This window comes from Eleutherodactylus coqui, chromosome 5 (genome assembly GCF_035609145.1).
Source record: "Eleutherodactylus coqui strain aEleCoq1 chromosome 5, aEleCoq1.hap1, whole genome shotgun sequence".
In the NCBI taxonomy this organism is placed as follows: Eukaryota; Metazoa; Chordata; class Amphibia; order Anura; family Eleutherodactylidae; genus Eleutherodactylus; species Eleutherodactylus coqui.
Genome location: NC_089841.1, coordinates 42,398,256 through 42,453,557, shown reverse-complemented (window position 1 = coordinate 42,453,557; position 55,302 = coordinate 42,398,256). Strand labels below are relative to the sequence as shown.

Below are 55,302 nucleotides of genomic sequence, written 5' to 3'. Positions count from 1 at the left end.
AAGTGGAACCATGAGTCGTGGCTATTTGATTCTCTTATACCATACTCTACCCCGGGGTCCGTTTTTAAGGGCTCATGCACAAAGGTCTGTGAATTTCTCATTCAATTTCAGTCTGTGAAAAATGGACCGATATGACTGCAAGTGTTTGTGCGCGGTATATGTGATTTTGTTGTATATGTGTGGCTATTTACGTCCGTGTGCCGTCCACTAAAGAGAAAAAGCAAGAAGGCCCCAATGATGTCACTTTTTTGTTTTCATTGTCTACAGGTAACGTGTATAAAACACAGCACACACGCATGTAACGCCCATTTTTGCTGCAGGTTTTTTTTACGCTCCCATAGACTTTCATGGGCGATTTTGGTCCATGAATACAGACAAAAGTAAGACATGCTGCGATTTTTTTTTTTGCAAGCAGCATCGGTCCAGACAAAAATCGCAGTCTAAATACATCAATTTACTTTTAATAGGTGCTGTCCGTGCCCATCCAGTAAAAAATACAGACTACACACTGAAAACAAATACGCCCGTGTGACTGGGCCTAAAAGGTTATCTTAAGGCCCATTTACACGGAGCGATGATCGCTCAAAATTTGCTCAAATGACAGTTTGAGTGACAATCTTTGCAAAACTCTAAGTAGTTAATTAGCTACTAAAGAGTTAATGCAGGCAGAGAAGGATACAGCTGTGATAGAGAACAAAGCAGCTGTTTTGTATATGTAAACAGCTGTATTGTTCTCCATGCTTTCAGCTGGTGTTCTGCTGAGAGCTGCCAGTGGGATACCAGCTGAAAGAATGCTATCAGCACCGCCCGCTGAGATATTAGTGGGCAACAATGATAAGGCTATTTTCTAGCTGGTTAGAAATGAGCAATGAACCAACAATGCACAATGGCTGCGTGTTTAGACGCAACGGTTATCGCTCAAAAGATGGCTTTTGAGGGAATTTTGAGCGATAATCATTGTGTCTGAATGGGCCTTTATATAGTATGAGTTTTGCAGAGTTGAGTTTGTCACTTAGCACAATTTGTTGCAGCATTTTCCTTAACACTGCAGTACATCTATTGCAGTAAACAGTGAATTGATACATTCAACCTAAATGCGATATTCAGGGGACAGCATTTCTTTGATGTTGGGGAGAAGAATAAAAAGTTTTACTTCCTAGTGCGGTGTCTGCGTAGGGGAGAGGTGGGATGGGAAGCTGCAAGTGAGAGCAGGAAAAAGGATTGCAGCTTGTTATGTCATCCTCTACCTCCGTACAGCCTCTGGTGACACAACAGGAGGCACAGGTATACCTGCCTGACACACTAAACACTATTATCTGCTGCAGCATATGTGTGAGTCTATCGCTTTCTCTCCCACTCTACAGTGGCCCCCCCCCCCCCCCTCTCCTCTCCATAGACTTTTATGGGCAGTATCAGACAACACCTTCCTTCCTATCCATTTTGGTGTCTCTATTACTAGACATGGACTTCACAAAACAACAGGCAGTGGACAGCACATCAGAAGGAAGTGAGACCCGTAGTGGCCAGCACTTTTTTTTTTTTTTTTAAACATAAAAAAAATCTCAAAGGACCATTTTAGGTAAATAAAGTGAATTGGATGTTTGTTAGTTATCATATTTGCTATCATATCAACCCTTTCCAATCCAGTAGGACCTCGTTCGGCATTGAGATTTCCCTGTATAGTTCCCCTGTCAAGTGAGGTCCGGCACGTTTTTAATACTATGCAGAGGAGAGGTCTGGCATCCAACCTGTCTTCTGCATATGTATATTACAGCATGCAGGAGAGATGTCCGATGTCAGATCTCTCTCCTGAACAGTGCAATATACATATATAATACAAAAATATTAGAGATGAGCGAACACCAAAATGCTCGGGTGCTCGTTACTCGGCACGAAATTTTCGCAATGCTCGAGGGTTCGTTTCGAGTAACGAACCCCATTGAAGTCAATGGGCGACCGGAGCATTTTTGTATTTAGCCGATGCTCGCTAAGGTTTCCTTGTGTGAAAATCTGGGCAATTCAAGAAAGTTATGGGAACGGCACAGCAACGGATAGGGCAGGCGAGGGGCTACATGTTGGGCTGCATCTCAAGTTCACAGGTCCCACTATTAAGCCACAATACCGGCAAGAGTGCCCCCCCCCCCCCCCCGCACTGTCAGCGTAAAGATCGTTCTCCTCTGGCACAGCTGTAACAGCTGTAGCAGAGAAGAACGATGTTAGCCCATTGAATTCAATGGAACCAGCAATACAGCAGGTTCCACTGAATGCAATGGGCTGCCGGCGATCGCAGGATGAATGGTCGGGAAGGGGTTAAATATATAACCCCTTCCCTGCAATTCATCCAGAAATGTGATACACTAAAAATATATACCGGCGTATAAGGCGACGGGGCGTATAAGACGACCCCCCAACTGTCACCTTATACGCCGGCAATACAGTGGAGCAAAGAATAAAAAGCATTACTTACTTCTTCAGACGATCTGCGCCGCTCCTGCAGACTGTCACTCCTTCCTGGTCCACGGACTAAAGCTTTCTCTATGAAAGGCTTAAAATCCCCGCCTCCAGAAACACAGCCAATCACAGCAATTCAATGACATCACTGTCATTGGCTGTGATTGGCTGAAGGCACGTGTGTTTCTGGAGGTGTGGATTTAAAGCCTTTCGTAGAGAAAGCAATGCTCTGCCGGGAACCAGGAGGGAGCGACAGCCTGCAGGAGCACCGCAGAACACCAGGAAGGAGTGACAGTCTACAGGAGCGGCGCAGATCGTCTGAAGAAGTGAGTAATGCTTTTTATTCTTTGCTCCACTGTATTGCCGGCGTATAAGGTGACAGTTGGGGGGTCGTCTTATACGCCCCGTCGCCTTATACGCCGGTATATATTTTTAGTGTATCACATTTCTGGATGAATTGCAGGGAAGGGGTTATATATTTAACCCCTTCCCGACCATTCATCCTGCGATCGCCGGCAGCCCATTGCATTCAGTGGAACCTGCTGTATTGCCGGCTCCATTGAATTCAATGGGCAAACATCGTTCTTCTCTGCTACAGCTATTACAGCTGTAGCAGAAAAGAAGGATTTGTCTTCTATATGTTCTCAATGGGGTCGGCGCTGCTGCCGCCGGCCCCACTGAGCGCATATAGAGACGATTTATGGCCTTTAGAAGGACCGTTGGGGTTCTTGAAGCCTACAATACACCTAACACTCTCCCTATAGCAGCTCCAACACGATACCACTTTCCCTGAACTAATGTCAGAATACATCCGTAGCGAGCCGCGGGAAGGGCAGATTTCAATACTCGGGTGACACCTTATCTCCCCAGCCACTCACAGCAGGGGGGTGGTATAGGGCTTAAACGTTGCAGGGGGAAGTTGTAATGCCTTCCCTGTCTTTCAATTGGCCAGAAAAGCGCGCTAACGTCTCACAGAGGAAAGTGAAAGTAACCCGAACACCGCGTGGTGCTCGTTAAGAGTAACGAGCATCCCGAACACCCTAATATTCGCACGAATATCAAGCTCGGACGAGTACGTTCGCTCATCTCTAAAAAATATGTAATTTACTTGTTAACTCACTTTTGATTGTCATCAAATTCCTAATTTCTGCTGAGTAATTCCAAGGAATCCACTACACGCTTAGAGCTGAGGAGTTTGCAGGCGGCAGGGAAATTGGATTGGAAAGGGTTAACACAAGTTGTTTCAAACTGTGGTGACCATTTAAGGAATATAATATGGCGATTGGATACGTCTTCTGAGATGATCTGGAGTTAAGATGAGGAAACAAGTGACTGTATAAAACAAGTTTTACTTTCATGTGTTATAAAACATGGTGAGAGCCGCAGAATGACGACTCCCTGACATTTTCCAGCATGGAGCAGCTGACTGCGGCTGACACATTCTTTAGGCATCGCAGGGACTCGTGCTGACAATCGCCACCTCCTCCCCTTGGCATTTGAGGATTCCAGTGTCACATTCGCTCAGGGTTTGTTTCTTGCCATTCACTAGGACACAAATGCTGATGCCCTCAGCTTCACAGGTCGAGGCTTCTCTGCAGGCACAAGTGTCGGATTTATCTAGACAAAGAGGTAGAAGGAGGGAGACAATTACCACCGACAATACGCTGATCGTATCCTATGGAGAGACCCTACAACGACACTGACACATTGCCACGACTAAACAGGTCATCCACCACAATGCACAAGATGCAAATAAATGGTAAAGAAAGACGATTCCTAGTTTTATGAAATTAAACTTAATCTTTCTATACATGAAAAATTCCTTTCCATTTCCAAGACATGTACATAGCTAGTCCTGCTCTCAGCTGAGAAGTGGATACAGTTGTATCCAGTGTAGACAATGCTCTGTGAGCTAAACTGTACAGACTCCAGACTGATACATTGTATATAGCTAGTCCTGCTCTCAGCTGAGAAGGGGATACAATTGTATCCAGTGTAGACAATGCTCTGTGAGCTAAACTGTACAGACTCCAGACTGATACATTGTATATAGCTAGTCCTGCTCTCAGCTGAGAAGGGGATACAATTGTATCCAGTGTAGACAATGCTCTGTGAGCTAAACAGCCTGTACTCCAGACTGATACATTGTACATAGCTAGTCCTGCTCTCAGCTGAGAAGTGGATACAATTGTATCCAGTGTAGACAATGCTCTGTGAGCTAAACAGCCTGTACTCCAGACTGATACATTGTACATAGCTAGTCCTGCTCTCAGCTGAGAAGTGGATACAATTGTATCCAGTGTAGACAATGCTCTGTGAGCTAAACTGTACAGACTCCAGACTGATACATTGTATATAGCTAGTCCTGCTCTCAGCTGAGAAGGGGATACAATTGTATCCAGTGTAGACAATGCTCTGTGAGCTAAACAGCCTGTACTCCAGACTGATACATTGTACATAGCTAGTCCTGCTCTCAGCTGAGAAGCAGATACAATTGTATCCAGTGTAGACAATGCTCTGAGAGCTAAACAGCCTAGACTCTAGACTGGTACATTGTAAATACCTAATCCTCAGCTTAGAAGTGGATACAATTGTATCCAATGGCAGAAAGTTGCAAATGATCTCACAGAGGAGTTGTGTCAGAAACATTTTTTTTCATACCAGAAAACTGTCATAGAGCCTTTAACAAACACCCCCTGCCCTGAAAAAAAGTTTTTTAGAAAGTTGTAGAACTTTTTATTTACACAATTGATTAAGTTTGCTTTACATAAAACTGGTTAATCCCTTTAACCCCATAGTGACCAACATGTTAGGGCCCCTTATGGCTGATGCACTCGGCCATATTACAGCTATGCTTCTACAGAGATCTAATATGGTTTCCCCGGAGGTGCGTCTCCAGTTCTCTGGCACTCATTTCCTTTTTCCTGTTTTGGAGCTCCATCCCTCTGCCTCCTTATGTCTGCATTGTGTGTGTTCTTTTCTAAAGCGCCCTTCAGGTTCATCTTCTATGCCCTATTTGCCAGCAGCAGGCCATACAGGGCCTGCACCCTCTGACCCCATAACTGGCACTCTCCAGCCCATCGCTTACACCAGTTGTCCTTGCATTGGAGTCTTTACATATGTGCTCAGTCCCCGCCTATGATACCCTACCTGCGCAGGTCTCCCACAGGCGGCACGAGTCACATGACCGCTCTGCTTTTGCAGGGAAGGTGCAGTCTTCATCTTTGGTCAGCGTATACTTCCTCCCCAGACACTGCAGGGCGTGCATTTTACACACGGTAAGTGCTACTTTTCTGCTTGTTCTACCATCAATGGCGCATATGTCCAGCGAGGAACTGCGAAGCAAGTACAATACATAACATTATCATCTGACTGTAAACTGAAACATGGCTCATACTCTACTATATACATGTACTAAGAAAATCAAATCAATGCTGCTAAAAAAAACTACAATATGACTTCCACATGTAGAATGCAGAGGGGCTCATCGATGAAGGATCCACCCATAGCTGCATACAGGATCCACCCATAGTTTGCATTCAGTGAATTAGAACACTCTTGCTTCCAGTCAGAGGCAGTAAACCTGTACAATTTCTGCTTTCACATCCGCAGCAGTCTAAACAATGCTCTGTGAGCTAAACAGCCTCCAGCTGCAGGCTGATACATTGTACATAGCTAGTTCTGCACTCAGCTGGAAAGTTCATACAGTTGTATCCAGTGTAGACAATGCTCTGTGAGCTAAACAGCCCGGACTCCAGACTGGTACATTGTACATAGCTAGTCCTGCTCTCAGCTGAGAAGTGGATACAATTGTATCTAGTGTAGACAATGCTCTATTGGCTAAACACATCAGCAGCAGCTGGAGAAATCTCTCTGCTAGTAGCTAGAATGTATGAGTCTGGAGTCGGGGCTGTTTAGTTTACTAAGAATTGTCTACACTCAATACAATTGTATCCACTTCTCAGCTGACAGCAGGACTAGCTATGTACAATGTATGAGTCTGGAGTCCTGGCTGTTTAGCTCACAGAGCATTGTCTACACTGGATACAATTGTATCCACTTCTCAGCTGAGAGCATGACTAGCTATGTACAATGTATCAGTCTGGAGTCTGGGCTGTTTAGCTCACAGAGCATTGTCTATACTGGGTACAACTGTGTCCACTTCTCAGCTGAGAGCAGGATTAGGTATTTACAACGTACCAGTCTGGAGTCCGGGCTGTTTAGCTCACAGAGCATTGTCTACACTGGACACAATTGTTTCCACTTCTCAGCTGCAAACTGGTCCAGGATATTTTTATGGACTCCTGTCAGTTGTCTGAGACCTTCAGCTTGTGACCCAGCATAACCCCCTGCTATCAGACCCATGGGGGATGGGCACAAGATGGTCATGTACCCCAAGCCACAAAACAAGCCACACAAAAAAGATGACCACTGCTGAAGCTTTCCCACTTGTTAGTGCTGCAACTTCTCTATGGAGAGCAGTTCCAACATCAGGCCAATTTCTCTCCATTGCTGGACTACCACTGCAGTTCTAGATTTATAGAGGGTGTAGTATATGAACACACATTACACTTCTACACCGCTCTTCATCTCACCCGCACTCATACGGCATTTTGCAGGTGCACGTCGCAACCTGGATTTTTTCCCAAGGTTTGCATTTGGAATCATCAACTTTTGGAGTGACTGCGGGTTCTGCAATACAAGAGATATCTTGTTAGACGAGATCCAGAGGCGGCGTACATTATCCTGAGCGTGCCGCGCTAGAGAACATTTACATTCAGCTCTAATTTATGTATGCGTGTATTGGTGAGAACTACACTCAGTAAAGGTCACAGCAAATGCTACAATGTGACAAGGAATATCAGGGGGACATAAAAGAGAAGTACAGTGTGGAAGTAACATTCACATTATGTACATAAGGCAGCGATGTGACTGATGAGTCTCTGTACTGCGCTCTGCGATGCTTTAGCGCTAAACAGGGTGCAGTCAAAAAGCGGGATCCAGCACTTCTATCTCACTACTGGTCTGTATAGTGAAATAACAATAGTGTACTTGAATAGGAAGCCATGGATGCACTACATGATGGTATGGGGCCCCAGACTCTGGGGGCCCCGGAACATGGATTACAGTTTGGTGTTGTGGCTTTTGTAAGAGATAGAGGGTAAAACCCAACTGCAACGTTGAGTGTAGCATGTGAGAAGCAGAAATCCACTTGCCGCGTCCCTCTAAGTGCCGTAGGACCGCTGCTTTGACTAAAGTAAGGAAAGCGGACTGGAAGTGGCCTCCTTCTGCTATGATACATGCATGGAGCTAGTCGATAGGGCTGTCCAGGGCTGGCGCTATCATTGCCGGACCGTGTTAGTGAGTGTAGAAGCGCCGATTCAGTGCAGATGCAATGCAAATTACTAGTAAGAGCACGACCCAGTAAGAACACATTGCATATTTCAGCGTGAACATGTGGGTTGGAATTTGGCGCGATCGCCTTGTTGGACCTGTGTTCATTCCAGGGACTCTCAGCGTAGATCGGCACCTGAATGCAGATGATGATGGAGGACTTCCTGGATGAAGGAAGGCCACTTCCAGTAAACTTTCCTTACTTCAGTCATGGCAGCGGTCCTGCGGGACTTAGAGGGACATGGCATGCAGATTTCTGCTTCTTACATGCTACACTCAACTTTGCAATTGAGGTTTACCCTCTATCTCTTACAGGGACCACAACACAAAATTGAAATCCATGTTCTGGGCCCCCAGGGGCCCATGTGCCATATCATCAGGTAGTGCATCCATGCCTTCCTATTCAGGTGCACTATTGTTATTTTAGTATAACCAGTACTGAGATATAGCGCTGGATCCGGCTTATTGACAATAAGCAAAGAGAAATAAAAAATGAAGGTGCTCAGGTCCTGAGATAAGAGGACTGCGTACAGCAGCAGCCATATGCTGCCACTAAAGAGTTAAACCAGTGCAGACAGTGGATGGCAGCTACTCGTATTCACCTGAACTGATATTTCCCCTTTATGTACCACAATGCTCCTGTTCCGAGCCATTAATGTATTACGGTAGTGGCAGCTGAATGGGGATCGTCTGGCGGGCTGTGGCCTCTGGGACCTCCGCCGATCCTGAGAATGAAGAAGCCATGGCACTAATTCAGCACTATGTCCCCTTCACTGTTCTTCCCCGCACAGCGACACCCCGGCCATGTGGCAGTGCTAGTGTAGGGGGGTATTACTCCTGTAGTGTGTTTGCTCCTTTTAAACTGTTATATGTTTCTTTAACCAGGACAGTAGCAGGTGGTCGGGGAACCGGAATGCTGTAGTAAGTGACAGCGAGGTGCAGGAGTGTTAGCCCCCACTACCTGGCCTAGAAGGTGGCAGAACAAGCAGCTCTGCTACCAAGCGCTACAAATAAACCAAAGAGACACTGAGTGAAGAGTGACCCCCATAACAGCCCCAGTAATAATAGTAATCCCCATAGTTGCTCCTGTAATAGTGACCCAGTAGTAACAATGTCCCTTGTAGTGGCCTCGGTATTAATAGTGACCCCCGTAGTGGCCTCAGTATTCCTAGTGACCTCCATAGTGGACCTCCAGCCGGTTAGCAACCCAGCAAGCATTTCACTCACTCGGTTCATAGCTCCGGTTGGGCGGGCACCACTGCTGTCATCAATCTGTGATCCCTGACCTCTCCCTCTCCCGGGCATCGGTGCTACGTACAGGCCGGCATCTGTGTGCAGGAACGCAGACATCGGGAAAGAAGGGTGAAGGTCAAGCGTCACAGACTGATGACAACGGCCACCAGACAAAGCGAGTGCAATGTTTGTGGGATTGCTACCTGGCTAGCCCTCAGCCGGCAGTTATTTTTTACCGGCCATTAATAACCCACCACCCCTCTGAGGTCTTGAAGACTGCCCCATGAAGCCGCGTCATGGTAGGGGCGCACCTGTCTGTTAGCGCAACAGTGACCCTGTGACAGAGAGTTCTTCAAAAATCATGCCAGTCTAAATCATGTCCTGATATGGCCATATGGATTCCCGATACGCATTACCTACAGAACAGACCCTGAGCCACCATCAGTGGTTACCATTGAGGTAAGCAGTTCAGGACTGACCCCCACCCCAGTCTATACTTGAAACGAGTAGGGTTTCCACTGCCTTCAACGCTGCTTCACCAGTAACCATAGCATGGCTCCATTCATTCAGAGCTTTATGTGTGAAGCATTGCTCTCAAGCGGCACATCATCACATTATCAGCTCACCGTTCTTCATGCACTGGATACTTTTCACACCAGGATTCCACATTAGGCTGGAGCTGCACTGAATAACATCCGGACCGTCCAGATCGAGGCCAGGAGGACAGGACAGCCGTAACTTGTCCCCAACTTCATAAGAGTTTTTCTCCGGAGCAGCTATAACGTTACTTGGAAGGTCGGGAGTGGAACACATTATCCCTGAAGAGAGACCATGTAATCATATGGAGACTTATAATCTATAGGAACGAGGTTCATGCAGACACGCTATATTAGTGTGATGTTATGTATTGCAAATGTAAGGATCCCACACTAAAATCTGTAAGAACATACAAGACATTCAAGCAAATAGGGGATTAAAATCCACATCTAGCAGATCTGAGAATGTACTGACCCACATACTTACCGTAGCATCATGCAGATTTGAACCATAGATTTCATTTGTTACAATGGGAGTCTCAGTGGGTACGGTTTCTCCTTGTGGAGAGTAGCATAAGATTGTAGAGAATCTTTTAAACCATGCAATACTTCCCAGGAAAAAGTCCAGACTCACATTGATGGCTAGCCTTGCCTATCCAATCAGAACTCTACTATGGCAGAAACCCTGAAATGCCTGTATGTACATGACTGGCCTCGGGTTAGATGGTGCCTCCCCAATGTCCTAAGTAGAAAATTATATATACATATAATATTGCACTGACGCAATCTGCCTGTATTCTGCTTACGGAGAAAGCAGCAAGATAGCAGGATACCCACACCAGAACAGCTTAGTGAATAGTTACTGTCCCAGCACCAATCTCATAATATAAATACAGCACCAAAACCAAGCTCATAACATAAATGCAGCACGAGAACCTAGCTCAGTACAGTGATACCGTGGGTTAAGAGTGCCTCAGCTTACAAGCTTTTGACTTGAGAGCAGGCTCTCTCCCGAATTGTTGCTTTGACTTAAGAGCAAAAACTTGGATTGTCGGTGGCCCCACTGAAAGCAGTGGGCTGTCAGCAACCCCTGCAGTGATTTTCAGGGAAGGGCTTTAAATATAAGCCTTACCTGAAAATTTTCCCTAGTTGCAGTAAAAAATATATACTCACCTGCCCGCCGCTGCCGGGGCTCAGGCGTGTTTGGTCACAGGGGTCACACATAGCGAAGGCTGTGCATGGATCTGTACATTTGTATTCTGGATTAGCTTATACCCCAAGTCAGGGTGACTCACATGGTGGCTATTGTCGCAGCTTGTCGGTCGCGACAGAGTTGTGGCATGGTGGCCTCAATGCAGGCCAAGACCTGTCACCTTGTTATGCAGGGCAGGGGTTAATGCACCATGTGCAGAGACTGTCTGGTGTTGTCTCTCTTTGCTGCATGGATGCATGCTGGATTAGTCATGCCTGGGAGAAGGTTGGAGGTGGGGTTCTCTAATTGTTCTGCCAGTCCTCAGGTGTGGAGTAGCTTTATATTCTCACCCCTCCCATTGCTCGATGCTGCTTATTCAGCTCCATAAAGAAGTAGTGGAGGTTGGAGTTCCTCTGTGCTGGGTGCACTGCTATGTCCAGATCAGTTGCTACAGTTTACTTTTCAGTCGCATTTCTGTTTTCATTTATGTTTTGCTTTGCTGTTTGGTTCGTCTCTCCAGGGGCCTCTATAGGGACAATAAGGACCCAGGAAGAAGACCGTGGGGCCACCTCTATCGAGGCGATTATTCCGCTTCTAGGTAGGGACTCTTCACCCCCCTGCTAGGTTAGGGCCAGGCTTTCTTCTGCCTGGAGTGGTGCTACTCTTCAGCATAGCATGGTGTGCATTGTTCTACAGTGTATGGTATGTTCAACTGCAGTGGTTGTGAACGTCACCCTGTGTCCATGCTGAGCGTGGTGCTTGTGTGCCGCACGGACGTGACAGCTACGTTCCAGTAGGCAGCACTGTGGAGGATTAGTCCATGGCCTCACTCCATACCTGCCACCAGGGCCATCATTAGCACAGTACATGTGGTGCCGTTGACAGGGTTCAGGCAGATAAGAAATCAGAATTCCCTGTGAGCTGCCACCCAACCACCCATCAGTCATTGCACATGAGGGCTTCAATGCTATAGTAGTAAGATAAAAGAAGCCCATGTTATAGACAACAATGGGCAAACCTAGTTCCCGAAGTGATGCCTTCACTGCACATCAATGTAAATGCATGGACCCCAATTAGTATTTCGTCCCCCCCATCATGAAGATAAAAGTTTTCACTCCCATCCTAGTGATCATTATTGTGTGCGCTGATCGTTATTGACATTTGTACTCACGTTGACATTGCATGACATTGACTTGCCACTGAAGGTCATCGTTACACTCAGCGATGGCATCGCCCACCAGGGTATAGCCGCTGCTGCATGTGTATATTATACGTTTACCAGCATGGTGAGAGCCGTCATCATCCTAAAGAAGAAAACATGATGCACAGAAAGACATTCAAAATGGATTGCCCTAGACTAGAAAAACATGGCTGCTTACTTCCAGACATAGCGCCACGCCTGTCCATAGGTAATATATGTTATTACAGCTCTAGTTGCTTTAATGCAGCCGAGCGGCAATCATTACTGGGCTTGTCAATATGCGACTGCACGGGTTCCAGTAACCAGCTCATAGGGTGGATGCAGGGGCGTAGCTCAAGGCTCATGGGCCCGGGTGCAAAAGTTTATCTTGGGGCCCCCCAACGTCTCTTAACCCCTTAATGCAGAGGCGTAAAGTGAAGCTTCTGGGCCCCAATGCAAAACCTCTAATGGGGCTCCCGACTCCCAACTATAATGGAGAAAAGAGGCTATTGGCCCCCTAACGCTCGTGGGCCCAGGTGCAACTGCATCCCCTATAGTTACGCCAGTGGGCGGATGTAAGTTGAGGCCCTTTTAGGTTGGCCTGGTCAGATGATTTTATTCCTCCATATAACAGTGTCCTGTTGAGCTGCATTAATCATCCTCCTCCTGGCTCTGGCTCCTGCCCTCTGATGTTCCAAGGCTCTGCAGTCAGCCCATCAGTGGCCCCTCAGCACAGTCTCTTAATTTTGCTACTGCATTATTACATTGAACTTGGTTCTGGGGCTATATTTATGCACTAAGCTTGTTTCTTGTGCTGTATGTATGTTTTAAGTTTGGTTCTGGTGCTGTATTTATACTATAAACTTGATTATGTGGCTGTATTTATGTTATTAGCTTGGTTCTAGTGTATTTATGTTGTGAACTTTGTTCTGGTGCTGTATTTATGTAATTAGATTAGTTCTGGTGCTGTATTTATGTAATTAGATTAGTTCTGGTGCTGTATTTATGTTATGAGCTTGGTTTTTATGTATTTATATTGTGAACTTGTTTCTGGTGCTGCATTTATGTTATGATCTTGGTTCTAGTGGATTTATGTTGTGAGCTTGGTTCTAGTGCTGTAATTATGTCTTGAGCTTGGTTCTGGTATTTTAATGTTATGATCTTGGTTCTGGTATTTTAATGTTATGATCTTGGTTCTGGTGTAGTTATGAACTTGGTTCTGGTGCTGCAGTTATGTTATGAACTTGGTTCTGGTGCTGTATTTATGTTATGATCTTGGTTCTGGGGCTGTATTTATGTTATGATCTTGGTTCTGGGGCTGTAATTCTGTTCTGAGCTTGGTTCTAGTGCTGTAATTATGTCTTGAGCTTGGTTCTGGTATTTTAATGTTATGATCTTGGTTCTGGTATTTTAATGTTATGATCTTGGTTCTGGTATTTTAATGTTATGATCTTGGTTCTGGTGTAGTTATGAACTTGGTTCTGGTGCTGCAGTTATGTTATGATCTTGGTTCTGGTGCTGTATTTATGTTATGATCTTGGTTCTGGGGCTGTATTTATGTTATGATCTTGGTTCTAGGGCTGTAATTATGTTCTGAGCTTTGTTCTAGGGCTGTAATTATGTATGCCATGAAACCTAAGGACAGCATTGATCGCAATACCAGTCACAACCTATTGACAGATGTGGCAGAATTTCTGTAAAAAAGCAGCCATCTTTTTCTAATCTTGGAAAATCCCCTTTAATTTCTGGTAAATTCCTGTAAGAAGCTGAATTAGTGATTCAATGCAGAATATATGTTGACGCTACATCAATAATTCGGGCCCCTTTCCAACCACTGGAAGTCGTTCTTCCCCTGAAGTTGCTCTCTTAGATGTACTGAAGGCCACCTCTGCCATAAAACGATAAACTAGTATGATCATGAGTAGCCCGGTAGTCTTCTAGAAAGTGTAGGAAATGGTATAGCATGTAGGCACCCTCAGGCCACTTTAGCTTGTGGCCTCCTGTAACATTTATTAAAAGTTTTGTTTTTGTCATGAACTTCTAATAGATACATTAGAACATAGAAGCAACGAAGAGGAAGAAGTAGACATTCAGACAGAGTGAGGCGGCATACCTGGATATATCCATTTTCCAGCGGAGGGGGAGCGGCGCAAAACTTGGTCGGTAGTATTTGGATATCGAAGCAGTGCGGCTCCACAGTACTGAAAAGACGGAAGAAATACGTATTATTCCATGTTGCTTAGCAACCATTTAAAGGGATTGAGCTAGAATTGACTTATTAGTTATCCACAGGATAAGTGATAAACGTGTGTTCGGTGGTAGTCTCACTGCTGGGATCCCCACCGATCACAAGAATGGGGGTCCGTATCTCCCTTTCCTCTTCACTGCACCCCCACTGCGGAGCGGCTAGCTGTGCACAATGCCACTCTATGCACTTCAGTGGGACAGCTGGAGATAGCGGAGCGCTGCATTCGTATTGTCCCATAGACTGATTCCATGCATTGACACTTAGGGTGTGTTACATGGGGACACTTTGCAGTGGATTTGATGCTGGCGGAGCAGCTGAGCAACGTGCCAGCCAGAACAAGCTGCAGTATGTTGCACAGTATAGGACGGCCTGGTATGTCTGATAACCGAGTAATTGCATTGATAAACATTTCCTTATGTGCTACCAAAACCCGTAGCATACATTGAGTGGCCCCTTTATTAGAGCCCCGGCCCTCTCATGATTGGAGCTTCCCTGTATGGAAGTTATCCCCGTGACCCCGGAGCATAAAGTCACGTGACAAGTTCTCTGTGGATCAGTTTCAGTGTGACTCCACATTAGAGGGGAAAATCCAGCGATCTTCCAACGAGGCCGGACATCAGTGCTAGACTACTTGGGGCCGGGATGTCACTGCCAACCGTGTGGCGTTTTCTTGTGTAACAGTATGAAGACAATACCGAGAATGGTGTGATGGAGGAAAACATCCAGCGAAAGAGGATCCTGTAGATGGAAACAACTCATCGCCGAAAGGGGTCAGAGGGGGATGTCAGGAATCATTCTGACTAACAGGCGCTGCACAGTTAGGAGCTGCTTAATACAATACCGGCGCTTCAACTAGCATGTGTGAATGCACAACTCGCTGTTCCTGATCACAAATGGGCTATAACAGCAGACAACCAGTTCCAGCACCATTGTGTGTAAGAGGAACAGAAAGACGAGACTCCAGGGGGCAAAAGAGCGCAAAAATTGTATCACTGAGCAGCGAAGAAACATCACCTGTCAGATGAATCCAGATTTCTGTTGCCCCGTGCTGATGGGAGGTCAGAATTTGCCACAAGCAGCATGAATTGCTGACCCCTTCCTGTCAGCTGGTCAGAATATGTCAGTACTTACATCTAATCTGCGGCACTATAAGAAGCTTCCTGTCCACAGGGGCCGATATCCCTGCAGAGCAATTTTACCACTTAGTAAAATTTACACCATGATGAACTGCTCCCGTTCTGAAGGCCAACATGATACCAGATGGGGGTTTCTAATATATTGGGCATTCATTGCAGACTGGGGGTCTTCCTGCACTGATGTAATAAGTGTGAGATCAATGTGGCGTTTTAGATTAAAATGCTCTTCTGTATTTAGCAGACTCCTTGCCGGGGCACATATACACATTGTGGTCCTGCAGTGACGATGAGGACTGTAGTACATCCACTAATGGATGAGTAGTCAGGGGCCCCGGGGACACGGCATGTGACCTTTCTATAAGTGCATGTAATGTGCATCTGCAATAAGCTGGGAGGCTTGTTTTGCAAATGAAGTTCATTGTCCAGTCAGTGACTAAGTGGCAATGACAGTTGTCAGAACAGGTGAGCGTTTCATGAAGGGACATGTCATGTGGAAGACACACTATTAGCACGCAGCAGATGCGGCCTGTATCTCCCACCAATGATTGCAAATTAAATATGATGAGCTCGTTCTCGTGGCCGCATGTCGCTTCTTGTCCAAACTGTGTCTAAGAAAGAAAAGTACAATGTGCTCATGCCATGTGCTCAGAGATCAGCAGCAGAACCCTACAGGCACCTGCTGCACTACAGGGGACCTTGTACCCAGCGCACCTTGTACCCCAGGAGATGCTGCACCCCGGGATATGCTGCACCCAGCACACCCTGTACCCCAGGAGATGCTGCACCCCAGGAGACCCTGCACCCAGCACACCCTGTACCCCAGGAGATGCTGCACCCCGGGATATGCTGCACCCAGCACACCCTGTACCCTAGGAGATGCTGCACCCCAGGAGACCCTGCACCCAGCACACCCTGTACACCAGGAGACCCTGCACGCAGCACACCCTGTACTCCAGGAGACCCTGCACCCCAGGATATGCTGCACCCAGCACACCCTGTACCCCAGGAGATGCTGCACCCCAGGACACCCTGCACCCAGCACACCCTGTACACCAGGAGACCCTGCACGCAGCACACCCTGTACCCATGAGATGCTGCACCCCAGGATATGCCGCACCTCAGGAGACCCTGCACTAAAGCGGACCCTGTAGAGCAGGCTATGCTGCACCCCAGGAAACCCTGAACATAGGATACTCTGCACCCCAGGGGACCCTGCACACAGGAGATACTGCACCCCAGGAGACCCTGCACAAAGGAGATGCTGCACCCCAGGAGACCCTGCACTCTAGGAGACTCTGCACCCAGGACACCCTGCATCCCAGGACACCCTGCACCCTAGGAGATGCTGCACACAGGACACCCTGCACAACACAGGATATGCTGGATCCTAGGACTTGCTGTACACCAAGAGACCCTGCACGCTAGCAGACCCTGAACCCCAGGAGACCCTGCAACACAAGAGACCCTGCACCCCAGGATATGCTGTACCCAAGGAGACCACGCACCCCAGGATATGCTACAGTCCAGGAGACCCTGCACCCTAGCATATGCTTCGCCCCAAGAGACCCTGCACCGTGGGATATGCTGCACCCTAGGAGACCCTGCATTCCAGTTCATGCTGCACCCTAGGAGACCCTGCATTTCAGGATATGCTGCACCATAGGAGACCCTGCATTCCAGGATATGCTGCACCATAGGAGACCCTGCATTCCAGGATATGCCGCACCATAGGAGACCCTGCATTCCAGGATATGCCGCACCATAGGAGACTGCACCCCAATACATGCTGCACCCTAGGAGACCCTGCACCTCAGGATATGCAACACCCTGGGAGACCATATCTAGACATCCTGTGTAGACAATGCTCAGTGAGTGAAACACAGCAGCTGCTGCAAAAAACGCTCTGCTAGTTTGCTACAGTCTATCAATATGGAGTCTCGGTTGTTTAGCTCACAGAGCGTTGTCTACTCTGGATACAACTGTGTCCGCTTCTCAGCTGAGAGCAGGATTAGCTATGTACAATGTAACAGTCTGGAGCCCGGGCTGTTTAGCTCACAGAGCATTGTCTACACTGGATACAATTGTATCCACTTCTCAGCTGAGAGCAGGACTGGCTATGTACAATGTATCAGTCTGGAGCCCGGGCTGTTTAGCTCACAGAGCATTGTCTACACTGGATACAATTGTATCCACTTCTCAGCTGAGAGCAGGACTAGCTATGTACAATGTATCCGTCTGGATTCCGGTCTGTTTAGCTCACAGAGCATTGTCTACTCTGGATACAACTGTGTCCGCTTCTCTGCTGAGAGCAGGACTAGCTATGTACAATGTATCAGTCTGGAGCCCGGGCTGTTTAGCTCACAGAGCATTGTCTACACTGGATACAATTGTATCCACTTCTCAGCTGAGAACAGGACCAGCTATGTACAGTGTATCAGTCTGAGGTCCAGGCTGTTTAGCTCACAGAGCATTGTCTACACTGGATATAATTGCATCCGCTTCTCAGCTGAGAACAGGAATAGCTATGTAGCCTTTGGCCGGCGGCACACAGGCATATTTGCGTGCGCAATACGAAGCGAACAGAACCCATTGATTTCAATGGATTAGTTGACATGCACATATTTTCATGCGCATTTCAATAATGCAAAATAAAATGAATTAGGTTTTATTTTCCTATACATTTGCACACCAAAAGTCCCCATAGGAGTCAATGGGGGGGGGGGGGGGGGGTACGCAAATGCATCGAGATAAACACTTGGACATGCGCGAAACACTGTGTATTTGCGCAGGAAAAAGAACACATCTGGAACTCATTAGACTAATGAGCCATTTCAATCGGTGCCTATAAAATATATATATAAACATGCCTTGTGGGTAGATAAAGTGCAGTAAGACACGCCGATGCACGCAAAAAAACATCGATCGTTCCTACACTTGCACCTGTTGTTGGTATTGCAACCCCCTCCCCATTCCGGCTGGGAAAGGTTGTAAATCCTGCACTCATACAGCGGGATCTCTTCTATGATGCACATATCCTAACAGTGACTGCGGACGGGGCTCTTATCTTCATACAGTTTATGTTCTTGCCTCTATGAATTTACGATAGAAGGGAGAGAAGTACAATAACTGCAGAGGCTGCAACGGCCCGGGGCGGCTGCTTTCCGGCCAGCCTCCGCTTCATCCTATTTAACACCATTTCAGAGACATATCTCACTCTAATCAGAACATCGGATGTTTCCGTATGACAATCTGGGAAATGTACAGTGTCCTCAGCCTCACAGCTGAACTCTGCACACAATGTACAGAACATGCTCAGCCAGGAACAGGCGACAGCACTACTCACTGCATGGGGGATGGGTAGACAGATATGAGATAAATAGATATATATGAGATACGTAGATAGATGGATATATATTAGATAGATAGATATGAGATAGAGGGATAGATATCTACAGAATGACTAAGGCCGGCTGCACACAGGCGGGTTGAGTTCTGCATGCGGGAGCCCGCAGTGTAGTCTGACTCTGTGCCCGGCAGGCATCCACGTGTACCTGTATTTTCTTCTTTTCTGTACTGCGGATGGTCCGCACAGATCGCCCTCGGACATGTGCACTATAGTTTTTTTTTTAAACTGCTGCTTTTCCTGCATCCACAGACCGTCCACAATGTCAATTTTCGGACAGGTCGCGGGTTGGACAGCTTCCATTGACTTCAATGGAAGCGGTCTGTGCGGAATCCGCAGAAAAATGGAGCAGGCTGCGATTTTTATTTATTTGTTCCACAAGCGGAAATTGTAATTACTTTTCAGTCGTGCGTTGGAAGCAGCGGATCTCCATAGGAAGTAAGGGACGCCGATCGCAGATTCCGCACCACAAATATCTGTATTCACCCTAAATAATGGCAGCGGAGTACTGACTACCATTTAATAGGAGTTTAAATGTAATTGCTAACTCTGAGCACAAATATAAGAGGGTGTTCACACTTGGGCCACTTTCACACATGCGCTTTTTACTGCGATTACCGCACCGTTTTGAATGCCGCGGTAGTCACAGTACAACGCTCATCTTGATTTTAATGAGGCCTCGCAGACCTGTGCTCACATTTTCTAAGGCCGCCATTTTTTAGAGCCGTCTGCCTTATTTGGACGCTGTAGGTATTATGTACCGTAGATGTAGAATCTCATCCTCTTCACATTTCTGACTTTCTATTGAGTCCCCTGTACAGCGTTTCCCACCACCAGCAGGCGGAGGGTTATTACAGACGCGGCTCCGCACTCGTCTCCCGCCACTCCCGGTACAGGTATTCCAGGACGTCCAGCAGCCCCAGTTACCATCGATAACTCCTGGAAGGAAGAGAGAGATAGTACTGGTCAGATTGTACAGACATAAGACACTTCACACCTTCAGGGTTTATATCCCTCATCTTCTCCATGAGGCTTACAATCAGAAACCTTGCAGACTGTGCCGAAACTTTCGTAAATAGGAAGATGGAACAATGCCTCTACAGCGCCCCTACTGGAAGGTAGCATTCCTGTAATTAATTTCTGACCTTTTAACAAGCCTTGCAACAATGACTGGGAATATAAGCCAAAGCCAGAGTCTTCTCCAGAAAGAAGAGATAACCATGTACAGACAGACTGTTTGGGGGGTTCTGCCCCTCATCAGTGTGTAGTAGGCTGCTGGCTTGGTGGGAGGCCAAGACGAGGGTTAGGGAGGGTATGGTTTCACCTTAGGGAGAGCACCTAGAACATGAGTGAGGAGCCTTATAAGGCCATGCATGCTCCTCTGGAAAATATGCAGATGGGAAGATGGAATAATACCTCCACAGCGCCACCTATATGGATGTAATTTCTCAGTGCAATGTTTAACTTTGGTTGCAAATTTGTGATCTGAAGCTTGGTGTGACATGTTCCTTATATCCCCTCGAACTCAAAAAAACGGGTAGCCAGCACCAGGTCACTTCTCATGGCACACAGGTGCCATGCAGTGTCATAACACTGACCTTACAGAAAGTGCCTAAATGTGAAATAAAGTTTTACGTGGCAGCCATTAAAAAATGTCATAGACAGAGGGGTCCACCAGTGAGGGAGCTGACTCAGATTATAGAGGGGATCTCAAGAAGAGGAGCCCTATATTTGTAGTCCTCTGTAATACAATCTCTGCTCTACTTGCCCCACTTATGCTGGCAGCCCTCCCAGCAATCAGGATCCAGGGAGACAGTCCCAGATTTCAGGTACTGTCCCACGAATGCTGGCGTATGTCCAATTCTCATCTTCAGTCCAACCTTCCCCTCTGGTCTCTGCAGCCGCCACAGAGTCCTGACACCAAGAGCACATGGATCTAGTGAGCGTTGGCACATATGATGTAAGCAACAGGACCCAATGCAGCGGGGTAGGTGATGCCAACAGGACATGCGCCGGCCTTCTGGCATCATCCATACTTAGGATTAACCCTTGTCAAGATGTTCTTACTCCTCATCATATATATGTGTCGTACAAACTTGAAATTTGGCATGACCATACCTTCGGTCCTAGATAGGAAAATTAAAGAGGTCACAACTCGATTATTCAATGCTAATTGCAAAAGTAAGTGCACCCTTAGGTCATCTACCTAATCTAATTCTCTATCCTCCCGATGTCATACAAACTTGAAATTTGGGACGACCATTCTTTAGGTCCAAAATAGGAAAAGTAAAGGGGGGGTCACAGATCGATTATTCAATGCTTAGTGCAAAAGTAAGTGCACCCCTATGTAATGTAACTTCCTGGTGTCGTAGAAACCTGAAATTTGCCATTACTGTTCTTTTCATCCTGATAGGAAATTAAAGTGGTTGCAACTTCAATATTCAATTCAAAGCCTGAAAATTTGTAAAAATCTGCGATACATGACATAGTTCTTTTTTCAGAAACAATAAAGCCTAGGAAAATTATTTATATACTGAGAAGAATCTACCTCACCTATACGTGTATATACTGAGAAGAATCTAGCTGACCTCTGTGTGTATATACAGAGGAGAATCTAGCTGACCTCTGTGTGTATATACTGAGAAGAATCTAGCTGACCTCTGTGTGTATATACTGAGAAGAATCTAGCTGACCTCTGTGTGTATATACTGAGAAGAATCTAGCTGACCTCTGTGTGTATATACTGAGAAGAATCTAGCTGACCTCTGTGTGTATATACTGAGAAGAATCTAGCTGACCTCTGTGTGTATATACTGAGAAGAATCTAGCTGACCTCTGTGTGTATATACTGAGAAGAATCTAGCTGACCTCTGTGTGTATATACTGAGAAGAATCTAGCTGACCTCTGTGTGTATATACTGAGAAGAATCTAGCTGACCTCTGTGTGTATATACTGAGAAGAATCTAGCTGACCTCTGTGTGTATATACTGAGAAGAATCTAGCTGACCTCTGTGTGTATATACTGAGAAGAATCTAGCTGACCTCTGTGTGTATATACTGAGAAGAATCTAGCTGACCTCTGTGTGTATATACTGAGAAGACTTTAGCTGACCTCTGTGTGTATATACTGAGAAGACTTTAGCTGACCTCTGTGTGTATATACTGAGAAGAATCTAGCTGACCTCTGTGTGTATATACTGAGAAGAATCTAGCTGACCTCTGTGTGTATATACTGAGAAGAATCTAGCTGACCTCTGTGTGTATATACTGAGAAGAATCTAGCTGACCTCTGTGTTTATATACTGAGGAGAATCTACTTCACCTCTATGTGTATATACTGAGGAGAATCTACTTCACCTCTATGTGTATATACTGAGGAGAATCTACCTCACCTCTATGTGTATGTACTGAGGAGAATCTACTTCACCACTATGTGTATATAATGAGGAGAATCTACTTCACCTCTATGTGTATATAATGAGGAGAATCTAACTGACCTCTACGTGTATATACTGAAAAGAATCTACCTGACCTCTGTGTGTATGTACTGAGGAGAATCTACTTCACCTCTGTGTGTATATACTGAGGAGAATCTAGTTCACCTCTATGTGTATATACTGAGGAGAATCTAACTGATCTCTTTGTGTATATACGGAGGAGAATCTACCTCACCTGTACGTGTATATACGGAGGAGAATCTACCTCACCTGTACGTGTATATACGGAGGAGAATCTACCTCACCTCTACGTGTATATACGGAGGAGAATCTACCTCACCTCTACGTGTATATACCGAGGAGAATCTACCTCACCTCTACGTGTATATACTGAGAAGAATCTAGCTGACCTCTGTGTGCATATACCGAGGAGAATATAACGGACCTGTGTGTGTATATGTTAAAGAGAATCTAACTCATCTTTATGTGTTTATACTGAGGAGAATCTACTTCAGCTCTATGTGTATATACTGAGGAGAATCTAACTGACCTCTGTGTGCATATACTGAAAGGCTAAAAAGTACATAAGGAAATGGCCATGGACTGCAGGGATGGAGCATGTCTTTAAGGCCAAGAAGGGGCTGAAACCTCCAGTGTGGGGTTGAATTTGAATAAAAGGGGGTGTTACCTTTGAAAGGTAAAAAGTGAGGAGAGTGGGAGGGGCGGCACGTTCTGCAGAGGGACATCAGTACATGCAGTCTGAGGAGAATCTATCGCTCCTCTGTGTATACAGATTTTATTCCTTGGTTACTTTGAAGTAGCCACCACTTCATAAAATTTCCTGCACCTAATTTACTTGGGCGAAGCAGGGTATATTAGTTGGTAATGTATAATGGGCATGACAGGAGGCATCTTTACTATATGGGGACATTAGTACCATGAAGGGGCATTATACTATGTGTGGGTATTACTAGGAGCACTTTTTCTGTGTGGGGGGACTAGGGGAATCTTGCATGTGGGATGTACTAAAAGGGCATCATACTATGTCAGGCACATCACTGATGGCAACTTTACTATGTAGGGACGTCACTACCATGCAGGGGCATCATACTATGTGGGAGTATCATGACTATAAGGGGACATCGCTACTATGATGGGGAATGATTGGTGGCATCACATTGTATAAGGGGCATCTTTACTATGTAGGGGCATCACTTACAAAAGGGGGCATCTAACTGTGTAGGGGCACTAAGGGGGAATCCAATGTGTGAGATGTACTAAAGGGGCATTATGATGTGTAATGGGGATTACTGGGGGCATCACTATCATGAGGGGGCATCATACTACTTGGCTAGCATCACATCAGTGAACGTTTTATGTGTGGGGGCATTAAGGTGGAATCTTTACTGTGTGGGGACACTAAAGGGCATCATTAGTGTTTGGGGGCAGTCAGAGGGCATCATGGCCATGTGGGGGCATTCAGACGGCATCATTACTGTGAGGGAGACACTCCTAGGGCATCAATATTGAGTAGGGAGCATCATTACCATGAGGAGACAATATTACTATGTGCCACACAAAGAGGGTATTATGAATCTTCGAGAGACACAAAGGGGCACTGTCCCTACATCATTACGTCACCACCTGGAGGCACAAAGTGCCTTAATGCACAAAACTTTGCTGCGGTGCCGATTTTGTCCTTTTCAGGCTTTGAACGTTGAGAGGTACGAGGACACAAGACTGCTCACACGCTGCAAGGAATGATCTTGTTTTTGTGACTACTTTGAAGCAGAGTCTACAATGAAGCAGCGGGGCTGTACGAATTTTATGTGCTGCCGTATCAAAGGATTCTCTTAGAAATCTGCTCAATATCAGCAGCCGCCTACAAAGGCGACATATATGGTGTGTGGAAATATGTAGCGGCTGGGATAAAGCCCGGGATCAATGAGCTTCCACTACAGACACGGAGAGAGCTAAACCTGGACGCCTCCACGCCTCTGTCCTGGCAGGAGCTCCTGTTCACATCATTATAAAGGACTCCTATGCTCTTCATTTTTGGATTTCATTTTGCTCCTGACATGCACTGAATGGCCACTTTATTAGAGTCCCCCAAAGCCCCCATCTAGTAGCACATGGGACATCATTTAGGTAGCCATCAGAACTGTAGCAATTCATCGTAATGTAGGTTCCACTAAGTGATGAAATCGCTCTGCAGGAATATCGGCCCCTGCGGACAGGAAGCTTCTTTTAGTTGCTGCAGATTAGATAGAGGTTCAAAATAGCTGACAGGAAGGGGTCATCGATTCATGCTGCTTGTGCCAAATTCTGGCCTCCCATCAACACGGGGCAACAGAGATCTGGATCAATCTGACCAGGAGATGTTTTTCCACTGCTCAGTGATACAATTTCTGCGCTCTTTTGTCCCCTGGAGTCTCAGCATTCTGTTTCTCTTATACACAATGGGGATAGAACTGGTTGTCTGCGGTTATATCCCATCCGTGATAAGGAACATCAGGTTGTACGTTCAGACATGTTAGTTGGAGCACCAGCATTGTATTCTGCTGCTCCTGACTGTGCAGCACCTGTTGGTCAGAATGATTCCTGACATCCTCTTTGACCCCTTTCGGTGATGGGATGTTTCCGTCCACAGGATCCCCATTCGCTGCATGTTTTCCTCAATAATACCATTTTTGGTTTACTCTTCACACCGTTACATGAGAAAACCACACGCGGTCAGCAGTGACATCCTGGCACCGGTTAGTCTATGATGACCCGGCCTCGTTGGAAGTCACTCAGATCGCTGGATTTTCCCATCTTATGTGGATTCCCACTGAAACTGATCCACAGAGAACTTGTCACGTGATTTTATGTTGCATTCCGGGGTCGCAGGGAGAATTCCCAGACAGGGAAGCGCCAAGCGTGAAAGCGCTGAGTCTTTAATAAAGGGGCCGTTCAGTGTGCATTTTCCCTTTACATCCGCCATCACACTCCTCAGTTGCTGCGGTACGTCTGTGTGATGGCGGTACTAGCATCATCCCTCTCAAGAGAAAAAAAAAAAGACAGAAATGAAGAAGAATCTAGAAGAGCATCTCGTACCGGGATCGTCCTGCACCAGCGAGCCCTGTTCACAAGCAGAACCGTGTGTGTAGGGCTTACAGTGGCACACACACTTGGTGCCCTCCACGACTGGCAGCCCTTTGTTCTGGCACGGCTTGCAGCGGCACGAGCTGTCCTCGTCCATATACTGCTCTACGGCTCTCTTCAGGTACAGCCTCTTCACCGAGTAGCACGGCACGTCCTTCACCAACTCATATAGCGGAGCAAGCTGGAGGGAGACAAGTGAGGGAAAAGTTTTATCAACTAGGAGAACTTTCAGGAACTGTCCAGGATCAGGCTGGGTTTGAAAAGTTACGCCTGAAATTTTCGGACACAAGTCGCATCGAACATTCCGTCCATGTATAGCCCCATTTGCTAAACACCGCACATTGACGCACACAAAAAAAACACGCACGGATGCTCCCAGCCATTGAAATTAGTTTAATGAGTTCAAGATGCGTTCATTCCCTGAGCCAATGCGCAGGAAAATAGAGTGCTGCGTATTCTTTTGCGTGACCGGATTGCGCATGCAAATAATCTCACATGAATAAACCCCTTGAAACCAATGGGTTCTATTTTCTGCGTATTGTGCGCACATTTTTCGTGCGCAAATACGTTTGTGTGAATCCGGCCTAATGGATGACCCATATTTTGGACCTAAGAATGCGACGATTTTTGAGGGATTTTCATCTCCACTTTTCAAAAGCCATAACTTTATTTTCCGTTGCGGTCTGAGGGTTCGTTTTTTTTGCGTGGCGAACTGTAGTCTTTATCGGTTCCATTTTTAGTTACATATAATGTATTGTATAACTTTTATTACTATTTTTTGGAGGGCAGGGAGAAAACACACCGCGATTCTGTCATTGCTTTTTGTCCCCAGCGTTAGCCATGCAGCATAAATAACATGATACGTTTTTTCCGCAGGTTGATACGATTACTAATATTTTTTTTTTTCCACTTTTGCACAATAAAACCCCTTTTTCTTGGAACATATTTTATTTGCATCGCTACGATACATTGTATAGAATGGTAACAATAAAAACTACAGCTCGCTGCACTCATACCGCCGCGTCAACCGGAAAATAAAAAGAAAATTCCCCAAAGCGGTTTTGTCCTTTGGTCCAAAATAGGCCGCGACACTAAGGGGTTAAAGGGGTTTATCCAATATAGAAAATGATGCATTTAGTAAGGATACGCCATCAAATCCTAATCGTTGGGGGTCCAGCTCCCACCTATCCATATATAGGTGATGAAAGCCTGATCGTTGGGGGTTTCACCATTTTCACCCGTCCTATAGAGAGGTGCTAAAAGTTAATCTTGGTAAATCCCTTTAATCTTGGGTCTGATGACGGAGCCGTGTGCAATGCAGTACCAATGCTCCAAGAGCATTAGGGTGGTGTCTGGGGGCGTGGTCTACTTGAAGGGGGTGGGGCATAAGTTTCAAACGATATTGGGCTGTGATGTTTGCTTCAGTTGTCCAGAAATAAAGCTGAAGGTCAGGTTGGCGCCCCGTCCACATATACTACACGATTATTCATGGACATCCTCATCCAGCCGGGCGCTCGCCACGCCGCTAACATCCCGCTGCGCACAGCAAGCGAGCGGCGCGTCAGGGATGTGAGCAGAATGACAATAACATTGTTAAACATATTTCGAGCAAAGCCATTGATCATGCAGAAAGGTCGTCGCGGTAACTGTCACATCCCTAATTACTTTTTGTCTCCCATATTCCCTAATGCAAAAGGTGTTGAAGTGTCTGACAATGAAGGACGTGATAAATGGCGCCTGCTAGAATAAAGTCTCCATGACTTTGTATAGATCTTCTATTGTTTCTGATGAAAGGCAAAGAAAAAATGTAATAACATCTAAGGGGAGATCAAGTTCCCCTCATATCAATATAAGTTTGTAGCACCTCAAGGGATGAATATATGCATATTCACTTTTTCTGTTTCAAGTTTTCACTGGTTTCAAGATTGCTTGCTGTCAGTGAATAAGAACTCAGAAGCAGTAACCCTGTAATCCCGATCTCAGCTAAGTGGTTACAATTGTATCCAGTGTAGACAATGCTCTGTGAGCTAAACAGCCCGGACTCCAGACTGATACATTGTACATAGCTAGTCCTGCTATCAGCTGTGAAGTGATTAATATTGTATTCAGTGTAGACAATGCTCTGAGAGCTAAACAGCATGGACTCCAGACTGATATGCTTCCGCAAACCAGAACAGAGATTTCTGCTGCTGATGCGGTTAAGCTCACAGAGCATTGTCTACACTGGATACAATTGTATCCGATTCTCAGCTAAGAGCAGCAATAGCTATGTATAATGCCTGGAATCAGGGCTGTTTAGCTCACAGAGCATTGTCTACACTGGATACAATTGGATCCACTTCTCAGCTGAGAGCAGGACTAGCTATGTACAATGTATCAGTCTGGAGTCCGGTTTGTTTAGCTCACAGAGCATTGTCTACACTGGATACAATTGTATCCACTTCTCAGCTGAGAGCAGGACTAGCTATGTACAATGTATCCGTCTGGATTCCGGTCTGTTTAGCTCACAGAGCATTGTCTACACTGGATACAATTGGATCCACTTCTCAGCTGAGAGCAGGACTAGCATTGTATATATATCAGTCTGGAGTCCGGGCTGTTTTAGCTCACAGAGCATTATCTATACTGAATACAAACCAGAGCTAGGGAGGATGATTGAAATAATTGCATAAGACTCTGCTGCACGGAGGATGAAGGTCATCTGGCTGAGTGGACATCCATGTGGTCACCCTTATAAGCTGGTGGCCAGTGCCCTATGCGATAGCTATGTATGTGCAACCCATGCTAAGACCAGCCATGATTATGTGCCCCTCCATAGACTACTATCTAATGGACAGGAGCACCTTCTAGAGATAACTGGAGGTGGACGAGTGTGGGAGCATGGCTTCTGGAACAAAGCAAAAAGACACAAGGGAGGACCTAAAGAAGAATTAGTGAAGGTGCTTTTAGATTCAACGATTGTTAAAAAAAAAACGTTTAAATGAGCAAAAGTGAATGATAATCAATTGGTCTCAATGTGCGCCAATAACTGAACCATGAATGATAATTATTCACTTTTTGCTTGTTTGTTCATGTTATACAAGCATAAAAATAGTTCTTGGCTCGTTTGCTTATCGTTTGGTTTAAACAGCAGTCATTGAGTCCCTCTCAGTCACTTATACAGCGATGGTTGAACCAGCTAACGATGTATCTGCCTGTATAAACAGGTTGCAGGAGAGCGAACGAACTAGAGCTGACGTCATTTGCCCGTTTAAACGATAATCGTCTTGCCTAAAATGCCCCAAGACATAAAACACAACATCTGCTGCTAATAGAGTGACCAACTCCTTTAAAGAGGCAGTTTGCCTCCTATGCTTTCTTTTCATTAAAGGGGTCCGCTAGTGGTGGTCGGTATCAATTTGTCCCACTCTGAGATGCCCACCAACGAGCTGTAATCTTCCAAGAAACACTGCAGCAAGTTGTTTCTTTCCCTGCAGCACCCCCGGAGGAGAAATAAGGTATTACATAGATCTCATCCAAATGAATAAACTATCTAGGTAAATGCATGTATGCACGAAGGGATCCAGAGATAGAGCTGCTTTTTATAGCCATTCACCAGTAAGAGATTGGGATCCTGAACGGGCAGACCCCAACGCAGAATCCCTTAGTAGGGTGTCAAAATGGGTTTTCCATATCAGACAGAACTATTAAACTGGCCGCAGAGGTCTTTAGACTCTTTTGTTAAGATTTTCAGTAATGCACAAACTTTGTACTGACCTTAAACTTTATAATGCTTGGCAGATTGGTTACAGAACCCGCCCAGGCAGCGTAACGCTGATCATTGGCGACTGGGTTATCCAGGGAGAAGTAGCTGAGCGCAGAGGTAAATTTGGGTTCTCCTCCTTTCACAATCGCTTGGCCTTCAACTTCTTTCCTGCTGCCACCTGCAGATGTACAGGGAGAGTTGTGTTTCTAGCACTGGTGAGGATGAAGTGGTTTCTCGGAGAACAGGACATGCTGATCTTACTGTGAGCGTTGTATGAAGTTATCCAAAAACCCCAGCAGACACAAATACAAGGCTGCACATTTAATAATAATGGTGTATCTGGCACAAATAAAAGTTGTCTGTGGAATGCATTTGATTTATGTGTATTGGATGGCTGCAGGACTTAAAGGGTTACTGTCTGGTATGTTCTGTCCTGTCTGGAAAATGTATCGTTTTGTGTGTGTCAATTGTGAGCACGTTGCATGATATATGTGGTTGCAGAATGCAATGCGGAGAAGTAAGTCAGTTTGGAGAGTTGAGTGAGAGTTTGTCAGTCAGTCACACACTACAGAGAGCGATCTGTGTGTGGAGCATGGAGAAGGCCAAGTGATTGCTTGATGTTATGCCTGGGCCCGTTCAACCCAGGAATCCACTGTACTACTGCTGAGTGCTGAGAGAAAGAAATCGCTTCATAGCGAAAGGAGGTAGAAAGTGTAGGTGTTTTGCCAGTGAAGAAAATGAGTACCGGGAGTGAAGGAACCTGCAGATAACTTGGACTGTGGATTGTACAAATACCCTGTGAGTTTCACTGAGATGTAATTCCTGTAAGCTGTGATTTCTGCAACTGTTATTGACTTTACTAAAACGTTTAAGAAAATGGATAAGATCGACCGTTCCCGGTTTTGTTCCAAAATATACTCTTCTGGTGGTGGAGTATTTTATTCTTCTACAAGATGCATCCCTGAAGAAGAAACGGTTGTGTCACGAGTGACAATTGGACTACAGGTAACCCCCGATTACTATCCCTGTGATCTTCCCCAGTAGTAGAGCCCCTGACAAGGTCTCTACCCCGCTGTCTGCTCAGCTGTGAGCCTGCTCCTCGGAGGCTGCAGGACCACCATGTCATACAGCACACAGTGCTGAGGTTTCGTTTAATGAGAACATCTGCAAACTTCATTGACAAGCCATTTAGCATCTTTGGGATTAACTAGAACGCTGTATCCATGCGCGCCCAACATGCCAATCACCCCTGCATCACTGTCTGAAATTCTCCTCGAGAAATGGTGGCAAATCCCTCCACACATCTATGGGAATTTGGTGGAAAGCGGCCTAGGAGGGTTACTGCAGTCACTGAGGCCAAAGGAGGCCCAACACCGGATGGAGAAATGTGAATAAAATCGAATTTCATCACCTTCTATGTACATCCAATACCTTTGTCAACATAGTGTATATTCATCCACTCCCTTCTGAGAGGATACCTACCTGAGGACGATCTTATGGCATCATACAACTTTTTGCATTCTGTTTTTGTTTGCCTAACGAAGGGAAATCCTGTGCTGGAGGAAGTGCATTGCTCAAAATTTGTCTTTGATCCGTCTAGAAAAATACAAGTGCGTCATAATTTAGGTTAAAAACAATGTTCAGTATAAAGAAAAAAGATCTCATACCCCCTATTAGTGAATTGTGAGTTAATACAGCGGGGTCCTCTAATCAAGAATATCATCTTTTGACGGAGGGCCTGTCCTGTATTATATAGACAACCCATTGATATGAATGAACACTGTGTAATACTTCATTTGCCCTTCGGGGAAGCTGTAGAGAAACTGAATACTTCCTCAGATATTAAAGCTGATCACTTTGTGATCATCCTATTGTCTAGGAAACTTTCTAATAAGTAGAGATTGTCCGAAACAGAAAACCCCTTCAAGTTCCTGAGCATAAGCACCATGTTGGATGATGATGGGTAGAAGTCAATGTTAGATTGTAATGACTGATAAAAGGTTTTAAAAGTTCATAATTTAAGATCGCCAGCAATTAAACTCACTTGATAATATCTGCGCTGCAGTATGGACTGTCCTCCCATCATGGACACAAGCTCAGTTTGCCTTCATCAGTGGTCTCCATACTTTGGTTGTAAAACTACTTCCCTGTAATTGTCAGCAGATGCTGAGTCGTATTTTTGCAAAGCATGAAGACCACCGCTCCTTATAATGTACACTGACCGGCCAGTTTATTAGAGCCCCGGGCCTCTCATGATTGGCGCTTTCCTGTATGGAAATTATCTCCGACTGCAGCATAAAATCACGTGACAAGTTCTCCGTGGGTCAGTTTCAGTGTGAATCCACATTAGATGGAAAAAACAGCGATCTGAGCGACTTCCAACGAGTCCGGTTATCAGTGCTAGACTAGCCGGGCCGGGATTCCAACCTTGTGGGATTTCCTCATGTAATGGTATATAAAGAATGGTGTGATTGATGTAAAGTATTTGGCAAAAGGTGATCCTGTGGATGGAAACAACTCATCAGTGAAAGGGGTCAGAGGAGGATGTCAGGAATCGGTCTGCCCAACAGCCACTGCACAGTCTGAAGCAACCGAATACAACACTGATGCTCCAACTAACATGTCTGAACAGATAACTTGCCATCCCTTAACATGGGATATAACAGCAGACGACCAGTTCCAGCGCCATTATGTCTAAGAGAAACAAAAAGACGAGACTCTGGGGGGCAAAAGAGCACAAAAATTGTATCACTGAGCAGCGGAAAAACATCTCCTGGTCAGATGGATCCAAATTTCTGTTTCCCAGTGCTGATGGGAGGCCAGAATTGGGCAAATTAATCGCTGACCCCTTCCTATCAGGTGAGAACATGTCAGCACCTCCATCTAATCTGCAGCAACTACAAGAAGCTTCCTGTCCGCAGGGGCCGATATTCCCACAGAACGATTTATTCACCTGCTGAAATCTACGCAACGTCCAATTGGGGGGTTCTGAAGCATAAAGGAGTCCAACGTGCTACTAGATGGGGGTCTAATAAAGGGGCCGGTCAGTGCAGACATTACATGAACATTTCCACACTTCCCACCAAATGTCCCTATTAACACCAAGTTGTTCCCACTTTTCCTCCAGCTAGACTAAGAGGCGATAAATCATTATGATGTGACATTTTGTACCGTATTGGGTCACTTTCTGAGAATCAAGATAAAACCGGAATTCATATTCGCCACCCAGAGAGCCAGACTGCAAGAAATGGGTTCCGTATCTGTCGATGAGCTTTCGGTACGCGGTGTAATCGTAGACTGACGGGAGGTTGACGAGTTCTCTCCAGAACGGTTCTGCGAGTATTAAATGTTCCGGATTGCTGTTGATGAATTGCGCCACTTCTACATGATTCCTGATAACCAAGAACTGATAACTCTGCAGGGGCAAAAAGATTTCTGCGTTACTCAGGTTTATATAAGAAACAGTCATGAAAGGGTTATTGTATTTATACTGCAAATGTAGCCTCAAACAGGAGCGCGGCTCGTTACAAGACAGGGCTCCGAAAACTAACGAGTCGCACTGCTCTGTGTTTATCACATGACTGATCACTATCCTCTGGGAATAAACAAGGCAGTGAGTGACAGCAAGCAGAGATCTGGAAAAATGTAAATTGCTAATATACTGTATATTGTAGAACTTTATGACCTCTCCTCGCCCATTTCTTACACAAAGGACCACCAAAATCCTGCTTCTAACATCTGAGAGCCGCCAGTAACTGCCATGATCAGAGTTAAATTCGATTGCGGAAGTTAACTGCTTAGATGCCGTGGTCAAAGCAAACCGCTTGTCTTCACAGTCAGCGCACTCAGGGGTGCCGATAGGCTAGCATGGCAGCCCGAAGCCTACTGAAGGTTCTATATATATATATATTAAAACTTATTTCTGTAACTTTTTTTTTATCTTCCATGTCCTCCATGATGTCATAAGAACTCTGGGGGTCATTCACACTCTTTTTTTTATTTCACACTTTTCCACTCTAACTGGAGCATCCATAGGAGGCAGTAAAAATTCTGCTTTCTCTACTTATTACATAGCACTCAGGGCTCGTTCACATGAGCACTGTTTCCGCGCAGTATAGGCACGTGAAAAGATCTCGCCCATACTGAACTAAAGATCGCGTGAACGGGTGTTTTCCAGCTCCCATAGGAGTCTATGGAAAGCATGCACCAAAGATAGGTCGGGTCCTATCTTTTCCAGTAGCATTGACCTTAGATGCGAGCTTGCAGTCGTATGTCCCATCTCTGCGCGTCTAAAATTCCTTCATGTGAACGCTTCTATAGGAAACCCTTGGTTGTAATAGAAGCACTTTCTGTGCGCGCCTCTAATGTGTGCAAACAGCGCTCGTGTAAACTAGCCCTCATTGAGCACTTTGTATCCTGCAAGAGAGAATGCAGAGCAGTTAAAAACCGCTTCTGTCTTCTCCTCGGGGTCCTTGCCTGTGACTAACAACCTGCTCTTGCTACATTGCAGGAATTGGAACAACTGCTGCAAACCAGCTGGGATCGGTGAAACCACCGCTCCCCGCTGCTAACCCTTTACATACGGTGATCAATGTGAAAAACAATAGTCAAGAATGTCAAAAAATAGTAACTAAAAAAACTTTTTGCGTACATTCTCTTTGTTTAAAAAACAAAACAAAAACATGTTTGGTATTGCTGCATCTATAACAACCCGTGCAGTAAATTATACATACTTTTTATCCTGAGGTCCAAAATAGGCGGCGTCACTAAGGGGTAAAAAGGGAGCTGCAAACAAACTAAAGGAAGAGTTTTTATTCTGCAGAAAGTCCGCCTTTGACCACAAAAATAAACTTGTTTTCCATGTCCTAATATTCTATTAGAGCGCTGCCCTTCAGACCACAAAGAGTAAGGAGGTCATGAAACACCATTAAAGTTATTACAGAGACTTCTATTACCAAGGAATGAGCAAAAACCGAACAGTAAATCTGCCAAAGACAGATGGAGCAGTGAGAGTATGACCCGGCCGCGGCTGACAGTGTGTGTGGGGGGGGGGGGGGGGTTGGTGGATGCTTGTGTTGTAAGACCCGAGACTGAAACATGGGGGCAAACAACCAGTTTCAGCAGCATTGTGTCTAAGAGAAACAGAAAGACGAGACTCCATGGGGCAAAAGAGCACAAAAATTGTATCACTGAGGAGCGGAGAAACATCTCCTGGTCAGATGGATTCAGATTTCTGTTGCTCCGTGCAGATGGGAGGTCAGAATTTGGCGCAAGCAGCATGAATCGATGACCCCTTCCTGTCAGCCGGTCAGAACATGTCAGCACCTCTATCTAATCTGCAGCAACTACAAGAAGCTTCCTGTCCGCAGGGGCCGATATTCCTGCAGAATGATTTCACCACCTTGTGGAATCTACACCATGGCGAATTTCTGCGATTCTGAAGGCCAAAGGAGTCCAACGCGCTACTAGATGGGAGTCCAATAAAGGGGTCATTTGTCTATTCACACTACGTGGAGTCTGGGATTGCCGGTCAGTTTTACCTTTTCTTTGGAGGCTGTGAAGGTTCTGGACACATCCTTGTTCCCGACATAGTTGGACCTGACCTGCTCCTCGGTGTTCTTCACGTAGGACCAGCTACTGTTATAGAAATCATAGCTGAAGTCGTTATTAGCTTCCACCTACAAAAGGAAAAGAAGATCGGTATAAATGCCTATATATACAGTATGCAAGCGTCATAAAGCTTAAAAATAGCTAGTAGAGATTGATGGATGGGGCTGTAATTAGGGATGAATCCAGCATTTGTACATCGGGGAGAGGAGGGGGTGCACACGTTTGATGTCATCAGCCAAACACTAAATCAATGGAAAGCTACTTTCCACCACAAACATGTACACTCGGCCGAACATGTACTTGACAACTCTCCTGGGATATCAGGGAGACGCTCTGAAGAGGGGGAGAGGTCCTGAACCCCCAGAGCAGCAGGCAACTCTCCTAATTCTGACCGCTCCTTGTTTCTGCAGTCCTCTTCACTCCCATGGACAGCCAGATAACGTCCTGATGTTGGAGGCCCCGTCATGTGCTAGTCTGTGATCGTACCCAGGAGTGAAGTTAGGTGAGCATTTGGAGGTTCTAGTCTGTATTTAGGGGGTCTGTATTAGATTAGGGGATTTGGTCTGGCAATTGTATTTATTTAGGGGTCTGGCTAAAGGTTTGTATTAAATTACAGTATGTGGTCTGGGGGTCTGTATTATATTAGGGGTCTGTGTTATAATAGGGAATTGGAGTCCGAATTATATTAGGGGTCTGGTCTGTGGTCTGTATTAGATTAGGGAGTTTGGTCTGGCAATTGTATTTATTTAGGGGTCTGGCTAGAGGTTTGTAATAAATTAGTGTGCGGTCTGGGGTCTGAATTAGATTAGGAGATTCGAGTCTGAATTATATTAGGGGTCTGTATTATATTAGGGGATTGGGGTCTGTTTTATATTAGGGGTCTGGTCTGGGGTCTGTATTATATTAGGGAATTGGAGTCTGAATTATATTAGGGGTCTCATCTGGGGTCTGTATTAGATTAGAGGGTTTGGTTTAGGGTCTATATTAAATAAGGGGGGGGGGGGTGATCTAGCAACTGTATTTATTTAGGAGCCTGGTCTGAGGTCTGTATTACCGTACATTAGGGGGCATAGAATCTGTATTAAGATTATGAGGCCTGGTCTGGGGTCTGTATTCGATTAGAGGTCTGATTTGGGCTTTACAGCACATTAAAGGGTGAGTCTATCTTCTGTATTAAATTAGGGGTTTGACCTGGGGTCTCTATTTGTCAATGGGTTCTATATTAGTTTAGAGGTTTGGCCTGGAGTGTTTTACTTTAGGGGTCTGGTCTGGGGTCTGCATTAGTTTACAGGTCTGCTCTGCTGTCTGTATTCGTTTAGACACTGGGCTGGCTTTGTATTACATTAGAAGGTCTGTCCTTTGGTCTGTATTCACTTTGGGGTGAGATGAAGAGGATTACATGTACTGTTTGAGATTTAAATGCTGAAGGTTGAGGGCGTGTCCCATACAAATGGGCGGAGCATACGATGGAGGAAAATTGTACAAATTACTTTTAAAAATCTCCCTCATGTCTCTACTCAAAAATTAGCAACTACGGCTTAGCATGCGTTTATTTAATTGAGTAGAGGGGGATAAACCACTGCCTGACCCCTCCGTCCTTCTAGACCACTCTGGTCTTCTGCAGGAAGAAAGGATCGGATCTGGTGAGATCCGCATACCTGATCCTTCTTTCCCCGACATCTGCAGGCGTAAATCCACCTTAAAAGAGTGCAGTTACCTTGAACGTGTAGGTGAGGACGTTCTCACTCAACCTGTAGAACTCCCTGCCATCACCACTGAACACTTTACGACATTTTCCTCCAAAACTTTTGGTATGAATGACCCCGATCTTCAGTTTTTGGGTGGCAACATCAAACCTGGAAATGATTAATGACAAAACAGAGAATAACATTCATCTGATGCATTTCACATCATCCTTTATATAATCTTTAGGATCTACAACCTTTCACCTTCCTTAATAGAAAAAATGGGCTCCCAATACATGGGGGGGGGGGGGGGGGGAGGGCCTTCAAACCGCGATCAGGTCAGAATTTTAGAACTTGTGGTTTTGTAATAAACGATAATGGAAAGTCTCCCTTTTTCTTACCCCAGTCCAGTTAGCTCCGTATTAGGGGGGTATTTATCAGTGTCGCACACTTTGTGGCGCTTCTCGCAGTTGGCCTCGTCGCTGCTGTCTTCTTCACAGTCATGATCACCATTACACACCAGGGCTTTACTGATACACTGACCTGAAGCATAGAAACGGAGACTATTAAACCCCATCCCATGTTACACAAAGGACGGCAGGTGATGCAGACGAAGTGACTCAGATAAGACCCAAGTCTATCTACACACGGGGGCACCCTGATGGCTCACAAGAATTGTACTTTCCAAAAAGTTAGAGGAACTTTTTTCCATGTGTGTACATGTAGAGTACAGTACTGGCAAGCAAAATCTCCCCATTGTAAAGGATCATTAAGACAGACTTGCCAGTTTAGCCTCTTGCCGTCCCAGTGCCATTGATAATAACTTGATTTTGCAGGGGCAAAACTATGGCTGCTACAGGGGAAATGTAACTAAATCGCCATCCATGTAAAACAAGGACGTCTCAAGTCCTCCATAGTGATAACCACTGTTGTAGAGGGCCTCTACTGTCTGGTTCATGCTCCTATGATGTACTAATACAGATCTTCCAACTGTCCCAGATCCAGTGGGAGGGTTCTGGTTTTCAACTGCTGTCCCACTGACCCAAATGGTTGGGTGCTTATACCAGACTCCATTCTCCCTTGTCATCACCCCTCCATTTAAGTCCCTACACAGTGCCCACACTCGGCACAGAGCATCTCCTTGTTGTTGCCTGCTTCGACCTCCTCCTTTAGACCTAAGTTGAGGTATTGGCGCAGAGTCAGACAGCAGATGATAAGTTCAGAGGAGCTAACTACGTAAGGGGGCACTACTAAGAGGGTACTCTTACTATGAGTGGGCACTGCTGGAGGCATCCTTGCCATGGGGAACTATTCAGGACATCTCTACTGTATTTTGGGGGTACTACTGGGTGAATCATTAATGTGCTTGGGGATACTACTCAGGGCATCTTTAAGATGTTTGAAGGTACTACTTGGAGCATCTTTATTGCATTTGGGGGCACTACAACTGTGTGCCACACAAAGAAGGCACTATAAAAGTGTGTGGGGCACTATTACTGTGTGGGGGCACAAAGGCGACATATGGACAAACAGGACATCTGGACAGGTGTTGTCTTCATGGAGACACGGAGTTTGTATAGAGCGATATCGGGGGCTGATCCTGCTCCATGTATGGCAGGTGCCAGCTGCCTTTGACAGTTGACACCCACCTGCAACAGCTACAGCCAGCATGAACTCTAATCACTGGCGTTAACCCTTTAAATGCCACTGTCCATTCTTACAGCGGCATTTAAATGCCCGCATCCATATTCGGAGGTCACGAACAGCCCCCTCATGATGAGATTGTGAGGTGTCTTTTGAAGGCCCTCAGGGCTGCCATGCCTGTTACCTATCAAGCCATGCCTGTCAGAACATGGTATAATGCAATACTATGGTATTGTATTATTACTCTATGAGCTGTACGCTGTAAGAACAAGACCTCCCCAAGGAATTGGCGGCATAAGCAAACCCTCAGAAAGCTATGTCGATGGATAAAAGTGGGGATGAAAAACCAAAATGAAAAAAAAAAATAGGCTGCGTCCATAAAGGATTAATATCTAGGATCTAGAGGGTGAATATGAACTTGGCTGCAGCACTGGGGTCCTGGACAGGGTTGGCATCATAGTCAGACAATCCAGAGCAGATGCCAGTGCCCACTGCGCAGCCATGCTTTACACATCATGCGCTGAGCCTGGTCGTACATACTGTACATTGTAATGACCGAGGCAAAAGGGCATCTTATGCCTCACACTAATTTTCCAAATCGTTCTTCGGGCCAGTTCTTGATAGATTTTGTCATTTCTTGCCATCACTCAATCGTATCATAAGCACATTACCTGAGAAGCATCGGAACCTGTCCCCACAGCCGTCCTCCAGGGGGCATCCCTTGGTGGCAACACAGGGCTGAGTTTCATAGGAATTTCCAGTACACTCCAGGCCACCAAACTGAGCATAAACCTCAATGGTTCGTCTACGGGTCTAGATGGGAAACAGTGAGAGAATATCAGTCAATTCCAGGAACATTTGCCCCTAAAAGGAAAAAGAATCCCAATAAGTAGAATTAGCATCAACAATCCAAAGATGTTTCTATGGTGCAAGTCATTTTTCCCATGGAGAATCATTCGTTGCATGTGTTTTTGGGTTTTTTTGTATTGCAATTGCCCCATCATCATCAGCATTTACTGCTGAATTTTCTGTTACTTAGGTGCAGCATACTTGATGGTTGCAGTCACTTTCAGTGGTACAATGCACGTGGTGGTTGTGGTTCACACTTAGTAGGTAAATACTCTTTAACAGTTGCACAACACCAACTTCGACTTTGGATTTAGTGGCCTCTTACCAGTGCCCAGGGGACCGCACATCATACCACGGGTCCCCTATACACTCATCTTGCGCCTATCATGACTTTCTTTCAAACCTTCTGTGCCACTGTTGGCCTCTATGAGCCTACCCTCTGACAAAACCTACCTCGCCTGCACATTCCTCATGGAGTTTACAGCAAATACTTGATTAGAATTGCCCAATGCGTCTGTGAGTCCTTGCGACTACTAGACTACCACCCTTCACTGAATTACCTCCTGACCAACCACAGCTCTGTACAAACACATATGCTGATCACTACTACCAAAGTACAGTCCCAGACCACCGGGTGGTCCAACACTTTGGGTCCAAACCCTTTGTAAAGGCCTTTCTCTAGATAGCCAATATTTTCTCCGCACTGACTCTCATTCTGAACCCATCCTATCACTAGAGTCCTCTCCACTTCAACTATCAGTGTACAATGCTCCATCTCATAAAACTGCTGACCAATGTTGTCTCAGCGGTGTCCTCCTGCACCATAAACACTCAGCATCCTCAGGTGTGTCTCACAGGAGCTAGGATATAGGCTACTGCAGTCATTCCACCGCTTGCATATCTCTCTGAAGCTGCTTCACTCACACCAGCCTCCCGTTGGGGTTCCCCTTTATCAGGCCATTTCTCTGAAAGCAGCTCCATGCTGTGGACCTCTGCTTGCCATGTGGCTTTAGCCGCACTCTGCCACACTTCCTGCCAGCAGCCCCTTATATAACCTCCCCCAGGTCTGTGGTACTAAAGAGCCATCTAGTGGTAACAGATAATACTGCAATTATAAAAACAGCACCAGAAATGGATACAGAAAGAATGTAGAAGCATTGTATCACTCTTCTTCATATACAATAAATAACATGTATTTATTGCAACTGGAATATCCCTTTAATAATGGACTTTTTACATAACACACTTTCCTAAATCAGATATTTCCAGAGTCTCTCACTGATGTCAGGACTGAATGTGTCCCAATATCTTCTCCACTGAAGTCTATAAGGAAGCCTGTTAAAGTCCAAATTCAATTTTATCCCCCCACTGGTCAAATCTCCATTAAAATCAGTGGCAAAAGTGTGTAGATCCTGCAGCCAGACACCACAGATGAGACGCCTGCAGCATATCTGAAAACCCCTTAACCCTTTCCAATCCACTGTCTGATGACATTATGATTTAAAGGGGTTGTCCCGAGGCAGCAAGTGGGTCTATACACTTCTGCATGGCCATAATAATGCACTTTGTAATGTACATTGTGCATTAATTATGAGCCATGCAGAAGTTATAAAAAGTTTTATACTTACCTGTTCCGTTGCTGGCGTCCTCGTCTCCATGGTGCCGACTAATTTTCGCCCTCCGATGGCCAAATTAGCCGCGCTTGCGCAGTCCGGGTCTTCTGCAGTCTTCTATGGGGCTCCGTGTAGCTCCGTGTAGCTCCGCCCCGTCACGTGCCGATTCCAGCCAATCAGGAGGCTGGAATCGGCAATGGACCGCACAGAAGAGCTGCGGTCCACGGAGGAAGAGGCCATCTTCAGCGGTGAGTAGAGAAGTCACCGGAGCGCGGGGATTCAGGTAAGCGCTCCGGTGAGCTTTCTTTACCTCCCTGCATCGGGGTTGTCTCGCGCCGAACGGGGGGGGGGTTGAAAAAAAAAAAAACCCGTTTCGGCGCGGGACAACCCCTTTAAGGCTGTACAGCTCCGATGTTGGAAGACATCCATCAGGGTCCTCTTACTGTATATAGTCATCCTCTCTGCTGTCAGAGCCTATCCAATGTGTCACCTCATGCAGTCCTGGTTTTAGCCAGCAGATAGCGCCATTGTATAATGGCAGAAAAAGAGTAAGCCCCCTAGGAAAATCAGGATACAAATTGGATTGGAAAGGGTTAATGCTCTGCACAGGACATAGACAGCTCATGTGAGGTAACCTACCTGCGTCTTAGAGCAGCCATCACATTCTGACCACAGTCCATATGAGCCCCATTTGCAGTTCACTTTCGTCACTTGCCTATAATAGATGAATGCTACATTGTTACACATATTACATGGCTTAGTAATAAGTAGGATATAGTCACATCAATGTTTTATTTAACCATTTGGAAGGACGCTTCATGGGTCATCAGACTATGATGGATTATTCCAATAACATTTCTATTATGAATATCTTTCACTTTTTCATGTGACTAAAGTACTCAATAGGCTGACATTTCCTGTTTTCTGCAGCTCACTTGTCAGATTTACTGTACAGACTGGGACAGTATACACAGAGTCATCTCATTATCATTAGAAGGGTCTGTTTAAACCTGCTGATTTCTCGTTTTAACGAGCGAATGATGTCAGAGTTCACTCATGCTGCCTGTTCATACAGGCAGATACATTGTTGGCTTGTTCAAACAAGAAATCGTTCAGTTGTTCTTATTGACTGTATAAGTGAATAAGAATGACTGTATGATCAGTATTTAAATCGAATGATTAGTGAACGAGCCAACGACGATTTATTGTTCGTTCAAATGCATGGCTTATTCAACTTGTCTGCAAAAATGTACATTTGGAGCCCAAAATGGACCACTTCCTATTACCGTGCAGAACAACTGCCCTCAATCTGCATGGAAATAACCCCTAACTGGACAAAAGGTATCTGGACATAAGTAGACAAACTCAGATATACAAAACACTTGATCCTTTTATTAGAAAAGACAAGTGTGCAATACAAATACATTGTCGTACCAACATCTGACCCTGGTCTACACCAAGGGGGGGAAACCTGCCTATAAGTGGAGTAATCGTCCCGATAAGGACGGCCCCACATCAGGAACCTAGGGCCGAACTCACTATCCCTAAAAGCCAGCTGGGAGCAATGGTACAGAAGACACATGATAGAAACTTCAGCAAATAGTATTGCATGAACAAGAAACACAGGCAAAACCCAAGACCATGAAACAGCTCCAAAGTCAGACATGACATAGTTCAGACACGGGCGTCCGCACACCTACAGAAAGAGGGGAATTCAGGTGTCCTCACATCTAAGGACAGAAAGGGAATACAAACAGAAGCGCATGCATGCAGACCACAAACAAAACAGAACTAGACACCAACGAGCACATAGAGAGCTGCACAGCATGCACTGTATCACTGGAGTTCAGTAACAAGATGTATAATGGTCAGCATCCTCTAGAAAGAGGGGTGGGTATTTATGTGCACAGACCCCAGGTGATTGGCTGACTGGAGAAATCCACACAACCAATCCAGACAGTCAAATCAGCCCCCACCTGCAGATGTGCTCCGGGAGGTGCACAGCACCACCCAGGTGTACAAACTATCACAAAGTGACACTGCGTTTAGACTGAATCATTCATTTTCGCTCAATTTGAACAATAATCGTTCCGTGTTAAAGGGCCGTTTCTGACAGCTCCCTTGGGGGAATTACTAACACTAATACTGAAATTGTACAGTTCTCACACTGGCCACTAGAGCACACAATAGGCTAAACTTCCTGTTTTCTGCAGTTCGCTTGCCAGCTTTGCTGTATAGACTTGGACAGTATAAGCAGAGTCATCCCATCATCATTAGAGCACAATTACTGAAAGCTTGGTTGAACAGATGGAGGAATAAATAAGGCAGGAGAGTAACACTATACACACAGATGGATCTGTATGCAACTCCCCTGCCACTCCCTTGTAGGAATTACTAATACTGAAGTTATATAGTTTTCACACTGGCCACTAGTGGCACATAATAGGCTAACTCTTGCTGTTTTCTGCAGCGCACTTGCCAGCTTTGCTGTATAGACTTGGACAGAATAAGCAGGGTCATCCCATCATCATTAGAGGGCAGGGAAGTTACTTACAGCTCTGTATAGGTCATTAGTAGTTGATGGAAGCTTGGGACCCCTGCTCATCCGCTGATCGTCCGGCCCACAGTCTCTGCAGCGGGCCAGACATTGTCATCAGTGGAAAAGGAAGTTGGAGCGCTGATCTCACTGCCATTGAAATCAAAGGCAATGCCATGCTGCCCCTACAGTGCCTGCTTAGGACCATGATCAGGACGTCACTGATGATGAAGCCCGGCCAACTGACAGTGCAGCAGGCCGAATGATCACCTGATGGATGGGGGTTCTGATTGGCATGTCTCAGTGGACAGGTCATCAATTTAAAAAAAAGGCCTGAAATACCCTTTTAAATTTTAAAGGAGAAGTTTAAATTAGCTGCCCTAATACTACATGAGCCTCTCGAGCCGAGCTTCTATTACAGCCGTCTCCACGGAGTCCAATCTTCATTCCAACCATGAGCTCCCCTGTATATAATGTCACGGTGACCTGCCAGCTCTGGAGCGCACAGCGAGCAGCCAGCGTGTCATACACAACACTAATCCTCATTAGCGGCTGAGTGTCATCTAATTACATCTACTGCTACCGAACCAAATATTTGGGGTAATTAGCCGCATTGTTTATGACCAAACACCAATCATTGCTGGAAGCGCAAGCAAACGTGAAGCAGCAGCTCCATGTATGAGGCCTCCCTCACACAGGCGATTATCCCATTATTTTCAATGGAGCCTCTCAGACATCCGCTCGATCGCGGCGTTTTGCAGCGCCGTGATTTTCGAGCGGCATCTGTTCTATTTTTGATGTTTAGCGCACCTCATCCATGATGAGACATGCTAAACTCTGCTGTCGGCCGCAGGGAGTTGCAGCAGAACGCCATGATTGAAATCATGGCGCGTTGTCCAACGCCTGTGTGAGGGAGGCCTTTGGCTGCTTTCACAGCCACGGCGGCGTTCTGCTTGATTGTTTCGTTTGGGAAGCAGGAAAGCGGAATCCCCTGGCTGAACGGGTCCGTCTTATAACGGAAGACTCCATTGACTATAATGGCGTCGGTTCGGTTTCCATTCAGCTAGCCAGCATTTTACCGGAAAAAAGGGCAGTATGCTGCGCTATTTCTTCCGGTATTTTGGGCTGGATCTGTGATGGAATCACCGAATGGAGGTTCCCACGCAGATGTGAACCCGGCCTTAGATTTACACATTCTCAGTTTTTGAATTTGTCTTTCTTTTCTGCTACATTCATTATTACTCCGGGGCACATCTCTACCAGCCATGCCACCTTTGAGTTTGACCAGTCCGCAAAAACAAGGCACAATTTAGGGACAAGGGAACAATCATGGATTTAAAATACTGCCAACCGATCTTCTGAGAGTGAGATGTGCTCCCAATGATTGTCACTGCCCCCCACCCCCACCCCCACCAAGTGAGTCTGAAAACCGGAACTACATTGGTGCCCCTGAAATCTATACAAGTCTGGAGCCCCGCAGCAGTGTGCCGCCCGTCAGGAAGCCCGAGCTTCTATGCTGCGCTGAAATGTTACAGCCCATTGCTTGGACATTGTTTATGGTCCTCACCTCGAAAAGGAACCCGGGAACAATCCGACGCCTTCCCAGATCAGAAGAACGAAGAGCAGCCGCTGCTGGGAATAGAAGGAAACGCTTGTTACTTGTTCCATGCAGGTTCATGAAGTCGCTCTGTACATAGCACAGTCCTCATTATTATACCCCTGGAGATAAGACCCCGAACCTACCTGGTCATCTGGGAAAAGACGACTCTCCACACCATGTGCAGGTGACTGACCTCCTAATACACTATATCTTTATAGCACTCAAGAGCTCAGGTTCTATGATACAGAGCTCCAAATCTCCAGTATAGTCATAGAGTTACCTGATAACATTCTACTACCTGCAGCCACCACTAGGGGGAGCTCAGGAGATTACTGTATACACATTGTACTCTGTCACTATACAAGAGATTACTGTATATTGTATTATAGAATACAATGTATATACAGTAATCTCCTGAGCTCCCCCTTCTGGTGACCGCAGGTAGTAGTAGAATGTTATCATGTAACTCTAGGACTATATATTAGATTACTGTATACTGTGTTATTATAGAGTACAATGTGTACACAGTAATCTCCCAAGCTCCCCCTAGTGGTGGCTGCAGGTAGTAGAATGTTATCATGTAACTCTATGACTATACAGGAGATTACTGTATACTGTGTTATTATACAGGACAATGTATATACAGTAATCTCCTGAGCTCCCCCTAGTGGTGGCTGCAGGTACTAGAATGTCATCATGTAACTATGACTACACAGGAGATTACTGTATACTGTGTTACTATAGAGTACAATGTATATACAGTAATCTCCTGAGCTCCCCCTAGTGGTGGCTGCAGGTAGTAGAATGCTATCATGTAACTCTATGACTATACAGGAGATTACTGTATACTGTGTTATTATAGAGTAGAATGTATATACAGTAATCTCCTGAGCTCCCCCTAGTGGTGGCTGCAGGTAGTAGAATGTTATCATGTAACTATGACTATACAGGAGATTATCGTATACTGTGTTACAATAGAGTAGAATCTATATACAGTAATCTCCTGAGCTCCCCCTAGTGGTGGCTGCAGGTAGTAGAATGTTATCATGTAACTATGACTATACAGGAGATTATCGTATACTGTGTTACAATAGAGTAGAATCTATATACAGTAATCTCCTGAGCTCCCCCTAGTGGTGGCTGCAGGTAGTAGAATGTTATCATGTAACTCTATGACTATACAGGAGATTACAGTATACTGTGTTACTATAGAGTGCAATGTATATACAGTAATCTCCTGAGCTCCCCCTAGTGGTGGCTGCAGGTAGTAGAATGTTATCATGTAACTATGACTATACAGGAGATTACTGTATACTGTGTTATTATAGAGTACAATGTATATACAGGAATCTCCAGAGCTCCCCCTACTGGTGGCTGCAGGTAGTAAAATGTTATGTAACACTATGATCGTACAGGAGATTACTGTATAGTGTGTTATTATAGAGTACAATGTATATACAGTAATCTCATGAGCTCCCCCTAGTGGTGGCTGCAGGTAGTAGAATGTTATCATGTAACTCTATGACTATACAGGAGATTACTTTATACTGTATTACTATAGAGTACAATGTATATACAGTAATCTCCTGAGCTCCCCCTAGTGGTGGCTGCAGGTAATAGAATGTTATCATGTAACTCTATGACTATACAGGAAATTACTGTATACTGTATTACTATAGAGTACAATGTATATACAGTAATCTCCTGAGCTCCCCCTAGTGGTGACTGCAGGTAGTAGAATGTTATCATGTACCTCTATGACTATACAGGAGATTACTGTATACTATGCTTATTATTATAGAGAACAATATAATAATATAAATATATATTACAGTGAATTATATAACTGAATGGCTGTGAGTGATTCATCGAGTGCAGGCTCTGATTGGCTGAGCAATGGTGCTCGTGATCCAATCACAGCCCTCGCTTCTGGAGGCGGAGTATTCAAATCCCCCTCAACGCTGAGGACACGGTAGCCTGCCGCAGCGCTGGAGAGCAGTGCGAGGGACTCAGACGCTGTGGGCCAGGTGAGTGTAAGACACCCCCCAATAATAAGACACTTTTGTCTCTTTTGGGGCAAAAATTAATATAAGACAGTGTCTTATTTTCGGGGAAACATAGTATGCAGGAGATTACTGATTGATTAATCAATATGGTGATGAGCAATACTTTCTCCAGCATGATGGATCTCCATGTCACAAGGCAAAAGTGACAACTAAGTGGCTCAGTGAGCAAAACATTGAAATTTTGGGTCCATGGCCAGGAAACTTTTCAGATCTCAATCCCACTGAGGACCTGCGGTCAATCCTCAAAAAGTGGGTGGACAAAGACAAAAACTGTGATAAACTCCAAGCCCTGATTAGGAAAACTGGGTTGTCATGAGTCAGGACTTGGTCTGTAAGCCGACATCCAGGATGCCGGGGCGAACTGCAGAAGTTTGGAAATAAGGATCAACACTGTAAATATTGAGCTTTTATCTAAACTTGATATTTGTCAGGAAAAGTTTTAAAAACTTATGAAATGCTTATAATTGTACTTTAGTTGCCATGGAAACAACTGACTAAAAGGTCTAAAAACACCGAAGCAGCAAACTTTGTGAAAAGCAGACTTTATATCAGTCTGAAAACTCTTGGCCATGACTGCATGTCAGGCATCATCCACGGTGATGGGAACATAATGTAGCCGGGGAACAGGATATTCGGCACATTCACTACTGCTGTGCTGGTGCAGGCGATAGATAACAAGTCTGACAGTGCCACCTGCAGGCAACATGAGGCTACTGCACCTTGTAAATCTGATTGAGTCCAGGTTATTCTGGACTTTTTTGTCCATCAGTAGAGGACTGGGATTGTATTATTACAGAGCCAGAATAGCAAGGACTATGGAGCTTTTATTTTGCGCATTCCATCCTTTCCTTGCAGCGTTGACATCCTTGGACTAAAACCACAATGAATCGCTCCTAACGCGTGACCCCTGACGAGAGCGAGTAGAACAAAGAAAGAGTGGGGGTTTAGAAGGTTGTGTGACCTTCACTACGACCTCAAAAGCAGCCCCACATACAGTAATATCACCCAGCTTTCCCATAGAACCGAATGGTGAATCTGCCCTTGTCATCAGCCACAGACTGCCAGGGCATGCCATTTTTCCCATTGAAGACGATGGGAAGCGGCCGCTATCTTTCCACGCGTGGTGATGCGAAATTGAAGAAACAACACATTGCAGTGAAAATCGCCGTATGCCAGTGCGATATCGCACATTCACAGGCGCAATATTGGGCCCAAGTTTCTCAGCCCAATATCACGCTTACCTATGTGAATATAGTCTAAGGCCTGATTTACACAGGCATATTTGCATGTACAATACTCCGTCAATAGATGGGTTCATTCACGTAGGTGTATTTTGCGTGCGCAATTTCAACGTGCCAAAAATACGCAGCCTGTGCTATTTTCCTGCACATCCGTGAAATTGTGAAGCTAGTTAGGCTAATTAGGCATCTTAATGTACGGGACCGTAGCTGCGGGATTTTTTTGCGCAGAAAGTACAGTAAAAAACGCAGTTGCGTGCACGAATACACAAAGTCCGATGCGCAAAATGTGGCGCGCATACACATACGCCTGGATAGTATAGACAAACATTTTTTTACACACATTTTTTTTCTACAGACAAAATTTTTTAGAACTTTCTTCTCTACAGGTAAACTTTTTTTCTCACACTGATAAATGTTTACATTTTTTTTTTTTAGATGAACTTTATTAGCCAATTTTTTTTTTTATTACAGGCGAAAGCTGCCGAGGTGCATGCAGCGTCACCGCGCTCTGTAATAGAGGGGCAGTAGAGCCTCTCTAGACACCGCGATCACATATCCAGAGAGAGCGCAGTCAGCACTGTCACCCGGCATGTGATCACTGGCTGTCATAGTGATTAGAGATGAGCGAACCTACTCGTTTCGAGTAATTACTCGATCGAGCACCGCGATTTTCGAGTACTTCCGTACTCGGGTGACAAGATTCGGGGGGCGCCGGGGGGAGGCGTGGCGGAGCGGGGGGTAGCAGCGGGGAACAGGGGGGAGCCCTCTATCTCCCCCCCCCCACTCCCTGCTGCAACCCCCCACTCATCCACGGCGCCCCCCGAATCTTTTCGCCCGAGTATGGAAGTACTCGAAAATCGCGGCACTCGGGGGGAAAGGGGCGTGGCCGAGTAGGTTCGCTCATCTCTAATAGTGATCACTCAAGGAGGATCTCGTGTTGAAGAACTGAAGATCTAAACAGCAGGAGTTCTTCCCGCCGCTCTCCGCGGAGCTCCATGATCCCAGCGGTCTGCTGACGGCGAGATCACAGAGATCTGGTGCAGCATGGAGACATTGGCATAAAAACAGCGCAGGACATTTGAAAACCCCCTTGCAGAGTTAGTTGCGAACCGCCTGGACGTTCGATGTCTATGGGCAGACCACAAATGGTTAGAAACCAGAAAGCAGGTGAACGGAGCATAAGGCCAGCATCACTCGGGCGTATTTGTGTGCCTACATTTACGTTCATTGTACGCACAGAATATAGCCCATTGATTTCAAAAGCTTCATTCGCACTTTCGTATTTTGCACGCACATTCTGGGCACAGAAAAAAAAAGTGCAGCATGCTCTACTGATCTGCACATTTAGGCACCAAAGCTCCCCATAGAAGTCAATGGGGTGTGCAAATGTGCGTGCAATATGCAAGAAGATGTGTAATGCGCTGCGCAATTCTGCTGGAAAAAGAACACATCTGGAACGCTTTACACTAATTAGCAGTTTCAATTAGTGCAACTTTGTTTGCCACGTGCAAATTAATATGACCTGCGGGCGGAAAGAGTACAGTAAAACACGCCGACCCACGTGCAAAAAAGCCTTGTTCAATGCGCAAAAATTGCGTGCAAATATGCATGCGCCCCGATAACGCAGGAACCTCTGTTTTGCTGCTTCTCTGACGGAACAGCAGAGCGAAAAACAAAACCGCTGATATGAATGAGCCCTTACCTGTTGTTTGTGTAATGCACCACAAGGGGCGCTGCTTCTTGGAGGTGATGTGCAGAGTGTAAGGGTGCGTGCGAGTGGCTGAATAACACAGCCAGAGTCTACATACCAGAGACCCCCAGCGGAGGGCAACATATGGAGCATCGGTCAGGCAGGACCAACAGCGGAGTCATTCTCAGAATGGTCCCAATATCAGTTAGGTCTTATTCACACAACCGTAGATGCAGCTAATGTAGCCGCGTCAAAAACATCGCAACCGTCTGAAGCATTGGCCTCCGATGTATTCATTCAGATGAGTGATTGTTAGGCGCGTAAAAAAAATCCCACCAGGAAAAACAGAACATTGGCGACCGACAATGGCAAACAATTTTATACGGCACGTGAAAAGATTGGTCTTGACCTATCTTTTGCCAAGATACCCTGGAGGCTCCTATAAACTTCTATGGGAGCTGAAAAAAAGGGAGTGGGAGGGGGTTTAGCTGCGTCCAACACTGGGAAAAGAAGATAGCCGGCTCTATTTAAGCATTAGTAGTCATTCCGAGGATTTTTTGCCATGCGAAGGATTTGCACGCTGCAGCGTATATTTTTGCTGATACGCCGCAGCTGCCCGTGTGAATGGGCGAAAAAAAGCTAATTAAGATCAGGGCCTAATTGCGGCTATTCTTCTTTCACACAATTTTTAGCCTTGATCGGCCGAGTGTAAGAACGCATACATTCGTGTGAATGAGGCCTTAAAGTGAGAAATAGCGACTGCCTTGCAAAATAGCACAGCAAGGCCACCCTCCAAGAAAAGGGCACCTGGTGTACGGAGTGCAGAGGGAGGAAGGAGACAAGCCTCAGAGTACGGCTATGGACTTTATCTATAGTTGAGACTGTTGCTTGAGTTCAGTCTTAGTTACCTTCAAGAGACTGTAATATTTACAGAGACTTTATGAGTTAGTGCCACTCGCCCCTGTAGCTGCCATGGTTGGCAGTACACAGGCAGTGTACTGTAAGGAGGTAAGGCAATCCTCCGGTCCTGGGTAAACAAAGACGGCCCCACAGCTGCTCAGACTACCTGGTGCAGACTGTGTATTTTATGCATCAGTACTCTAAGACACTACATGCTGCTCTGATGGGCCAGTGCTGCCCATGTGAGCAGCACTGGCCAATCACATGCGCAGTGTGCATTGGGTAGTCAGAGACGCAGTACGGCCATCTTTGTTTGTCCAGGACTGGAGGGTCGCTTTAAATGCACATTCTTTCAGGTCTGTTCGTTGCTCATTCACCTTCGGCTAGATTCACGCGGACGCATTCGCGCCTGCAGTTTACACGCAGAGAATAGAATTCATTGATTTCAATCGGTCCGTTCATACGTCCGTATTTTGTGTGCAAAGAAAGGCGCAGCATGCTCTACTCTTCTATGGAGACCTTTGGTGCGTAAAGGCACAGAAGTCAATGCGCGCACAATACGCAAGATGCATAATACGCTGCGGGAGAAAAAACACATCCGGAACTCGTTAACGAATGAGCCATTTAATTTGGTGTGTCTTTGTTTGCCGCATACAAACGAAGATGCCTTGTGAGCGCAAGAAGTACGGTAAAACAAACGATGTGCGAACCAAACACGCATCATTCATTTCGCAAATACACGTGCGCTTGTGTAAATCCTGCTTTTGGCCTCATTCACATGGGAGTATGCCGTTTTGGTCCAGGAAAAATGCACTGTTTTCACTGCATGTGTATATTTGGCGCATTTGCACATTGTCCATGTTGCATCCACATTCACTGCGTTTTTCACGCACACAGAAAAATATCAACAAGGCCCAATTGATAGTCTTTTTTTTCTACCCTCTCCTGGCAACATGCAAAAACACCGCAGCGAATACGTAAGCTATGCAATGGCGCAAGATGTCCGTAATACAGAGCCGCCGGGATACCCAGAAGTCAACTGCTTCAATACACAGAGAAGGAAGGAAACGGACGTGTGCCTCTAGTAGTGACCTACAATCCACGATGGAAGACCGCAAAGAAACTCCATCACACCTTACACAAGGATGACCATCTGACCACCATATTCCCGGACCCTCCCCTCCTATATTATACGCAACCCCCAAATTTGAGGAGCTGTATAATCAGGAGTGCATTACCCACACAAAAAGGAACTTATTCCTGTAAGGTAAGGAGCTGCAGGATCTGTTCACATGTACTGACTGCAGTCAGGATACGGATCCCCAACACACAGCAGGACTGTAAGATCACGGGGACATTCACATGTTCCTCGTCCAATGTTGTGTACCTGATCATGTGCAGTAAATGTCCTGTTGGGGGTCTTTATGTCGGAGAAACAGGGCAAAGACTGAAAGTGAGGATGAGATCTCATCACCACACGATTAAAGAAAGACAGAATTCCCTGTGGCCGAGCACTTTTCTGGTCACGGACACAACATAGAACACATGAAAGTTATTATACTTGAAAGCATTTACAGCTCACAAAGCCATAGAAGACTTTGGGAGTACAAACTTATAACAACTTTTCACACTTTCAATAGAGGGCTAAATTCTTCCAGAGGATTCATGCATGACTGGGAAGTATGAGACATCTATAGCACAGATAACACTCTGGCCTGGTGACCCCCTAACACTAATTCAGGGACCATAAAACTTTCACATCTTTATCAGTGGACTATTGAAGTATGCTTTTATTCCTCTACTCATCCTGTTCTGATATCCTTTCAAGTGCAAATTAATCACATCCATGTCTGTGCCTTGTCATAAGTGTGTGTGAGTGTGTGTATATATATATATATATATGGTGTGTACGAATTGGATGGAAGCAGCAAGGAACGGCAGGGCTATGCTCTTTCCACAACTTCCTTAGAAGTGAATGAGAGTGAAGAAAGCAGTGTAGCATAGCGAGCTACAATCTTTCCATAACTCAGGAGCTGCGCAAACAGCGTCACTCATTGCGCTACACTGTTTCCTTCACTCCTATTCACTTCTGTGGGACCTGCGTAAACAGCGTCACTCATTGACTTCCCTGCATGTCACGGGTCGGATGATAAACCCGAGATCTTACCTTCATATCTGGCAGATTTCCTGCTTTGAGAAGTTACGCTGCGGTGGACGCTCAGCCTGGAAGTGTCCAGCTCCTCTGCCACGGCCGTGAGATAATCCCCTATCTGCATCCTGGATACTGAAATCACCGCCCTCTTCTCTTCCTTATTGCGACACTCGGGCTTCGGGGAGGTATAAGATGAGCCCATTATAGTGTACAAGATGAGTAAATCTGGGTGCAGCCGGCAGCGGTGCGCGGAGCAGAGTGGTAGACGGTATCCAAGAGGTCAGCCCGCGCCGTTCACGTATTTATGGTTAATATATCTACATGCCACACACCAGATCTATGCATGCTGTAAGCGAATAAGGCCAGATTTACACGCGTGTTTGCGTGTGCAATATAGTGCGAATAAAACCCACTGATTTCAATGGATTCATTCACAAGAGCGTATTTTATGTGCGCAATTCTGTTGTGCAAAAAAATATGCAGCGGGTTCTATTTTCCTGCACATTGATACAGAGAGATAGAACATATGGAAATAATTACAATAATTGGCCATTTCACAAATGCCCATGTGGCTGTGTGAATCCGGTCTAAGAACACTTTTGTGTACATTAAGAGGCAGTAACCCAGTACACAGCTAGTCCTGCTCTCAGCTGTGAAGTGGATACAATTGTATCCAGTGTAGACAATGCTCTGTGAGCTAAACAGCCCGGACTCCAGACTGATACATTGTACATAGCTAGTCCTGCTCTCAGCTGTGAAGTGGATACAATTGTATCCAGTGTAGACAATGCTCTGTGAGCTAAACAGCCCGGACTCCAGACTGATACATTGTACATAGCTAGTCCTGCTCTCAGCTGTGAAGTGGATACAATAGTATCCAGTGTAGACAATGCTCTGTGAGCTAAATAGCCCGGACTCCAGACTGATACAGTGTACATAGCTAGTCCTGCTCTCAGCTGTGAAGTGGATACAATTGTATCCAGTGTAGACAATGCTCTGTGAGCTAAACAGCCCAGACTCCAGACTGATACATTGTAAATAACTAGACCTGCTCTCAGCTGTGAAGTGGATATAATTGTATCCAGTGTAGACAATGCTCTGTGAGCTAAACAGCCCAGACTCCAGACTGATACATTGTACACAGCTAGTCCTGCTCTCAGCTGTAAAGTGGATATAATTGTGTCCAGTGTAGACAATGCTCTGTGAGCTAAACAGCCCAAACTCCAGACTGATACATTGTACATAGCTAGTCCTGCCCTCAGCTGAGAAGTGGATACAATTGTATCCAGTGTAGACAATGCTCTGTGAGCTAAACAGCCAGGACTCCAGGCTGATACACTGTACATAACTAGTCCTGCTCTCAGCTGAGAAGTGTATACAATTGTATCCAGTGTAGACAATGCTCTGTGAGCTAAACAGCCCAGACACCAGACTGATACATTGTACATAGCTAGTGTCCACGTGACCCCTATCCAGCACCGAAAGTGTCTGCAACAGGCATGTGAACATCAGAACTAGACCATGCACAATGTAAGAAGGCGCCCGGAATGCTAAATCACATGTCATATGGGCGGCTGGGTGCGTCACTTACCTGGGGAAGAGATGGCACCAGGATGCATTATCGGAAGAAGACAAGCTGGTGAAGGCAGTGATGGACAATGTCCTGCTAGGTACTTGTGTCCTGGCATCATGTGGATGAGACTCGTCCCCCCTACCTGACATTGTGAAGACCCGAGCAACTTCCAGGACTTAAAGGGGATGTTCAGTTTTTTTTTTTAAATATGGGAATGTGATAAAACAAGTTATGTACCTGTTAAATCCCCGCAGTACTCCGGCTCCATAACATTAATGATCAGTATAAGGCTTCTTTCACATGAGCGCATATCGGCCGGCACTCATTGGGAGTGAAAAATCAGGTGAACGGGCGCACAAATCAAACGTTTGTGCGCCCGTTCATATGGCCTGGTGAGGCCGGCGCAAATGCGCCGAGCTCACCAGGCAATCGCCCATTTCCTCTCCCTCCCCATCGCAGGCTCACCTCTCGTTCCTCCCCACTCGTTCTGTGCAATGGAAGGGGGCGGTGATAAGTGACGGTCTGCCCCACCTCCTCCCATTGATGGCTATGGACAAGGGGAGGGGAGAGGGCGGGTGCTTAGCTACACCCACATCCTGCCCCTTGTCCATAGCCATCAATGGGAGAAGACGGGGCGGCCCTGTGCTTAGCTCCACCCCCCGCCCCCCCTCCTTCCCCATTAAACAGAACGAGCGGGAAGGAACGAGAGGTGAGCCTAGGAGGGGTGTTTAGCAGCCACGCTGCTAAACTCCCTTCCACCTACGGCCACTGCCATGAGCCCAAGCAGCAGACGTATTCCGGCCCAAAAGATAGTTCCTGGACTATCTTTTGGGCCCCGACGTAAAAACGCCCGGCGCTATATTGGCTTGGCCGGGCGTATTTACGTCTCAGAAATACGCCCATGTGATCTGATGCATTGGAATCCAATGCATCAGATCACAGCGCATATCAGTCGACCGTGAAAACAGCCGGCCGATATGCGCTCATGTGAAAGAAGCCTTAGGATGGTGATAACAGTACGGCTGGGTTCACACAGGGCGGAT

The 55,302-nt window shown here is 45.8% G+C and overlaps 1 protein-coding gene across 2 annotated transcripts; it reads right to left on the bottom strand.

Moving 5' to 3' along the window:
• Positions 1–3,780: 3,780 nt before the first annotated feature.
• C7 (complement C7) lies at positions 3,781–52,847 on the bottom strand. Of its 2 annotated transcripts, none has more exons than XM_066602386.1 (18): positions 52,702–52,847; positions 44,605–44,669; positions 41,141–41,216; positions 38,711–38,852; positions 36,797–36,938; positions 36,428–36,566; positions 34,641–34,778; positions 32,272–32,515; positions 30,583–30,696; positions 29,112–29,278; positions 25,308–25,536; positions 19,535–19,712; positions 14,100–14,187; positions 11,978–12,110; positions 9,705–9,896; positions 7,047–7,143; positions 5,602–5,786; positions 3,781–4,068 (listed from the first exon to the last, which is right to left on the bottom strand). In XM_066602386.1, exons 1-18 carry the CDS (start codon positions 52,705–52,707, stop codon positions 3,896–3,898), a joined length of 2,508 nt encoding a protein of 835 aa, XP_066458483.1. In that variant the 5' UTR covers positions 52,708–52,847; the 3' UTR covers positions 3,781–3,895. The 2 variants fall into 2 exon arrangements, with proteins under 2 accessions (XP_066458483.1, XP_066458484.1); XM_066602387.1 differs by having other exon boundaries at positions 44,605–44,666; positions 52,702–52,809.
• Between the last annotated feature and the right edge of the window lie 2,455 nt (positions 52,848–55,302).

Excerpts from the sequence above, each read along its gene's own strand:
- C7 (XM_066602386.1), bottom strand. Across the intron at positions 12,111-14,099 it reads TGGAAAATGGATATATCCAG|GATGATGACGGCTCTCACCA; the intron begins GTATGCCGCCTC and ends TTTCTTCTTTAG. Across the intron at positions 5,787-7,046 it reads AAAATGCCGTATGAGTGCGG|TTCCTCGCTGGACATATGCG; the intron begins GTGAGATGAAGA and ends CTTGCTTCGCAG.